Source organism: Lactuca serriola, chromosome 1, assembly GCF_051521515.1.
Source record: "Lactuca serriola cultivar US96UC23 chromosome 1, Lser_US96UC23_V15, whole genome shotgun sequence".
Classification (NCBI taxonomy): Eukaryota; Viridiplantae; Streptophyta; class Magnoliopsida; order Asterales; family Asteraceae; genus Lactuca; species Lactuca serriola.
Window position 1 is genome coordinate 174,625,092 of NC_136408.1, and position 72,089 is coordinate 174,697,180.

Below are 72,089 nucleotides of genomic sequence, written 5' to 3' on the forward strand. Positions count from 1 at the left end.
AACTAAATCCCCTAAAATTTTGAACACCCGCTTCCTCTTCCTCTCTACTCTCTACACCCGCCAAAATCGACTTCATTCTCTCCCTTCCTTCTCTCTGCAAACCCCTTCCTCTCCGATCGACTTGCACTTCCTTCTATGTGCAAACCCTAATCGAACATAACGCATTTGCAATAGTACTATGTTCATGTCAATAATACCTCCGGTAGTTCCCGTGCTTCTGGCTCCGACGACTTTTATCAGGTTTTTGGTCTAACGTCTTCTAATACTTCATTTGAAATTGAAAATTGACATTCCCCTCTTGTAGTAATCCCTTAATACTTCATGAATAAAATTCATTTGTTGTAGTAATGGCCCATTTGGACTTATTCGTGCATCTATTGCCAGTTCTTCAAAAAGAACAAAGTCCTCGTCCTGTCCGGAAGCAATAAACAAACAATAACCTTTCTTCTTCCTTCTCGTTATGTGTTGTTTCGTCTGGATGTCTAGTTAATTCTGATTATTAAGGTTTCCATTTTTTCTCTCCGGTATCTTTATTTGCTCTTATTTTCAACGCATTGCACAGTATGCTCTTATATGTTGGCCTCGTTCTGTATTGTTGGTTTCCCCTCTACCTTCACTACTCCCTGCCCTGCCATAACTAAGAAGAGGATTATCATTTTTCCATTTTGGCTCATGTTGGATTTGTTGAATGTTGGCTTCGCTAGTTTTAATTTAGACATGTCGTGTTGTTTGGGTTTGAAGGTCTAAAGACTCGTTTTAGTTACCCACAAGGAATCAAGCTTCTCGTTGTCGATTTGCAGTTCATACGATCTCTGTCTCCAACTTCGTATTTAGCCCTCCTTAATTTTGATGGGTTTCTTTCAATTTTATGGATTTAGTACTCGTTATTCATGGCAGCAAGAATAATTCTCTAAGCATTTCATGGTGCACAGTCCACATGTTTGTAAAAATCTCTCTTACATCTTATTGTTACTCGCCCAAAGAATTGAACTTATCTAGCTTAAAGGTTTAATTTCAGATACTTAGATATGAATGCTTGTTATATCAAGGGAATTAGTAATCATCATCCACGTTAGATAGATTAATTCCGCATGTTTTTCATGGTGCACACCACCTGTTTGTAAAAATGCCTCTAACAACTTATTTATATTAAATGATTGATTTCTGATACACATTCTCAATCCTTTCAGCGCCATCTTTATTGGTTTCAGGTTATGTGAATATGTTGAAGCCATAGGTTTGAAGAGCTCGTTCTACACAAAAAATTCTCAATCATGTTCAATTCCTTCAACAGGTGTTAGTGCATACTCTCCATGCCCAAAATGCTCAAAAAATACATACATACATATATCTATATCTATATATATATATATATATATATATATATATATATATATATATATATATATCATTATATATAAAAAGCTTCTATCATAAGATCTCTCCATTTGAAATGAGTGGCTTAATGAGACTGCCATGTCACTATAAGCCACATAAATCAAAATCCAATGACAAGTAATGAAGGAGGTCTACTTGGATCCTACTATATGCCCTAATAGCACACCATATCAGTAGAGGCTGCTCCAAATGATATCCACATAAGCTAAAGACCCGTGCAAAAAGACCCGATCCTACTATCCCAGACAGATGGCATGATATATCAGAAAAAGAGCGAGTCTCGTGTATAAAAGGAGTGGCCAATACTACTCTGATCAGGTAATGTTTTTAACATTCAGTGCAACCCCTTTTGGGTCAAAGAAATTTAGAGAAAGAAGGGCCAATACTACTCTGATCAGGTAATGTTTTTAACAATTTCTTTGTTCTAATTTTTACTAATATTGTCTCTGTTGGTAACACCCTCTCTTTAGTTATTTTCATATTTACTTTTTTGATAAACACTATTTTTTAGCCATACTTAAAATTTTTGAATGAAAGCCCAACACTTAGCAATTACCCTTTTAATCTTTATCTATCACTGTTTTTTTATTTTTATTTATTTTTGTTTTGTTCTTTCATCAGGTACCCTTTTAATATTTATATATCACTGTATGGGTTTTTTTTGTTCTTCAATTGCATACTGGAAAATTTGATTTGATTACTCAATAGTTCCAGTTGAGAATCAGGTTCATATGTAATCCATGTTAAAAATTTGATTTCTTATTATAATTCTTTCTTTTATTTAGTCGTATAATCTTCCCTTAATTTTCCACTTACGAGAAAAAGATGAAGATAAGTTATGCACTCCAACTGCCTGACAATATGTCTGAAAGAAGAGCCAACTCACTGCCATTATTTCTATGTGTCAATATCAGACTACTCAAGCAACTTATGAGTATAGAAAGCATCACAAGAAAATCAGATCAGACTACAACTACACAAACACTTACATAGGATGCCACCTGTGCCTCCTACAAAATTTCACATTCCAACCTGACTTCATTTCGTTATTTTTAAAAGGGGGAAGAGGTCACAGACACATAAAAAGCAAAACACTGAAGCAACTGGATTCACATATTGAGAGCATACACTCGCCTTTAGTTTCTGATTTCTCCTTTTAAGCACCTGACCATATTCAAGACTTCAATCTGTTCACGCCCCTATTTAGTTGTTTCACGGCTTCACCATAGCAGTCATGTCTACAATTTTTCACCTGATCAAAGCCCAAAATAGCACAGCTGACGTTGCACAACATACAAAGGCCATGCCCAATTCATATGGACTTCACTTTTGAAAGGGTGGCTGTCCACACCTGCAACCTGTCTACAAAATCAGATGTTCACATGTTTATTTCACCATATCATCAAGCAAACTACACGTTAACAACTTATCTGCCTCTAATACATGCCATCTCTTCCTGCCCCTATCGTTATACATATATTGAGAGCTACAGAAACTTCTAGTAGAGTACAACGGTTCAAAACATTTTCCTCATTTCTTGATGGTGAAAATGGTCCAGAAGCAGTAAGCACATCCAAATTTGCCAAGTTTAGTGGTCTTTTAACTCTTATGATCTTATGAACATGGACACTTATAAAAACACATTATTTTAGTTGATTAATTATAGCTATTTTCATTTCAGGCTTTTCGCATACCCTTAGGAGCTGTTGGATGTTACAGTTGCCAAATTTACCCCTGTGAATACAGATGGTGAATCTGGTGAACCAACGTACATTATATCAGATCGATCAGTTGAAAGTAAGCGAACTTTATATACTTCTTTGATAGTAACTTTTTGTGTAAAAAGCTTGTCATCAAGAAGTTGCAACTCTGATAATCAAATTCACGACAAAAATGAGAGAAGATAGGAACAACTTTTGATTCTAATTTGTACTACACATTAAGAAAATGCTAATTTCCATGACACACACAAAAACAAAAACAAGTAGTTCCCATCTTCTCTAAGAGGAGTCATCTACTTTTGGAATTTTAGATTAATGAATTTTTATTTTTTGCAAAGTATTAAATTAAGGATAATTTAAATAATTTGATGAGGGATTAATTACACTTACAGGAAGAACTGGAGGGACTTACTTCTAATTACCCTAATCGCTTCAAAGTTTACTATGTATTGAATCCGGTAGGTATTATTCTTAGTAACAAAAAGCCTATGATAAACAAATAAATGATAGTAGGTTGCTGTTTGTTGCATTGAATTAAGCCTAATATTTTTTGGGTCTATTATAAAATATAAATTAAAATAAAGGGCCTGGTTTTGTATTTGTGAAGCCACCGGAAGGATGGACAAGTGGCGTTGGGTTTGTATGAAAAAAAAAATGATCCAAGACCATTTACCTGCACCTTCATTTGATATCAAGGTATCTTATTCTAATTCAACTCCTTTCATTCAAACATGTTTTGAAATATTTATTCAACAGTGGTAAAAAAGGCTAAAATACGTATTATGTGTTTGTTGTGTGAACAGATTTTACGATGTGGGCCACCACCAACGAACAAGGCGATGGCTGCTCATCTTGAAGCTTTGGGACATGAATCAGATATGCTATTCCAATTTTAAATTCAAAACCTCCTATTCAGAATTTGAGATTTGAGATTCTGTTTGTTGTATTTGGGATTTTGTTAGCCAGAAGCGTGATGTTAGTTATGTGATGAATTCAAAGTAATCTTATTTGTATGTAAGTTTATTTATTTGTTTTGGACTTGAGCTTAAAATATTCTAAATTACATTTTACAGGAGTACGCATGTTGCCAGCTGGAAGCGGTATGGGTGTTATGTGTGGGATGACTAAAGGCATCAAGATGGCAAGACCCCCCTCTTCCTCCATCATGAATTCCACCACTGGTTTGTTGACTTCCAGTACACCAACACCAACACCTGCTCAAGGAAACTCCATGTTGAGATCACGTAAGGCTATGCATATGATTCGGGTGAGTTTCAGTTTATGTTATCTTTCACTTTACGTTTTATTATTTTTCACTTTTGAATTTGCATTTGAGTTTCAGTTTGCATTCGTGTTTCAGTTTCCTTCTTTCAGCAACCTTCCAAAATCCCTTCAGCCAAATAAAGAACAACAAGAAGCTTTACGCCCTTGGTTTATGAAGTGTTTTGGTAGGATGGGATTGTGTAAGGAATTGAATCGTTCATTCCCCACAAACAAGTTCTGCAAGGTAAACTACCAAGTTTAAATGAGTCATTTTCTGTTGTCTATTTGTGGTTTTAAACTTAAACTGTTGAGCATTCTTGTTTTTATGAGTAGTTTCATATTATGTTATGTACTTGTTAATCTTGAATCCTATTCTGCAATTATTATATGTGTTAATTAAATGCTTTTGTACATTTGTAGATACCTCCCTGGACCAGATTACATGTCAGTTTTGGACATTGCATACACAATCTACACAACGTTTGAAGAATGTCGAAGTGTAATGTCCTCAATATATAAGGTATTTACTTCTCATTTGGATCGAAGTTACATTGGAAATCGTATTCAATCATGGATCTTCCAAGTCTAGTTGTAGGTATATGTTTTTCTTAATGAATAATGTAATCATATGTATGAATATGAAATAAAGTTTGTTATTTAGTATGTAATAATCATGTATAGGGAGAAAACAACATCTATTGATTTGTTTTATCTTTTCATGGATCGATTATTTGGATGATATTAAATTTTATGCAATGGATTGTATTTTTTGTATATAGTATTTTATTTTTTGTTATGAGACATTAAATGCAAATTTAATTTGAAAATTAGTAAATCTATAAATAATATTTTTTTTAAACATTTAAAATTATGATACGCAAAAATGTGTGTCATCTTTATTTATGACATGGCCTTTCTTGACAGGGGCTTCCTTGATACGCATTGCGTGTCATAAACACGCGCGTCGTAAGGTTACGACGCGTGAATGCGTGTCGTCTTCTTTTATGACAGGGCCTTCCTTGATACGCATTGCGTGTCATAACCGCGCGTCGTAAATGCACGTCATAAATGCGCGTCGTAAATGCGCGTCGTCTCTCTTTATGACAGGGCCTTCCTTGACACGCATTTGCGCGTCGTCTGAGCGTTTTACGACGCGCAATGAGCGTCGTAAAAGGCCTTTTTTCTAGTAGTGAGATCAACACATTTTCTTGTATTCTCCCCCATAAAACTCATAAAAACCAAAAAGAAGGGGGTATGAAACTTACCTTGAGTTGTGGATCGGTTTTGAAGAAGATTTGGAGAAGTTTGGTGCTATTTTCGACCCTATCAAGTTCCTTGGATGGATATCGAACTTAGATTCTTCTAAGGTGCAAGATCATGAGTTTGAATGAATTAAGAGATGATTCTTGAATGAAAGGAAATAGCTAGATTATGGATCTAACATCAACTTACCTTAGATGATGTGTTTGTGGGTTAAATCTCCTTGAAAACTTCCTTAATCTCGAAAATATGGAGAGGAGTGGAGAGAGTTTTCTTGAGAAAATTGTGAGTGACATGTGTGTGTGTGTGCTTGGATTTGGCCGAGAGCAAGAGAGAGGAGAGGAGAGAGTGAGATTGCATGGAAAGATGAGAAGTGCATGGATATTTGAAGTATAACGCTTAGTTGTCCCCCATACAAAAATGATGTGGCATGCAAGAAGTCAACTCTTCCCTTTCTTTTGCGCTTGGACCGAGATTTGGAGAGAAAAAGGAAGGAATTGGGCCCTTAAATGCCTAAGTCCAAATCATAGATAATTTAGATAACTATTGGCCCAAAATAAATCAAGAAATGATTTTTATGGCCCATTAGGGCTAATTAGGTTAGTTATGGTCCAATGAGGTCCATTAAGGTGTTTTATTTCATTCTAAGCCCAAGATAGTCCAATTGGAAGCTTATTGGTCCATTGGGCCCAATAAGGAAATCCTAGTCCAAAATGGACTTAAACAAGGATTTCTTGGTTCCCAATAGTTTGTTGGCTATTTGTAGTGCATATATGATGTGTTTGATTGAGATTTTATTCTTAATGAATAAGCATCTTTCATGCTTTCCCATTGTTGGTTTACATTTGTTATCTTTGTTCAATGTTTACAAGGCTACAAATTCCTAGTTGTGACATCATCCCCCCGTTAGAGGGACTTTCGTCCCGAAATTCTTTTGAAAGCCCGATTTGAGAATGTTAGAATAGATGAGGGTACTTTTGCTTCATTTGATCTTCGCGTTCCCACGTGAATTCTGGCCCATGCTTCGCGTTCCACCATACTTTCATGATCGGGATGCGACTTTGCTTAATACGCTTCACCTCCCTGTCCATGATTTCGACTGGTTCTTCAACGAACAGGAGATTCTCGTTGATTGCAATTTTGTCAAGGGAAATGACGAGAGTTTAGTCGGATAGGCACTTCTTTAGATTGGAAACATGGAACATAGGGTGAACACTGCTGAGCTCAACGGGTAGCTGCAGTCTGTACGCCACTGGACCAATTCGGGCAAGAATCTCGAAAGGTCCAATGTATCGTGGGTTCAGTTTTGCCCGTTTTCCAAAACGAATGACCCCTTTCCAGGGAGAAACTTTTAACAACACTCAATCCCCGACCTGAAACTCTAAGGGCTTTCGCCGTCTATCAACGTAGTTCTTTTTTCGGTCACGCGATGCTTGTAGTCCTGCTCTGATTTGAACTATCTTTTCTGTGGTTTCACGTATGATCTCCGGTCCCGTTAACGTCTTGTCTGATGCTAGTTCCCTCGCTAGCTGGGTGTCGCCCACCTCAGCCCAACACAACGGTGATCTACACTTACGTCCATATAGAGCTTTGAAAGGAGCGACTTTCATGCTTAAATGGTAACTGTTGTTATACGAGAATTCAACTAAGGGTAAGTGGGTATCCCAGGACTTCCCAAAGTCTATCACGCATGCGTGAAGCATGTCTTCGTGTGTCTGAATGGTTTGTTTGCTTTGACCATCCGTTTGTGGGTGATAAGCAGTGCTCATGTCGAGATGGGTTCCCAGTGCTTGATGAAGTGATTGCAAAAAACGTGAAGTGAACCTACTATCTCTATCCGAGATGATAGACACAGGTACTCCGTGAAGCCTCACGATTTCTCGAATGTATATTCTTGTCAGTCTCTCCATCTTGTAGGATTCTTTTATTGGTAGGAAATGAGCGGATTTCATCAGTCGGTCAACTATTACCCATATAGTGTCCAATCCATCTGACGTCTTGGGTAGCTTGGTCACAAAGTCCATAGAAACCCCTTCCCATTTCCACTCGGGAATTACTGGTTGCTGTAATAACCCTGAGGGCTTCTGGTATTCCACCTTTACCTTGGCGCAAGTAAGGCATTTGCTGACATAGGTGGCAATTTCGGCCTTCATGTTAGGACACCAATAATGTTGCTTAATATCCAAGTACATTTTGTCCGAACCCGGATGGATGGAGTATCGTGTCTTGTTAGCTTCACTCATAACTACCTCCCTAAATCCTCCAAATTTAGGGACCCGAATACAGTTCATGAAATAATATACTCCACCTTCTTTCACCTCCAGAATCTTCTCCATTCCGCGTAACGCTTCGCTTGTTTTGTTTTCCACCTTCATGGCGTCTGACTGGGCTGCCCTGATCTGAGTGGTTAGGTGAGATTGGATGGTTATTGAGAGAGTTTTCATGCGACGATTTGAGTACTCTTTCCGGATCAAGGCATCAGCTACCACATTAGCCTTGCCTGGGTGGTACTTGATTTCACACTCATAATCGTTTAATAGTTCAACCCATCTTCGTTGCCTCATATTCATCTCTTTTTGATTCAAGATATGTTGTAGACTCTTGTGGTCCGTGAAGATGGTGCACTTCATACCATAAAGGTAATGCCTCCAAATCTTCAGGGCGAAGACCACTGCTCCCAACTCTAGATCGTGGGCTGTGTAATTCACTTCGTGTGTCTTGAGTTTCCGGGACGCGTAAGCTATCACCTTTCCACGCTGCATGAGAACGCAACCTAAACCCTGATTTGAAGCGTCACAGTAGACTATGAAATCTTCCGTTCCCTCAGGTCAAAGAACTCGTGTGACGTGCCGAATGGGGGTCGCTGTCCCTGCTGCTTGCTCCATCTCCAAAGATCAATACCCCAGGGTTGTAGGACCAGTGGGGCCCACCCGGTAAGCGGGTACCCTAATCGGATAAGGGGGGTTGATGACTTCGGACTCTACGTCCGAATCACCCCCTTCGTTGTCGCTGGGTTCCTCCTCGAGGCTTCCTTTATCTTCTTCCTCCTCCTATTCTTCTACTGGTTCGGCAGGTTCTCCCTTGACTTCTGCCTTCGGTTCCCCGTCAGATTCTTCCTTGAGGTCTTCCTGAGGCTCTTCTTCAGGCTCTCCGTTCAAACATCTGTTATTCCCATGGTCTAGTAAATAAGGATCCCCGGGGTGGTGAAAACCAGCAATGTTGTCTGCGAGAGTGTATAATTATGCTAATATCATACCTATGCCGATTTAGTTGTTAAATATACTGAATTGATTTTCTCTTCTTGGGGGATAAAGGGGTATGTTTTTAGGTTCCCTAGCTATCATGTTTTTCTCAGGACATGTGATAGTTGTACCTTGGAGGGAATGTAGTTGATCATGCTACATCCACTCCTTGATACGACTAACAACAGTCCTGGCTTAACCGAGATACTAGCATTATCTTGTTTGGTTCGGTATTATGTTCTTTTCCGAATACAAGCAAGGGTGTTTTTATTGTTATGTTTTACTTGTTTTGTTCAGATTTATGTTAGTCCCTCTTTTTGGTTTATAGTTGCATATCAATGTGTTGTTAGATATGCTAGTTCACTATCAACACAGCTCTGATACCAACCTGTCACACCCCCGAACCAGACAACGGAAACGTCTGAGGGCTCTTGTGACTTAAATTGAATACCATCACAATGATTATACATGAATCATAACATCATTCATCACCATGCATTGAAATAATACAACTGATATTGTTTACATCCATTACATTGTTTTAGTCATTACAATTTCATAACATAAACTGTTCGATAGATAATCTAAGCAAAACACCATGACATAACTTGGTCCTTATTCTTCGGCTTACCTGTTACCTGAGAATACAAGTTATTTTAAAAAATGTCAACATATGAAATGTTGGTGAGTTCATAAGTAATGTTGTAGTAAAATGATTTGGTGTAGTTTGTAAACCCAGAAAATACGATATTTTCTGAAAAGAGTATTTGTTTAAAAAAAGTGTGAAGATCCGTAAATATGCTTGTTGATTTTTAAAACATGTATAGCTGTTGAACTTTGTATAAGTCACACAAGTGAAAATGTTGAACTTCCCAGGAAAACCCGATGTTTTCCCAATACGTAAAATACATGACTTGTTTATTGTTATACCGATATGTCAATTATTTTTTAGTACCCGGGTGGCGTTGGATTGATTAGGGTTTGTGAGTTGTTATAATCATGCATTAGGAAAATGACTAGTTTATAACTACAAATTACGAACGATCCTTAAAGGCGTCGGCCGTTACTACTCACTTAATCCACCCACCCTGATTACTATTGATTATCATCCTAAATTTGTTTACTTTGTTTTCTCATAGCCCAACAATCGAGGAGAACAGAGGGTACGAAGCCCCCTTATTACCAGGAGTTATTCAATGCTATCGGGAATGAGAAAGACACTTGGACCAACTCGCATTTGACTTCTCGACCTCACTAGCAGTACTAATTGGCCATTAGGGCCAAATAACAGATTATAGCTATTGAAAGTCCTTTTACGTGGAATTCGGTCAAAGAAGGCCCAAAGATCATGTTGATGGGCTAGCAAGGCCCAACAAGCAAGATTTGAAACTTTCAAGCCCAAAGTTTGTATGTTGACTCATTATAGTTATCGCGGGATTAACGAATTACTTTGGTTTAACGATTTTGTTTTGTTATTTATTCGAGACCGAATCAATTCGTTTGGTAACGATATGTATTATTGAGAGTGTATTTGTTTTCAATTTTCGTCGGTAATTTGCGGATCTTGTATCTTAATTTGATTGTTTGTCAGTAGAGTTTGACCCTTTTCACTACTCTTCCTTTTATCAAAATAACACTTTTGGTCCTTTTATAAAAAAGAATTTCATTTTTAGTCCTTAAACACTTTTCGTGACACTTTTGTATGATTTGTTTGATGAAAACACGATTTTACCCCAAAGTTTATTTAGCCGACAGCTTCAGCCCCTCCAGAATAGTGGTTCTCAGTTAAGGACCCATTTTTCACAACTTTTACAATTTTGGCACAATATCTAAAAAGTTTGCATTTTTAGTCCTTTTTGATAATGAAAAGCACTTTTGAACCTTATCAACATTTTATTGTGCTAATTACTCCCTGTTTTACAGAAAATTTCATTTCCAGCCCCTTAACTTGTAAAATTTCGCATTTTGGGGCTTGTTGGGCCGAAAAGCCCAAAATTAGCCCATTAGGTTAAAAATTTACATTTTAAGTCCTTAAAAATTTCTAAAAATCAGGAAAATATTTATGGAAACTGTTTTGGACCCTCTTACCCTTCAAGAACCGTGACTTGTTGATTTTTACCCCAAGTTTGTATTTTTGACAATTTAAGCCCAAAAATGGGTTTTATGTTCAAGTATGTTTATCCTAACCTTATAAACTATTTTTCTTGACTTGATTAGTGGAAAATAGCTTAAGTTATATTTATTTCCTTTCTCTTGTCTTATATCTCGGTTATTACACACTTTTTGATAACATATTCATCACAAAACATATGATATCACACACATACATGCATCAAATCACACATAGCATACATTTACACATAGATCAACATATTTTCTTGTATTCTCCCCCATAAAACTCATAAAAACCGAAAAGAAGGGGGTATGAAACTCACGTTGAGTTGTGGATCAGTTTTGAAGAAGATTTGGAGAAGTTTGGTGCTATTTTCGGCCCTATCAAGTTCCTTGGATGGATCTCAAACTTAGATGCTTCTAAGGTGCAAGATCATGAGTTTGAATGAATTAAGAGATGATTCTTGAATGAAAGGAAATAGCTAGATTATGGATCTAACATCAACTTACCTTAGATGATGTGTTTGTGGGTTAAATCTCCTTGAAAGCTTCCTTAATCTCAAAAATACGGAGAGGAATGGAGAGAGTTTTATTGAGAGAATTATGAGTGAAATGTGTGTGTGTGTGTGCTTTGATTCGGCCGAGAGCAAGAGAGAGGAGAGGAGAGAGTGAGATTGCATGGAAAGATGAGAAGTGTATGCATATTTGAAGTGTAATGCTTAGTTATCCCCCATACGAAAATGATGTGGCATGCAAGAAGTCAACTCTTCCCTTTCTTTTGGGCTTGGGCCGAGATTTGGAGAGAAAAAGGAAGGAGTTGGGTCCTTAAATGCCTAAGTCCAAATCATAGATAACTTAGATAACTATTGGCCCAAAATCAATAAAGAAATGATTTTTATGGCCCTAATAATTAGGCTAGTTATGGTCCAATGAGGTCCATTAAGGTGTTTTATTTCATTCTAGGCCCAATATGGCCTAAAATGTTAAAATAAATGGAAGTGGGTCTAATTAGAGCTCATTCAATATTTCTGTGCCCAAGATAATCCAACTGGAAGCTTATTGGTCCATTGGGCCCAATAAGGACATCCTAGTCGAAAATGGACTTAAACAAGGATTTCGTGGTTCCCAATAGTTTGTTGGCTATTTGTAGTGCATATATGATGTGTTTGATTGAGATTTTATTGTTAATGAATAAGCATCTTTCATGCTTTCCCATTGTTGGTTTACATTTGTTATCTTTGTTCAACGTTTACAAGGCTTCAAATTCCTAGTTGTGACATGCTCCGTCTTCTTAAAACCTGATCGACTGTACCTGTCTACTGATGACCTGAGAATACAAGTTATTTTGAAAGAGTAGATCAGCATTAAAGCTGGTGAGTTCATAAGTATTTAGTGTCAATGTTTGTGTAAGTTTACTGAAAATGTTTGTAAATGATCCTAGTAAATGCGGTAAATGTTTCTAGTAAATGTTTGTATATGTTTGAAAACTCCTAGAAAATCCTATATTTCCTACTAGTATAAAAAATAGTCTTCTACCAAGACCCGACCGTTTTGTATGTTTGTTTCTCTGTAAAAGTGAATGTTTTTCCCAAGTATGACTATCATTACCAAAATATAGTTTTGTATTACCCTTTATGTGGGAAGATCACAATTTAACTGTAATGGGAAAATATATATATATGTGTACTACAGTATTATTTGTATTAATCACTGAAGTAATAACTACCTTAAAACCAATGGTTTAATTAAGGAAAAATGCGAAATGATTGTTACCATACTAATCAGACTATAACACGATGAGGAAAGACGTCGAAAGAAATGACATTTGGCACCCGTACACTTGCAAATCCCACTGTAGCGAACAACATAGGTGTAGGATAGTCAATCCAGTACAGATCTATACCCAAACTCACGCTCTCCCTCCAGGAGATTCTGGTTACAGAACGTGACATAACGAAATGTTCGTTGTGTCATGAAGTAGTATCTCACATTATGTTATCTCTAAATCTTGTTATAATATACTTGTCATAGTAATTGTATTCTATGTATAGTATTCTCTGTATAGTATCCTTTGTATAGAATTCTCTGTTATAGTATTCTTTGTCTAGTATTCTTTGTTTTAGTACTTGTATATGATAGTATTCTCCTAATGTACTTGTATATGATAGTATTCTCTTTCTAGTATTCTCCTAAACTATACCTATAGTAGCTTACTAGTAAATTTTAGTAGTTGAATGAATGAAGGTATACCTTTTCTACCCAAAGGTATTTAACTAAATGATAGAACTTTTATACCTACATATGTATACATAGTATATAACTTATACTTAAACGACATTCAGACAAATAACTGATACTCTCAGGCCACATCCAAACAAGGAAAGGGAAATAAAACGAGTTATCAGTCCTAAGTCCTTTAAACATTACTTACATAAGTATACATATATAAACATGCAGTTGACATTATCTATAAGATTAAAAGAAGTTTTGTAAAACAGTTGAAGAGTATAATAATAAATATTGATGACTTGATGTCAAGTTATAAAATGATTTAAAATCAGTTTGTTGATAAGACAGTCTAAAGTATAAGAAATCCTTTGTTTGAAACACAATTTGAAGTATAGGAAAGAGTATGATAAAGATTTAACACAAAAGAGTTTGATAAAGATGTTTTGAAAAGGATGGTTGATAACACAGTTTTACAGTATAAGAACCCATCTGTTTGATCTAGTTATTAATCACATGTGATTGATTAATAACTATATAGTTTAACTTGTATTCCCCCTATAAAAGTCTATAAAATCATTTAAAAGGTAGATTAAGGGGTATGAACTCACCTATAGTGAGTGATACGAATGAAAGATGGGCAAAGGATGTTAAGTGTCAAGTGAAGACTTGAGCACACACGGATCCTATTTATCATATAATAACACATATATGTATCTAATTAGTGTTTATAACATCTAATTATGAAGTGAAACAACCTTAGGGACTAGTAAACACTTTTCATTAAGTGTTAAACCGCATAGGGTTGCATATAAAGGAGGTATGGCCACACTAGGGTGTTTACGGCCAAAATGGTATGAACCATTGGAGTTTACGGCCCAAAGGCATTACCAACATGAGTTTACGGCCGTAAACTCATGTTGGTAATGCCTTTGGGCCGTAAATCCAATGGTTCATACCATTTTGGCCGTAAACACCCTAGTGTGGCCATACCTCCTTTATATGCAACCCTATGCGGTTTAACACTTAATGACAAGTGTTTACTAGTCCCTAAGGTTGTCTCATTTCATAATTATGTGTTAAACCGCATAGGGTTGCATACAAAGGAGGTATGGCCACACTAGGGTGTTTACGGCCAAAATGGTATGAACCATTGGAGTTTACGGCCCAAAGGCATTACCAACATGAGTTTACGGTCGTAAACTCATGGTTATTTGTACCATTTGTGAGTTAAGGACATATTCGTCATTAGGGGGTTGTTCTAGACTTGGTTCCAAGACTTACGAAGGAGTTTTGGCAACATTGCACCACAAGTTAGGGTTTACGGCCAAAGGATATTGCCTTGGCCGTAAACACCTAATGTTCTTGATTTTCATGATGATTTGAAGGTGTTTACTAAGTGATTCAAGTATGAAACAAGCTAAGGTACGAGTACTTACAATATACAAGCTTGTAAGGGAGTTTAAGGTCCAAAAACACTTGTGTGTGTTCCTGGTGTTCTTGGTGAAATGAAGAACACATGAAGATCTATTAAAATGGAATGATTTAATGGATGAAATCAATGATCCTTACTAGATAAGGTGACATAACAACAAATCAAAGGATGAAATACTTACACTTTCGGAAGATTGAAATGAAGATCCTTATGATACTTGAGAGAGAATGGAAGTTCTTTGGTTTGAAAATGGAAATAATGAGGAAAAGGGTGCAAACTCATGTATAAGGCATGAGTTTACGGCCAAGAAGGGACTTTACGGCCCAAACTCATAAAGTTTAGCCGTAAACACCTCGTATAGGGTTTAAGGTTTGTTTGTTGCACAATGAAACCTAGAAGATACTTCCTGACACTTGATTCTTGATTGTACTAGGCTTAGAACACTCAAACAGACTCTAAATAGTGTTAAAACATGGCAAAAACGAGTCTGGATTTGATTGAATTGATTGACTGTACAAGATGGAAATTCGGGTTCTCACATTTTAGTCTTATATTCTAATGATATACTAGATTCCTCAAGAATCCAAATGTCTACGGATCTATATCTAATAAGAAGCAACCATGTAATATCATATTTGAGGTAGGTTCTATGTGGTATACAAAGTATACTGTTTCTAAATCCCACTTTAAACACCTCACTAAATCTAGCCTATATATCATCCGTGTAAGTAGATCAATCGGTATAATAGCTTGGAATCATTGATAAATCTTATTTATTCATTCATAATAATGACTAAGAATATAAATATAAGTTACACTGAAAGCAATATAAGTGTAGCTTAAGTTACCAAAATTTCCTGTTAAAAGTCTGGAAATTGTACTGGAAGAACTCTGAATCGAGAGCTTCTACTTGTCGGGCTCTCAGAGACCTCAGAGCTTCGCAAAAATACCCTAAATACAAGATAATTTTGGAATTTTCAGAGAGAAATAATAATAGAGAAGTTTTGGTGCAGTCAGGAATAAATAAGGGTTGAAGGCTGTTATTTATAGCAATTTTTGCAAGGTGTAAAAATCATAGTTGTTCCATACAACATCCGTTCTCGTCTGGCTTTATATCAATGGACTCCTAATCATGATATCTTTGACTCTTTTTTAGATTGTTTTTCCTAACAATTGACCGATTTGAATTTCGATTTTTGTGTTAACACAAATGCGCTGAAACTTTAAAAAATCATAAATTCCTCATATGAACTCAAATTTGGACGTTCTATATATACATGTTTTCAGTTTTACAATTACTACAACTTTTGTTTAGATTGTTTAGTCTAATACGCAACCAATTTGAAATTCACTTTTTACAAGGTGCACAGCCGTGTCGATTTAATCGTGAAAATTCGAAGAAGTATAACTTCTTCATACAAAGTCAGATTTCAGAGTTCTTTATATGTACAAAAATCTTGTTACACCTGCTACCACATTTGTTAAGTTTTTTTATCCGACTTAACCTTCTATCAAAATGTCCTTTTATCTCTTATCGATTAACAGTTATAACACTTATAATATATAGTCTACAACATGCAAGACTACCGATCTCCCTATTCGAGGGTTCAAATTATAATAAGTATCACTTATTATATCATAATTGTCTAGCCCAATGTTGTGAACATTATATAATATATGATTTATATTTGATTGAAACCTTTTGGAAAAAGATGTGGTTTATATCTATTAATAGTATCGTTAGATCTAGTCTTTAATTAACATGCCCAAATGATAAGGAATTTTTCGTTGGGCATTCAACAAAACAAGTTAAGAAACTTTAGACAAAGAACAAACGATTTCAATAAAACATGAAGAAATAAAACTGAGAATTATGGAAATGAAAAACTGAACATGATATTGAACGTCGTTTGGTCAAAGTATACACAACCACAAGAAAGAGAGAGAGAGAGAGAGAGAGAGAGCGAGAGAGAGTGTGTGTGTGTGAGAGAGAGAGAGAGAGAAATAGAGGGAGATAGATAGAGAGAGAGAGAGAGGATTTTATTAACTTTAACCAAAAAATAAAATCATTCCTAAAAGGTAGCATGTCACTTATTCTTAAAAAAAAGTAATATATCTTCTTAACAAACTGCTCCAAAGGATACACTCTCCACCTTACAATGATTCTTCTCTTGAAATTTGTTCACTTACACACACTAATCATACAAATGTTGAAGGTCATAGGAGTGCGTATTTAAAGGCGAACATAGGATTTCCTAAATTATGATGTGATAGGCACATCTATAATTAATTTAATAATGGAATCAGCCAAACAAATTATGCCATGTAGCCATTTCTAGAATATTCAGCCTTTAGATTTGTGCATGGCCACCTGCTATTCACCTTAGATAAAATTCTCATGTCCCAACAAAACCTTCTCAACTCCAGCCATGGATTATCTAGCTTTTAGAGCATAATCAGCAGCTAGGCAACACTTTTATAAAGTTGGAGCACATTTTGGTAAGCCTAGAGTGTATTCAAGCATAACTTGAATGCATCCTATACTTGGAGCCCTTATTCGCATAGCTAGAGTGCCATTGGCATGGTTACATTACCATATGCAGTTTGAGCACATTTCAACACTGCTACAGTGCATTTTGATGCCTCCAGTTAATTCTCCAAATGCTCCAACATATTCAAAACAAAACATCTTTTCATCATGATGCACCCTCTCTAACCAATAGCACGTTTAATATCTTTTCTCACTAAAAGCACCTATTCTCACCAAGAGCACATTTACTTTACAAGAGCAACTTTTCTCAACAAGAGTATCTTCACTCTCCAAGAGCACCTTTGTGCACCAAGAGAATCTTAACTCTCCATGAGCACATTTTCTTACCAAGAGCACTTTTCTCTCTGAGAGCAGCTTTTCTTACTAAAATCACCTTTACTCTCCAAGAGCACTTTTCCTCACCAAGAAGTACTTTGATCAAGTCTTTATACACTAACAATCTCATACTTGAAAGCCTTAACAAATTTTTTTTCCATTTACTTCTTTAACATTCCTCTCTCTCTCTCTCTCTAACCCCTTCACTTAAACTCTTGGAAGGGCAGTTGAAGACATGCGCAATTTCAACATCTATGTGGTAACAAACTCAGTATATTTTGTTGGTTCTAAATTATCAATAATGATAATAAAACTATAACTCCACTAATATATGATCCTATAGGCTCACAAAAATAACAAGTGGTCACCAATCAAATATTCATAAGAATTTGATTCTTGATGAATGTTATTGTTTCTTGTAAATATTATTAGAAATGTTTCAAATAAAAGATGAAAAAAATAAAAGAATCTAGCTTTGTTAAACATAGGATGATCTAACTTAAAACTATAAATGAAAAGAGGGAACAAAGTCGTCGGGTTTAACAAGTTAAATCAGTGACTGGTAACTAGTCAAATTAGTTGGGGTTAAAAAGAGAAATTTGCAGGGCTAGCTCTCTTTTGGTTGCTTGCTTTTGTAATCAGTTAGATATGCTCATATAAACAATTTATGTTGGAAGATTACATACACAAGAGAACGTAATAAGCAAACTTACCCTTAAAAAATTTTGATTAGTTCCTTCCAAGTTCTTGATGGAGAGAGGATGTAAATGGCCCAAACCAAAGCTCCTCTTCTACAGTCATACCCAAGAAGCAGATTAGCAACCTTGACAGGCCCCGAAAATTGTAGAGCACCAATCCATAAATGTTCTAGGGTTCTATTAGAAATTAGCATCCAAAAACTCCACTTCTATAGTCTATCTGTGACAATTGGGAAATTCATGTCGTAGACCTTTATTAGAAACTAGCATCGACAAATGGTGATAATATATTTTTTCATATTTCCTGAAATGTATGATCAGTTATATGATAGGATCAAAAATGAGTGACCAAAAAGTTACACCACTTTTAATAATGGTCAGTGTATTTGGAAAACACACAACAAAATGGTCCCGAGGACATAAATTTTGTAAAAATCTAACTCCGGTTGGAGGAGTTATGATTTTACAAAAAGTAAAAATCAACCATGTTAATAACGCTATTAACGTAAAGAAACCGGTTGAGTTTCGACTAACGTCACTAAAAGGAATATCGTAGTACTTCGAGAGATAAGAACTTTAAAAGAAAAAAAGGTTAAAATGGAGTTCGTATGAAGAAAATATGAGCTTTAGAAAAATATAAAATGCGGGTTAAAAATAAAAGTTTAAATTTGGTAACGCAACCATAAGGAATGTTGTAGTACTAACAGGGAGCTACACAAATATATAAAGAGTTTAAGAAAATAGATTCATATAAGGAAGATATGAATTTTTTAAAATGATTTACAGTTGCACGCCAAGTGTGCACCGTGCTCGATGCACACGTCTAACACACAGATTCGTCGAGATTAGAGAGACGTGGACCATCAGAAGTGTAATAGGTGGCAAACTCTGGATGGAGCCACAAGTCGAGTGCACATCGCGCGTGAAGAGCGCCGCACACACAAAAACTATAAATAGAGGTGCTCACTTTCTGATTTTCTAACACCCATAACTCTCTCTCTCTCTCTCTCTCTTTCTCTCTCTCTCTCTCTCTCTCTCTCTCTCTGTATTTCAAAAGTCCTCCGAATGGCGCGAAGCTTCAGGTATTATGGCATGGATGCTTCAGATTACGCTACTAGAGTGAGTTCACAACCCCATTTTACTATTTTAAAAATTTTACGCGGCGGGGGGGGGGGGGGGGTAGGTGTGGATACATGCTTATTAAACTACATTATCAAAAATATATTTATATACATAAATATCAATTGTCTTATAAAGTATGAAACTTTAGGATAATTAAGTTATAGATACTATATCTAGTTGTAAACTATGATATTATTTCTCAGAATTATGATGCTTGATAGTCTAAGAAGAGATATTATCTAATTGTTATAATGGACAATTTCCCAAGGATAACGTAGTACCTAGAAGTAATGTTGGTGAAATATAGCGATATGCATTGTACCTAATCGTTACAACGGCCAAATATCCAATTTTCAGAGTAACCATAACTAAGGTATATATGTACGGAAATATATATATATATATATATATATATATATATATATATATATATATATATATATATTAAATAATTATGATATTTTTCGGATTCCTTCGCGGTGCTTCCTTCGCGGAATTTTCCGGCTTCAATGCCTCCCGTTAAGCTTTTTTGATTTGTGAGTTTAGGTGGGACTGGATGGTTATTGTTAGTGTTTTTACTCGGTAACCCGAGTATTCTTTTCTGCTTAAAGCACCAGCCACCACGTTGACCTTGCCTGGGTGGTACTTGATCTCGCATTCATAGTCATTTAGCAGCTCAACCCACCTTCGCTGCCTCATGTTTAGCTCCTTTTGATTTAGAATGTGCTGGAGGCTTTTGTGGTCCATGAAGATGGTGCACGTTGTACCATAAAGTTAGTGCCTCCAAATTTTTATTGTGAAGACCACAGCTCCCAGCTCGAGATCATGGGTGGTGTAATTTACCTCGTGTGTCTTCAATTGGTTGGACGCATAAGCTATCACTTTTCCACGCTGCATAAGAACACAACCTAACCCTTGATTCGAAGCGTCGCAATATACTACGAAGTCTTTAGTTCCCTCTGGTAAAGATAGCACTCGAGCACTATGAAGGGGTTTGGCAATCTTGGAGAACTTCTAAATAAACCTTCGGTAGTATCCTGCAAGGCCCAAGAATTTTCGGATTTCTGTTGGCGTTTTTGGAATCGTCCAGCCTTCAATAGCTTTAATCTTGGAAGGATCCATATGAATTCCTTCCTCACTGAATACATGACCAAAGAAGTTCACACTGCGAATCCAGAACTCACATTTGCAGAGTTTTGCATATAGCTTTTCAGCTCTAAGAGTTTCCAAGATCTGACGTAGGTGCTGACCGTGCTCCTCTTTACTTCGAGAGGATATGAGTATGTCATCAACAAAAACGATTACAAAATTATTGAGGAATGGGCAGCAGACTCGATTCATGAGGTCCATAAATGCTACAGGAGCATTTGTCAGACCAAAGGGATAACAACGAATCCATAATGACCATATCATATTCGAAAAGCATTTGTGGGAATATCTTCTTCCCGGACTCGTAGCTAATGATAACCGAACCCTAGATCGATTTTATAAAAATAACTGGCTCTTTGAAGCTGGTCGAATAGATCATCAATCTAAGGGATTGGATATAAGTTCTTGATGGTGAGTTTGTTCAACTCCTGATAGTCGATGCACATTCTGAAGGATCCGTCCTTCTCTTGACAAACAATACCGGAGCTCCCCAGGGTGAGAAGCTCGAGTTGATGAATCCTTTGTCTAGAAGTTTGCTAAATTGACTGGATAACTCCTGCATTTCAGTGGGAGCTAACCTGTAGGGTGATTTGGCAATTGATGTGGCTCCCGGTATTAGGTCAATTCGAAATTCGACCTGTCTTTCTGGGGTATTCCCGGAAGGTCTTCGGGGAACACGTCCGGAAAGTCGCATGCCACTAGGATATCTTTAATTTTTATCTCCTTTTTCGTTTTATCCATAACATGAGCGTGGAAGGCATAATTTTTCTTGTGCGGGATTTTTTTTCCTTGATGCACGAGATAAGACGGAGATTGGTTCTAGGTTTATCACCGTAGATTATTAGAGTTTCGTGGTTGGGGAGGTGAAGGCGAACGACCTTCTCGTGGCACATAATATCAACGTGGTGGGGGCTTAACCAATGAGTGGTTGTTTAATGTTAATGTGCATCCTACGTAAACGTCTTTAGTTGTTTCGGTTTTCTCATTATCCATCTCCATTGTGAAGGCTTCGCTTAGCTTTTGGGGTTGTTGGTTTAGTAAGTGTTTAAATTTGTGGCTCACGAAACTCCGCTCAACCTTACTATCAAATAAAATGCATGTGTAAGTGTTGTTGAGGGGAAACGTACCAGTAACTACCGTCAGGTCTTGAACTACCTCTCCTTTACGCAATGTCAGGACCCTGCGTGATCCTCCTGCTCCTTGCTTTTTGGCTTTGGGGCAATTTTCGCCTAAAATAGCCAGTTCCTCCATATCCATAACAAGTATGACTGGCCCTGACATTATTTTTGTTGTTGTTTTTTGGCTGTTGGTTCTGTTGGGGTTGCGATCTGCAGTAGCGGGCGGTGTACCCATTGCGGTTGCAGTTGGAGCAGCTGCTGCTGGCGCAACTTGAGCGGTAGCAGCGTGGACTGCTACAGTTTGCTGCTTTTTGGAGGATCCCTGGTTCTATCGCCCCTTTCGTTTGTTCTCCACATTCTTCTTGTTATTCCCTTCCTTCTTCGTCTCATTCTCAACAGTTTTGGTACTCTTCTTGTTGCCATGATCGTAAAGCTTCTTAGCTAGCCTTTTCGCACTGTTAAAAGTCTCATGGTTTACTGCAAATCAAGTTTCCTTGGATTGGAAAAGTTAATCCCCAAATGAAGCGCTCAATCTTCTTTCCCTCCGAAGTGATCATACCCGGGCACAGAAGGGCTAATTCACTTAATCTTGTGATGTATGCCTCGATGTCTAAGTTTTGCACTGTGAGGTTCCATAACTCTTGCTCTAGTTTCTGCACTTCCCCAAGGGGATAGTATCCTGCCATCATCATCTCTTTAAGTTCTACCCAAGGCATAGAGTTTGCGACTGGAAAAGTCATGGACATCACATGACCATTCCACCAGGATAGGGCTTGGTCAGCAAATGTGCAGGATGTGAACTTCACCTTGCTTTCCTCCGAACATGCACAGATTTCAAAGACAGACTCGGTCTTTTCAATCCAGCACTTCAAAGTAATCACGCCGCCAATTCCATTGAATTTTTGAGATTTGGCATTTGAGAAATCTTTGTAGGTGCAGACTTTTACATGCCCTTGGTTCATTCCTTGGTTTGAGCTTCCAGTTCCATGACCATTACCACCACCATTTTTCCATTATGAATATGAGCCAATGTTGTGGTGACTGCAACCGATACTGTTGCCTAGAATGCAACAGAGTTTACCTCCGACGGAGGCGGTGGTGGTGGAAGTGCCGTGTTGTTTCTGTGTACCGGTCATTAAGGCATCTTCTGTCATGGAACAGGAAAATGGTGAGTACATAATGGTTCGTGGTTTCGAGTTTCCTTTGGCATATAGCAGTTTCGGTGGTTCGGTTATGCATATTAGTGAATCCATACAATATCGTGAAACAAGGAAAATAGAATACATAGTGTCACACCCTCGAACCAGACGGCGGAAACGTCCAGGGGCTTGTGTGTGACTTCATCTTGAAATATCATTAAAGTGAATATAATTGAATCATAACATCATCATCATCACACATGTAATATAACAACATTCATTGTTTACATCGAGTATTGTATTTGAATATTACATGCCAAAATGGTAAGAGTACGATGAAACAAAATATAACACAATATCCATTAGATTGTTTCGATCATCCCGCTTCAACGGTTTCCTGAGAATACAAGTTATTTTGAAAACGGTCAACATAAAAATGTTCGTGAGTTCATAAGCATGTTTGTGAAAATGATTTGTATAACTTTGAAAACCACCAGAAAATCCGATATTTTATGAAAATTGTTTAGTGTGTTTGCGTTAGATCTTGTATTAAAGCATGTATGTTATTGTTTATTTGACTAAAACGGTAAACAAAATGTAGAGAGAATGTAAGAGCATGTAATGAGAATGTTCCCAGACAACCCGATGTTGCCTGTAAAAAAAAAGGTCTTCCGTAAACTTCATAACGTTAATTCCTCTAAGCGAGCCGTCATAACCATACTAAATAATGACAATTTCACCTGTTTTGGCGTCGTTGGACGCTTGTTTTGACTTTGATTATAAGGTTTTCGTCACCCTAGACTAAGTTAGTCTAATTGTAGCGAACAGCTGAGGTGTGGGGTGTCATCCCCGTATAGATCTATACACAAATCCCCATTCTCCCACCAAGAGACTCTGGTTATAACTACAAGCTACGATCGTACACTTAATAGGTGCCAACCGACAAAAACTCGCTAGATCCTTAATCGAATTTACGCGAAGAGAAAAGGTATAAACTCATTCCAGGACCAATGATCCATGTAAGTGAACCACTAAGGCATCGCTACACATGTAAATCATTTCAAGACCTAAAGGGAATGAGATTATATAACATGGGCCCAAAATATATATGAAAGGACAACTAAGGCCCATTTCACATGTAAAGTATTTATAGGCCCAAATGGCACACAAATAGTATCCAAGGCCCGTCACACATGTTAATGGGTCAATGAGGCCCAATAAACATATACAGGACCTCTCACACTTAAAAATGGGCCACTAAGGCCCAATAACCTAGAAAATGATCAAATTAAATCCATTTGTTGGTTTATCATTGGTTTTGGCTCAAATATTTTTTAAAATATCATAAAAAGAAGAATGCATATAAAACCCATTCCCAAGCCCAATAAACATGTAAGTGGATGACTAAGGCCTACTATACGTGTCTATTATTTCCGGGCTCAAAAGGAATGTGAATGTCTATCGTAAGTCCAATATACATGTAAAAGGACACTAAGGCCCACTAAACATGTATATTATTTCCAGGACCAATAAGGATATGAATATCGTTTTTAACCCGTTTGTTATTGTTTTGTCTATTTTAGCTTGATTATTTACATAATTGATATCTAAAGCCCACTTTTTGTAAAAATGACGTTCTTGGCCCAATAAGCCAAAAATTTACAATTAAGGCCCAATTTTTGTAAGAATAACACTTTAATCTCCAATTTTGTTAAAAACTTGTCTGATGATTACTTTGTGGTAAAAATAACATTTTAAACCCATTTTTGTTAAAAATATCACTTTTGGCTTGGTTTTTGTGAAAATACACATTTTTCTGGTTTTTGGCTTTCCCGACATAGTTTTTAGAAAATTTGTAGAAGATTAATCGTAACTCGAAATTTGGATCTATAAACTCTGGAAGTTTGGAAATTTTGTCTACTTTGTTCACAATTTTTCTCATAATTTTTGATGGCCTCAAACTAGTGTGAAATTACTCATCTTCACAGGTTGGTCCGAAATTATTTCAAATATAATAGGTAGTTTTGTAAAATTTGCCAAAAATTATAGAAAAATTGTATGAAAACGTGAGAGTATTCATTTTAAAGGTATAAATCTGAACTTTATCCATGTAAAACAGTTTTGAAAAATCCTTCCATTTGGAGGGTCAAAACTAGGGGTGTTAGTGAGCCGAGCTACTCGGGATCGACTCGTTAAAAGCTCGACTCGAGATCGAATTAAACGAGCCCGATCCGAGCTCGAGCCCAAATATGAGGCTCGTTTATTAAACGAGCCGAGCTTCAGCTAGTGGGCTCGCGAGCCTAAATGAGCCTATATATATGTGTGTGTGTGTGTGTGAGAGAGTGTATATATATATATATATATATATATATATATATATATATATATATATATATATATATATATATATATATAGGCTCGTTTAAGCTCGTTTAGGCTCGCGAGCTCACTAAATTGTTCACGAGCCGAGCTCGAGCTTCATTTTAGGCTCGAATCGAGCTCGAGCTCGAGCTCGAGCTTCTTCCAAATTAAACAAGCCGAGCTCGAGCTTGTTTAGGCTAGGGCTCGGCTCGGCTCGTTTACACCCCTAGTCAAAACAGTCCGAGAATAGACCAAAACTTTTCTGTCAAGGGCTTTTTTGTGAGTTTAGTTTATAGATCTTTGAACCCAACACTCTTTTTCGCTATATCAAGTATACAAATCCCTGATCTACAAGTTTACATGTATTATATGAGATAAAACATACTTTTCTCATGTTTCATATGAAGATCCTAGTGATACACTTCAAGTTTCTTAACATATTTGTAGATTAGTGAAGAAATCACACATACTCACCAAATGTTTCAAGGAAATCACACATAATCATGCATATACACATAGATCTACACAAATCAACTTGTATTCTCCCCTAAAAACAAGTAAAAACCAAAAACAAGGGGGGTATGAACTCACCTTAGGGCTTTGATTTCGGTTTTGATGAAGATAAGAAGAAGATGGTGTGGTTTTCGGCCCTAGTAAGCTTCTTGAATGATTTTGGACTCTATGAAACATAGATCACGAAATGAGGATTTATAAGGGAGTGTTCTTAGGTTAAGGATGAAAATCAAAGACTTAAGTATGGCAACAACTTACCAAATATGATGATCTAGATGAAAACCTCTTTGAAGATACACATAAGATCTCGAAATTTGAAGGAGGATGTAGGGGTTTGTTGAGAGCTTTCCTTAACAGATTTTGTAAGTGAAAATGAGTGTGTGGTGGTGATTTTTAGCTCTATGGCCGAGATTATGAAGGAGAGGGGAGATAAGTGTGGTGCATGGAAACATGGGATGAATTGCATGGATATCCCATGTATAATGGTGAGGTGGCAAGTAAAAAGTCAACCCTTCCTCCAATTATGTAGTTTGGGCCGAGAAGAGGAAAAGAAAGAAGAGAGACTGGGCCTATTTATGCTTAAGCCCTTGTGATGATCCAATTAGATGATTTTTGGCCCCAAAATAAATTAAGGAATGATTTTTATGACCCACTAGAGCTTGTTAGATTTGTTATGGCCCAATAAGGCGCTTTAAAGTTAACCTAGTTCATTTTAGGCTTATAAAGCCCAAAATATTATGTTTCATGTATATGGGTCCAATTAGGGCCCATTTGAGAGTTCTAAGTTCAAGATAGTTAAATTGGAAGCTTATTGGTCCATTAGGCCCAATAAGGAAATTCTAGTCCATAATGGGCTTAAACCGGAATTTCAAGGTTTACAATCCATACGAGATGTATTGTATTAGCTTTTGACTTTAAATCAAGAGTTTTGGAAATTCAAACGAATGGTTTTGATTTAAGAATAGAGTATGATATTCACTTAGAATACAAGCCTTACAATAGATGATGTTTTCATGAGAATAGAATTTCCTAGAAAAAATGTCAGTTGTGACATCATCCCCCCGTTAGAGGGAATTTCGTCCCGAAATTCTTTCGAAAAGTAGAATCATGAATGAGAGAATAGGTGAGGGTACTTCTACTTCATCTGATATTCACGTTCCCATGTGAATGCCGATCTACGCTTGGCGTTCAATCAAACCTTCACAATCAGAATGCGGCTTTGTTTTGTACGCTTTACCTCCTTATCTAATAACTCGACTGGTTCTTCGACGAACAAGACATTCTTGTTTATTTCGACCTCTTTCTAAAGGAATGATAAGAGTTTTGCCTGATAGGCACTTTTTTAGATTTGATACGCTGAACATAGGGTGCACGTTGCTGAGCTCTACAGGCAGCTACAGCCTATAAGTCTTTGGACCAATTCGGGAAAGAATCTCGAACGGTCAAATGTATTGCGGGTTTAGTTTTCCCGTTTCCTAAAGCGAATCATTCCTTTCTAGGAAAGACTTTTGATAGTACCCGGCCTCCGACTTGGAATTCCATAGGTTTTTGTCATTTGTCAGCATAACTCTTCTGTCTGTCTCGTGATGTTTGAAGTCGAGTTCCGATTTAGATTATCTTCTCTGTCGTTTCGCAAATGGTTTTTGGTCTTGTGAGAGTGCTAGTGAGTGATCTGTATTTTCGACCATAAGATGTCTCGGAATGAGCAACCTTGATGCTCGCGCGATAGCTGTTATTGGGTGAGAATTTAATGAAGGGCAACCGGGTATCCCCTGACTTGTTGAATTCAAACACCCAGACTTGTAGCATGTCTTCGAGTGGTTGAATGGTTCGTTTGCTTTGGCTATTGGTTTGAGGGTGGTAAGCAACACTTATACTTAGCTATGTTCTTATAGCCTTCTGAAATGGCTGTCAAAGTCTTGAAGAAATTCCGTTATCTCGATCCGAGATAGTAGATACCGATATTTCATGGAGTCTCATGATCTCCTCGATATAGATCCAAGCTAACCTTTTTGTCTTGTTTGATTTTTTTACTAGCAGAAAATAGGCAGATTGGGTTAACCTCTCGACGATCACCCAGATATCGCCCAATTCAACTCGCATACCTATAAGCTTCGTCTTTCAACTCCGAGAGTTTTATCCATCCACATAGTGTTTTCTTCGCGATGTTCTCCGACTTTGATGCTTTCAAGGCTGGTTGTAGATGTTCACAGTGTTTTGTTCTTGCTTCGCGAGTAGATGAGTATGCTATTGATGAAAATAATAAAAAGGCTGACTAGGAGTGGTTGAGAAAACTTGGTTTGTAGGGTCCATGAATAGCGTGGGAGCATTCGTTAGACCGAAGGGTATCACAATGAATTTGAAATGGTCGTGACGAGTTCGGAAGGCGGTTTTTGGAATGTCGTCTTCTCAGACTCGAAGTTGATGATAACCGGTTCTTGGGTCTATTTTAGAGAAGTAACTAGCTCCTTGGAGCTGGCCAAATAGATCGTCAGTCCGAGGAAGTGGGTATCGATTTTTGATAGGGAGCTTATTCAGTTTCCTAAAATCGATATACCTTCAGAAGGATCCGTCTTCTTGAAGAGCAAGACCAGAGCTCTCCAGGGTGAGAAGCTTGGTCCGATGGATCCTTTGCACAACAATTCTTCTCAATTGACTGGATAACTTGTGAATTTTCGACAGGAGTCAACCTATAGGGTGAATTGGCAATTGATGTGGTTCCCGATATTAGGTCAATTTGAAATTCTACCTGTCTTTCTGGAGGTATTCCCGGAAGTTCTTCGGGAAATACATTCAGAAAATCGCATGCTACCTGAAAACCTTGTATGCTTACTTCTTCCTTGCTCTTGTCCACAACATGAGCAAGGAAAACGCAGTTCTTTTGGTGCAGGCACTTCTGTGCCTTGATGCACGAGATAGGACGAGGATTGACGTTAGGTTTATCACCATGGGTTATTAGAGTTTCATGATTGGGAAGGTGAAGGCAAACGGCCTTCTCGCGACACATAGTATCAGCACGGTGGGGGCTTAACCCAACCATGCCAATTATCACATCAAAACTCCTAATATTTAATGGCATTAAATTTTATTTGAAATGAATGGTTTTTTAGTGTTAAGGTGTACTCCACAAAAATATCCTAGGTTAATTTGGTTTTTCCCCATTAGCCATGTCCACCGCAAAGGCTTAGCTTAGCTTTGGGGTTGTTGTTTTAGTAAGTGCTCGAATTTGTTACTAACGAAGCTTCACTCAGCTTCACTATTGAATAAGGGGTAAGCGAAAGAGTTGTTAAGTGGGAATGTACCAATAACAACCGTTGGGTCTTGGACTGCTTCGCCTTGATCCAAGGTCAGGACCATTTCCGATCCTTCTGCTCCTTGATTGTTATCCTTGGGGAAATTGCGCCTGAAGTGACCGGTTCCTCCATACCCATAGCAGGTGTGACTGGTCTCATCATTGGTGTTGTTGTTAGGGCTGTTGCGATTGTTGTCGTTTTCATTTGGATGACGATTCTGGCATGGATAAGTTCTACAAAATTTGGCGGTGTGATTCTTTCGGTTGCATTTCGTACAATACATCTTCTGGCAGGCTCCGTTATGATGGAATTTGCACTGGTTGCATTTTGGAAGGCTTCCAGCATATGGTCTCCTGGTTGTTAGTGTAATAGGGGTCATGGTCGCATGAACAGCAACAACATGTTGCTTCCTTGAGAACCTTTGAGTGGGTTGTCCCTTTCTCTTACTTCCAGACCTCAGTTTCCTACTCTTAAGCTTGGGTTTTGGAGTTCCTTGATAGGTTGTCACTTGTTGGTTTCCATGTTTGTTCCTTTGGCTGGAGTTGTCAATGCTATTCCTGCCTCCATTGGGGTTGTTTGCATATATTTGCACCATCGCAGCGGTTACTGTCGCCGTTACAGCAACTTGGAATGTAGCAGAGTCCATCTGCAGGGGCGGTGTCTCGCGGGTGCGCTTGTTATTCTTGCAGGATGACATTTTCCTGCTACATGTTGATAATCCAGATCGTAAGTAATGATCGTCATTCCTGGTTGTACTCTATAAATTTTGCATCTTGTCGTATAATTCTCACTGCTTCCATCTATATCCCTATGATGTATTTGCGGTAGTAGGTAATCACAGATTTGGCACGATCGTCACGTCTATCCTTAGAGTATATAGGGTGTTTTGGTTTCGAGACCCTTAAGTATCTAGCGGTTTTGAGGGTTCGGTTGTGCACATAATTGAATTTATGTAGTAATATGAAATAAAGATAGCACATAATTGTTCCATTGGTAAGTACCGTCTTAGTACACGAAAGAGAGTCATATCGGATAGTGAGGGGGAAAAAGAAAAGGGCTGATTCTAATCGTGGCGGAAAATGTCTAGTGGTGGTGCTGATGAAGTGGATGCACCTCGGAGACGAGCTACTTGTTGCTCGGTATCTCGTAGTCGTACCTCTCAAACTGACTGTCTCGCTCGGGAGTCTCCGTTCACTTCCTGTGTTTGTCTCTTGTCTCTCTCAATAGCAAACCACATTTGTTCCGTTCGATTTGCGGTGTCCTGTGCTCGGTTCTTAATACCTCAGGTGCGCCGAACCATGACTGGGAGGGCCCGGTCACCTGGTCCTCTATGACTAAGATCGAAGAGACCTCGGTTCCTACTGTAGGGTGGTCGTATCCCATGCTAGTGACTTTATCTCAAATATCGTGTGCCTATGGGGGCATGGGGCCACCTGGGCCCACACGATAAGTCGGTACTCTGGCCCTACATGGATAATTGATGACATCGGATTCTGCATCCGAGTCATCATCATCATTTCCCTCAGGCTCTTCCTCTTCGAGGTCCACTTATTGACTCGACGGATCCATCTACAAGTTTTACTTCGTGTTCCTCCTCTGAGTCGAGCCACCCTGCTATTCCCTGACTAGGGATATAGGGGTTTCTTGGCTAATGATAGTTGTCTATAGTGTATTGCGTGAGGGGGTATAAATACTAGAAACAAATAGCATACCAATTACTCCTATAGTAATTTAATTGCGGTGTCCTGTGCTCGGTTCTTAATACCTCAGGTGCGCCGGACCATGACTGGGAGGGCCCGGTCACCTGGTCCTCTATGACTAAGATCGAAGAGACCTCGGTTCCTACTGTAGGGTGGTCGTATCCCCTACTAGTGACTCTATCTCAAATATCGTGTGCCTATGGGGGCATGGGGCCACCTGGGCCCACACGATAAGTCAGTACTCTGGCCTTACATGGATAATAGATGACATCGGATTCTGCATCCGAGTCATCATCATCATTTCCCTCAGGCTCTTCCTCTTCGAGGTCCACTTATTGACTCGACGGATCCATCTACAAGTTTTACTTCGTGTTCCTCCTCTGAGTCGAGCCACCCTGCTATTCCCTGACTAGGGATATAGGGGTTTCTTGGCTAATGATAGTTGTCTATAGTGTATTGCGTGAGGGGGTATAAATACTAGAAACAAATAGCATACCAATTACTCCCATAGCAATTTAATTTTGTTTAGGTTTGGTTCTATAAGCTCTTTGGATAATTAAATGGTAAGTTTTTGATTCATTGCCCATCATAATTACTCCTGAACATATGTTGGTCGTATTTTGAATGAATTTAGTTGATCAGGCTACATTCACCGCCAATACGATCACATAACTGCCCGAGTTTAATAGCGATGTTCAAATCCTCCAAAGACTTTTACTGTTCTTGTTGTATTATGATTCTAAAATGCGCACAAAGGTATGTATTTTAATTATTATGTTCAGAGTTGTTTAGTCCCATTGTATTTATAGTTGCATATCATGTATGATTAGATATGCTAGTTCACTATAAACAATGCTCTGATACCAATCTGTCACACCCTCGAACCAGACGGCGGAAATGTCCGGGGTCTTGTGCGTGACTTCATCTTGAAATATCATTACAGTGAATATAATTGAATCATAACATCATCATCATCACACATGTAATATAACAACATTCATTGTTGACATCGAGTATTCTATTTGAATATTACACACCAAAATGGTAAGAGTATGATGAAACAAAATACAACACAATATCCATTAGTTGTTTCGTTCATCCCGCTTCAACGGTTTCCTGAGAATACAAGTTGTTTTGAAAACGGTCAACATAAAAATGTTCGTGAGTTCATAAGCATGTTTGTGAAAATGATTTGTATAACTTTGAAAACCACCAGAAAATCCGATATTTTATGAAAATTGTTTAGTGTGTTTGCGTTAGATCTTGTATTAAAGCATGTATGTTAGTGTTTATTTGAATAAAACGGTAAAGAAAATGTAGAGAGAATGTAAGAGCATGTAAATAGAATGTTCCCACACAACCCGATGTTGCCTGTAAAAAAAAAGGTCTTCCGTAAACTTCATAACGTTAATTCCTCTAAGCGAGCCGTCATAACCATACTAAATAATAACCATTTCACCTGTCTTGGCGTCGTTGGACGCCGGTTTTGACTTTGATTATAAGGTTTTCGTCACCCTAGACTGAGTTAGTCTAACTGTAGGGAACAGCTGAGGTGTGGGGTGTCATCCCCGTATAGATCTCTACACAAATCCCCGTTCTCCCTCCAAGAGACTCTGGTTATAACTACAGGCTACGATCATACACTTAATAGGTGCCAACCGACAAAAACTCGCTAGATCCTTAATCGAATTTACGTGAAGAGAAAAGGTATAAACTCACTCCAGGACCAATGATCCATGTAAGTGAACCGCTAAGGCATCGCTAAACATGTAAATCATTTCAAGACCTAAAGGGAATGAGATTATATAACATGGGCCCAAAATATATATGAAAGGACAACTAAGGCCTATTTCACATGTAAAGTATTTACAGGCCCAAATAGCACACAAATAGTATCCAAGGTCCGTCACACATGGTAATGGGTCAATGAGGCCCAATAAACATATACATGACCTCTCACACATAAAATTGGGCCACTAAGGCCCAATAACCTAGAAAATGATCAAATTAAATCCATTTGTTGGTTTATCATTGGTTTTGCCTCAAGTATTTATTAAAATATCATAAAAAGAAGAATGCATATAAAACCCATTCCCATGCCCAATAAACATGTAAGTGGACGACTAAGGCCTACTATACGTGTCTATTATTTCCGGGCTCAAAAGGAATGTGAATGTCTATCCTAAGCCCAATATACATGTAAAAGGACACTAAGGCCCACTAAACATGTATATTATTTCCAGGCCCAAGAAGGATATAAATATCGTTTTTAACTCGTTTGTTACTGTTTTGTCTATTTTAGCTTGATTATTTACATAATTGATATCTAAAGCCCACTTTTTGTAAAAATGACGTTCTTGGCCCAATAAGCCAAAAATTTACAATTAAGGCCCAATTTTTGTAAGAATAACACTTTAATCTCCAATTTTGTTAAAAACTTGTCTGATGATTACTTTGTGGTAAAAATAACATTTTAAACCCATTTTTGTTAAAAATATCATTTTTGGCTTCGTTTTTGTGAAAATACACATTTTTCTGGTTTTTGGCTTTCCCGACATAGTTTTTAGAAAATTTGTAGAAGATTAATCGTAAGTCGAAATTTGGATCCGTAAACTCAGGAAGTTTGGAAATTTTGTCTACTTTGTTCACAATTTTTCTCATAATTTTTTATGGCCTAAAACTAGTGTGAAATTAATCATCTTCACAGGTTGGTCCGAAATTATTTCAAATATAATAGGCAGTTTTGTAAAATTCGCCAAAAATTGTAGAAAAATCGTATGAAAACGTGAGAGTATTCATTTTAAAGGTATAAATCTGAACTTTATCCATGTAAAACAGTTTTGAAAAATCCTTCCATTTTGAGGGTCAAAATAGTCCGAGAATGGACCAAAACTTTTCTGTCAAGGGCTGTTTTGTAAGTTTAGTTTATAGATCTTTGAACCCAACACTCATTTTTGCTATATCAAGTATACAAATCCCAGATATACAAGTTTACATGTATTATATGAGATAAAACATACTTTTCTCATGTTTCATATGAAGATCCTAGTGATACACTTCAAGTTTCTTAACATATTTGTAGATTAGTGAAGAAATCACACATAATCACCAAATGTTTCAAGGATATCACACATAATCATGCATATACACATAGATCTACACAAATCAACTTGTATTCTCCCCCAAAAACAAGTAAAAACCAAAAAAAAAGGGGGTATGAACTCACCTTAGGGTTTTGATTTCGGTTTTGATGAAGATAAGAAGAAGATGGTGTGGTTTTCGGCCCTAGTAAGCTTCTTGAATGATTTTGGACTCTATGAAACATAGATCACGAAATGAGGCTTTATAAGGGAGTGTTCTTAGCTTAAGGATGAAAATCAAAGACTTAAGTATGACAACAACTTACCAAATATGATGATCTAGATGAAAACCTCTTTGAAGATACACATAAGATCTCGAAATTTGAAGGAGGATGTAGGGGTTTGTTGAGAGCTTTCCTTAAGAGATCTTGTAAGTGAAAATGAATGTGTGGTGGTGATTTTTAGCTCTATGACCGAGATTATGAAGGAGAGGGGAGATAAGGGTGGTGCATGGAAACATGGGATGAATTGCATGGATATCCCATGTATAATGGTGAGGTGGCAAGTACAAAGTCAACCCTTCCTCCAATTATGTAGTTTGGGCCGAGAAGTGGAAAAAAAAGAAGAGAGATTGGGCCTTTTTATGCTTAAGCCCTTGTTATGATCCAATTAGATGATTTTTGGCCCCAAAATAAATCAAGGAATGATTTTTATGACCCACTAGAGCTAGTTAGATTTGTTTTGGCCCAATAAGGCCCTTTAAAGTTAACCTAGGTCATTTTAGGCTTATAAGGCCCAAAATATTATGTTTCATATATATGGGTCCAATTAGGGCCCATTTGAGAGTTCTAAGTTCAAGATAGTTAAATTGGAAGCTTATTGGTCCATTAGGCCCAATAAGGAAATTGTAGTCCATAATGGACTTAAACCGGAATTTCAAGGTTTACAATCCATACGAGATGTATTGTATTAGCTTTTGACTTTAAATCAAGAGTTTCGAATTCAAACGAATGGTTTTGATTTAAGCATAGAGTATGATATTCACTTAGAATACAAGCCTTACAATAGATGATGTTTTCATGAGAATAAAATTTCCTAGCAGAAATGCCAGCTGTGACACATAGCATATAAAAACATCTCAAATAAAACATATAACCATTTCATTAATGATAAACTTTGTAGTACAATGCGTGAAAATTGATCTTGGAAGGCGTACAGTACATAAGGAAAATAAAATCCGTCAGTATAACAACTCTATGAGTAGTGTAGTCACTTAATGATAGAGTCGGTCCTACATGCAATAATACATGAAAGGAGAGAGAAAATCCTAGTCGTGGTGAACGAAATCTGGTGGAGCTGATGATAACGTTAATGTGCCCTGAAGTCTGGCCAAATGACGCTCGTTGGCACGTAGCCGGGCCTCCAACGATGTCTGTCTCTCCTAGTAGTCCCTAACCACCTCATGTGTCAGTCTCTATGTGCGCTCAACCGCAGCTCTCATCGCAACCATCTGACCGGTGGTCGCCTATGCATACTCGCCTATATCACGCGTCCTCCTAAGCATCACTGGGAGGGCTTCGTCTGCAGGTCCGCCATGACTAAGATCGTAATAGTCCCGGTTCATGTCGAATGGGGGACGCACCCCATGCTGTCGACTCCATCTCCAGATCTCATGTGCCCATGGGGGCGTAGGGCCGTTGGGACCCATCCTATACTGGGGCACCCTAGCTATGTATGGTAGATTGATGACTTCGGACTCTGCGTCCGAGTCATCTGCATTAGCCCCGTCAATCTCCTCCTCCTCGAAGTTCACCACTAGTTCTGTTGGTCCCTCCTCGGGTTCCTCATCTGGTTCCTCTTTTGGTTCCTCTTCTGGTTTCGGCTCTAGCCATCCTCCGTTCCAATGGTTGGGGAAGTAAGGATCTTCGGGGTGATGAAATCCAACCATAGAGTATCAACAGAACTATATGAATGCAGGAAAATGGATAACATGCAAGAATACTCCTATAGTATTTTAATTGTTTATGTTTGAGTTTCTTAAAAACTTTCTGGATACAAGGTTGGTACGTTTCTAGATTCATTTCCCACCATGATCACTCCCAAACACATGTTGGTCGTATTTTGAATAAGTATAGTTGATGAAGCTATATTTATCCCCAAGACGACTACATAACTGTCCGGGTTTAACCACGATGTTCAATTCCTCCAAAAACATTTATTGTTATTGTAATAATGCACACATAGGTATTTATTTTATTTTTGTTCAAAGTACTTTAGTCCCAATGCATTTATAGTTGCATATTTTGTATGATTTGATATGCCAGTTCACGATAAACATTGCTCTGATACCAATTTGTCACACCCCCGAACCAGAATGGCGGAAACGTCCGGGGGTTGGGTGACTTCATCTCGTAATATCATCACAGTGTATATAATTAAATCAAAGACAACATCATCATCACACATGAAATATAACAACCATCATAGTTTACATCAGTGTATTGGTTTAAAATTACATTCCAAATGTCAAATCTATGATGATAACAAAAATACACAAAATCCACGTGTTCTTGATGACCAACCTACTTAACGATTCCCTAAGAATACATTTATTTTGAAAATGGTCAACATATATAATCTTGGTGAGTTGATAAGCACGTTTATAAGAAATTTTTTTATCATTTCTAAACTTCGGAAAAATCCGATATTTTCCACAAAAAATCGTTTGAGAGTTTTGTTTCAAATCTTGTATAATAACATGTGTGTTCATATTTTGAAAATGTATAAAGAGAGAGTTCCAAAATTTTCTACATTTTCTGTTGTAAGTAAAATGTAAGGTATCGTGTTTGTTTCCAAGAAAATTCGATATTTTATGTCCGTAAAAGAGTTGTAGTCTTTAAACCATAAGACCCAAGTGTTATAGAAATGAATATTTCATACATGTATCAAAAGTATAGTATAGGTATTCCATAAATTTATCGTGTTGTTAAACACTATGTGAGTCGTTATAACCATGCTTGATATGACTGATCTGCCTGTCATGACATTTTTTAGGCGTCGACTTGTTTAAGGTAAAACATTTGTCACCCTAGACTGGCCTAGTCTAGCTATAGCGAACAACTCAGGTGTGGGGCTATCAGACCCGTATAGATCTATACATAAACTCTCGCTCTCCCTCCAAGAGACTCTGGTTATAACTACAAGACTTAAGGTTGTACACTAGGTAGGTACGAATGAAAGAAGGTCTCACAAGAACCTTAACTAAATTTACGCGAACAGTGTAATACGTTGTTTACCATTTTAGAATAATGTTTTGAGTATGCATTTGATTACAAAACATTGGTGATGGAAATACCATTTGTTTTTATCAAAGTGTTGAGTATTGTTTATTATTGGCCCAAATTAACATAAAATGTGTTGTGAAGTCCAATAATAAAATCAGTGGGCCTATAAGGTCCAAATGACATGTAATGAGAACACAAGGCCTAATAAGCATGTAAATAGGTATTTAAGGCCCAATAAACATGTAATTATGTATTTAAGGCCCAATAAACATGAAATGTGTATACAAGGCCCAATTAAAGTGGAAATGTCGTAATTAATCCGATTGTTATTATAATACCTGCTTTAGTTCCATTATTTACCAAAATGACATAAAAGACCCACTTTTAGTAAAAATGACATTCTTGGCCCATTAAGCCGAGAATTTACATCAGCGGTCCATTTTTTTAAAAAAAATGACACTTTAGGCCCCCTTACGACCGAAAGTTTTCAATTAAGGTCCATGTTTGGTAGAAATAACATTTTCAGCCAACTTTTGATAGAAATAACATTTTTGGCCTAATTTTAATGGAAATGATATTTTCGGCCCAATTCTATTGGAAATAACAATTTCGGCCCAATTTAATAGAAATGATATTTTAAGTCCATAATGACCCAAATTTACATTTTAGGCCCATGAAAACTCTGATTTTCTAATTAAGGCCCATTTTTAAGAAAATTGACCATTTTAGCCCATTAAAACCGTAAAGGCCCAAATAGAAGCCCATTTTGTGAAAATTAACACTTTAGGCCCCTTTAAAACTGTGAATATCATAAAGATTGATTTTTATCTAAAAATGACTCCTTTGGTTCTCTCAAAACGTGAATTAACATAAAGGCTTCACTTTTTGTTTATTTGTCAAATATGGCTCCTCATACGTTTTTTATTTAGTATTCAAGTATTTCTTAACATGTTTAATCTTTTCAACTTCATAGTAAGTTACATAATGTGTTTTAGTTTACAAACATCACCAAGCTTTGGTAGATCTTTCGAGATTTATGAAGCTTTAACATATCTTTATAGCATAATCCCAACATATAACATGAGAACACACACATACATGCATAAATACTTAGATCTAATACAAAAGCAACTTGTATTCTCCCCCAAAAACATATTAAAACCGAAAACAAGGGGGTATGAACTCACCTTGAGTGATAGATTTGGTTTTGATGAAGAAAGGAGAGGTGTTTTCGGTCTAGCAAGCTTCTTTGGGAAGGGCTTCGAACTTAGGTGTTCTAGGAAGCAAGAATCATGAAATAGAGTGTTTATGAGTGAGAAGTTTATAAAAAAATGAAGTTCACTTCTTAAATGAAAGAAGCTTACCAAAAATGAATGAGCTTTGATGAATTATCCTTGAAGACACACATAAGCACACATGAATTTTGAAGAGGAAGGATGAGTGAGTTCTTTGTAGCTTTAGAGAGAAATGAGAGTTTGAATTATGTGATGAAATGAAGGTGGTGGTGAGAGCTTCTACGGAAGAGATTTAGAAGAGGAAGAAAGGGAATAAGTAAGTGGTTATTACAAGGAGGATTAGAGTTCGTGGACATAGATATATGTGATACAAATATCTTGGATTACCATGAAGTAAAAGTGAGGTGTCAGTAATTCAAGTTAATTCACTTTCTTTTTTTCTTTTTTTATATATGTGGGCTGAGAATTGGAGAGGGAGAAAAGAAATTTGGTGTTGGGCTTATTTTTTTATTACTAATCGAAATTGTATAGTCCAACATGGAATTTTCGGCCCATTGGGCCCATTTGGGGCTTACGGCCCAAAAGAGGTATGAGAGATGGGTTTTCGGTCCAACGAAAACAAATGGATAGTTTTCGACCCAATAAGGCCCATGATGGGTCGTATGGCCCAAAAATCCATTACTAAATGAATGTAGGTCCAACTAGGGCCCAAATGTGTATTCTTAGCCGAAAAGAATCAAGTTGAGGGTTTATTGTCCCATTTGGCCCAATAAATGCTTCCTGGCCCAATAACAGGTTTGAACCGGGAAGTTAGGGTTACAAACCCAAAGTTGAGCGTATGAAATGTATCAAATTAGGTTTAAAGCTTCACGAGTGAGTATTGATTTGAATTGTCGTTGTTGAACGAATATCCTGCATTATATCAACATTAGGGTTACAATGTATGCTAGAAGTTAAATATACATGGACATAATTTCCTAGCCCTGACATGTTGGTTGTGACATCATCCCCCCATTAGAGGGAATTTTGTCCCGAAATTCTTTTGAAAGCTGATCTTAAGAGCTAGAGAAAAGGTGAGGGTATTTTTGCATCATTTGGTCTTTGCGTTCCCATGTGAATTCCGATATGCTCTTTGTATTCCATCGAACCTTCACAATCGGAATGCGACTTTCTTTCGTTCACTTCACCTCTCTCTCCATTATTTCGATTGGTTCTTCGATGAACAGGAGATTCTCGTTCACCTCGATTTCATCCAAGGGGATAATGAGGGTTTCATCTGATAAGTACTTTTTCAATTTCAACACGTGGAACGCGAGGTGTACGTTGCTGAGCTCCACGGATAGTTGTTGCTTGTAAGCCACCGGACTAATCCGGGAAAGAATCTCAAATGGTCCAATTGTAACAACCAAATATTTCAAACCAATTTAAAGCTTTTCAAAACATTTAAAACCAACAGTTATTACAGAGTTGTTTCAAAATAGTCTATAATAGAGTTTTTCGTAGAACCATAAACAAAACATGAGGAGTTGTACGATCATGCCTTCCCCTTGCCACGAACCCCTGATGTACCTAAAACAACAAACTAAAACTGTAAGCTCGATAGCTTAGTGAATTCCCCCAAACAACCAATGTCATATAACCAATATCATATCGCATCCACAAATACAAATCAACATGCATAATGAGCCTTCAGCCTGACTGGACCGCCTTGTAGGGCCTACAGCCTATCTGGACCGCTCCCGAGCCTTCGGCATGACTGGACCGCCTCGCAAGACCTACAGCCTATCCGGACCGCTCGTCGGGTATGTTGGCCTTCAACACAAAACAGGACCACGTCAACCCAACCCCTAAATAGACAAGCATGTGCACATAGTTATCATACACTAACTAATATCATAACAGTCAAACCGATCTAACAGATCATTAATCATCACAACATCCCAATAATCGAGATACAAACCTAACCGGTCACTAACATAACATCATCCTATAAACAGAACTCTGACCTAACTAGGTCACTAAACATAAGCATATCACCATCCTAACTACCAGGATGTAATCAATAAAAATATCATGTCATAATCCAGATGCAAATATATAAAGGGCCGGCCTTGGTGCCTTACACCCATTGGTATAGCGAGGATAACTCACCTCGCAACTGTCCATTCGAAAGATAAGCTCAACTCTCGGATCGTCGACTCAAACTCCACCACCTATATTCATCACACAACCACGCTTATAAGTTCCCAATGACCAAGAAGTCCAATTATCAACCCTTGGTCAAAGTCAAAGGTCAAGGTCAACAATCCATGTTGACCTCAACTCGTCGAGTACCCTCAGCTACTCGCCGAGTCACAAGAGTGACTCGTTGAGTTCCTACGGTTTGCGGCGATAAACTCCTAGGCCAACTCGTCAAGCTCCTCTTGCAACTCGTCAAGTCCATATGTATCCAAAGGTTGGCAAAAACCCTAGCCGACTCGCCGAGTCACTCATCTGACTTACCGAGCCCACGACAATCTTCATCGGACTCGCCGAGTCGACCATGCGACTCGCCAAGCCCCTTCAGTTCTTCATCCGTACAGAGGCATTCTAATCCATGCTAAGGCTCCAAATTGTTGATCCGGCTTCCCAAGGCACGTTTATCACGTAAAGTTGCAAACTTTACGTGCATGCAAAGCTCTAAAGTCATAAAATGACAAAACCAAGCTTGAAAAGAAGTCTCACACTTGAGGGAAGGCTCATACTTGTCAAATATGATAAATTTATGGACCTAGAGTCTAAAAAGAGCTCTGATATGACGTTGCAACTTTAGATCTTAGCTCAAACACAAGAAAGGTTTCCTAAAAACCCACCCAAAAGAGATCTAGGAAGAAATGAGCCAAGGTAACAGCTTAATACCTTCAAACGGGTGCCAAGTGAAATAAATCTTTGATTCCCACGAGTTCCTTGCTTCAATCTACTTGTTTCCCCAAGTTTTTACTCACCAAGATCCTTCTTCCAAGCTTGAACACACCAATGAAGCACACACACATGAATTAGGGTTTAAGAGTGTCAAGGGGCTGTAAACGGGAGGCTGGGGGAGACCAATGATCCTTTAAATAGAGTGCAAAACCCTAGAATTTAGGATTTCATCTTCCAGCTCCTACTCGTCGAGTCCCTTCCTGGAATCGGCGAGTTCGTCACTAGAACACATAGACCAACCCGCTGTTACTCGACGAGTAGGGCATCCAACTCGTCAAGTAGACCTTTAAATCAAGAAAAGTTTTATATAAAAATCAATATTTGAGAATCAAGGCATTACAATTCTCCCCCACTTGAACTAGACTTCGTCCTCGAAGTCTGTCGCGGTGAACAACCCCGGATAGTGCTCCCGCATCTCTGCCTCCGGCTCCCACGTCTATTTGGACCCCCTCCGATGGTCCCACTGTACCTTCACCAAAGGTATCTCCTTGATCCGCAAACTTTCATCTTCCTCTCCAGTATGGCCACAAGCCTCTCCACGTAATTCACGTGCTCATCGCCCTGAATATCCTCCAATGACACCACTGCTTCCTGATCCATAATGCACTTTCGCAACTGTGAAATGTGGAAGGTGTTGTGGATCCGACTAAGTTCCTCTGGTAGCTCTAGCCTATAAGCCACCTTGCCAACCCTGACAATGATCCTGAATGGTCCAATGAAACGAGGACCCAATTTCCCCCTCTTCTGGAAGCAGATCACACCCTTCCAGTGTGAGACCTTCAGGAGTACCATATAACCCACCTGGAACTCTAACTCCGATCGCCGTCTATCAGCGTAACTCTTCTGCCAACTCTGAGCGGTCTACATTCGCTGCCTAATGTGCTGAATCTTTTCGGTAGTCTTCAAGACTACCTCTGTCCGTCCCATCACCCTGTGTCCGACCTCACCGCAACAAACCGAGGTGCAACATCTCTGCCCATATAATAGCTCGAAAGGCGGGCCGCCAATGCTGGAATGATAGCTTTTGTTGTAGGTGGGAATCCCATCTCCCACCAAAGTCAATGACACATACCCTCAATATATCCTTGAGGTTCTGAATGGTCCGCTCGCTCTTACCATCGGTCTATGGATGCATGTCATCCTAAAGTGCAACCGCATGCCCAGTTCCTCGTGGAACTTCTGCCAGAAATAGGAGGTAAATCTAACATCCCGATCGGAGACAATGGAGACCGAAACCTCATGGTGAGCAACGATCTAGCAGACATAAATGTCGGCCAACTTCTCGGCTGACAAACTCTCTCGTATTGCCAAGAAATGGGCAATCTTGGTCAATCGATCAACGATGAGCGATATAACATTAAATCATGTTACCGTCCTCAGCAACTTGTTAATGAAGTCCATCGTGATTTGTTCCCATTTCCACATGGGAATCTCTGGAGCCTGCAGCATACCATGCGGCCTCTGGTGCTCGGCCTTGAACATCCTACAAGTTAAGCACCTCTCAACATACCAAGCGATTTCTCGCTTCATACATGGCCACCAGTAATTCAAACTTAGGTCTCTGTACATCTTGGTGGCCCCTGGGTGAATAGAGAAGTGAGACTTATGAGCCTCCTCCATGACTGTCTGTCTGACCCCACCAGACATCGGTACCCATACCCAACCACATCTGGTCAATAATCCACAGCTATCCTGCACAAACCGAGTGTTCTCACCCTTGATCCTCTCTAACTTTCAGTTCTCCAGTCACATGCCCTCGACCTGAGCAACCCTGGTCAAGCTCACATGCGGAGAATCCACCGCTATCCTCATACACACCGCCGGGGTGGAAGACCCAGCCGACTTTCAGCTCAAAGCATCCGCCACCACATTCACTTTAGCGGGGTCATAAAGGATCTCGCAATCGTATTCCTTGGCTACATCCAGCCACCTGTGCTGCCTCATGTTCAGGTTCAGCTGATCCATGATGTGTCTCAAGCACTTTTGATCCACGTATATGGTACAACAGACCCCATATAGGTAATGTCTCCATATCTTGAGAGCGAACACCACCGCTCCCAACTCCAAATCATATGTAGGATATCTTGTCTCCTACGGCTTCAGTTTCCGCGACGCATAGGCTATCACCCGTCCTCCCTGTATGAGGACCGCCCCAAACCCATGATGGATGCATCACAAAACACCACAAAATCCTCCACTCCCTCTGGGAGTGTCAAGACTAGAGCCTTACACAAACGCTGATGGAGAGTATGAAACGCCCTCTACTGCTCCGGACCCCACCGGAAATACGCCCCCTTCCTCGTCTGACGAGTGAGGGGTACTGCATTCTTAGAGAAATCCCGAATAAACCTTGGGTAATACCCTGCTAAACCCAGAAAGCTCCTAATGTCCAAAGAAGACCTCGGCACCTCCCACTACATTGCTGCCTCGATTTTGGCCGGGTCGACCAAAATCCTGTCCTAGTTAATGAGATGTCCTAGGAACTGGACCTCTCGCAACCTAAACTTACACTTTGAGAACTTTGCATACAGCCATTCTCGTCTCAGAAATCCCAACAACTCTCTTAGGTGCTCCTCGTGCTGCTCTCGGGGATCTTCGAATACACCAAGATATCATCTATGAACACGATGACTGAACGATCAAGCATCGGTCTGCAGACCCGATTCATCAGGTCCATGAACACCGTGTGAGCATTGGTGAGCCCAAATGGCATCACCACGAACTCGTAATAACCATAACGAGTCCGAAACACGGTCTTCTCCACGTCCTCCTCTCTGACTTTGACCTGTTGCTAGCCTGACCTCAAATCAATCTTGGAGAACCAAGATGCACCCTGCAACTGATCGAAGAAATCATCTTTTCTCAGGAGTGGATAACGGTTCTTCATCGTCAACTTGTTGAACTCCCTATAATCAATGCACATCCGGTGCGAACCGTCCTTCTTCCTGACGAAAAAGATCGGTGCTCCCTGTGGAGAACTGCTAGGTTGAATGAACTGCTTGCCCAACGGTTCCTACAGCTGTGAAGACAACTCCTGCATCTTGGGTGGCGCCAACTGGTATGGCTCCTTGGTGATAGAAGCCGCACCCGGCACCAGGACGATCCAGAACTCGACCTATCTCTCCGGAGGTATCCCTAGCAACTCCTCCGAGAACACGTCAGCAAACTCCCTAACCACTCGAACCTCTGAAACTGATGGCTGATCCTTGACCCGCGTATCCACCACATACTCTAGATAACCCGCACACCCGTGCTGAATATACTATCAAGCCTTGGCAGCTAGACAAATCCCTAATCCCACTATGGTGCCCTCACCATATACGATCAGTTCTCCCCCACTTGGGGTTCGAACTCCTATTTGCTGGCCCTCACAATCAATCATAGCACTGAACCGACTAAGCTAATCCATCCCTACATTCACACACACCTCCCCCATGGAGATCGCAACCAAATCAATCGGAAAGGACACGCCGAAAATCTCCAACTCACACCCTCAGTAGACCGAAGAAGCAGAAATCCCATGTTCGTTGGCGATAGAGACTCGCAACGGACACTCTAACTTGCCCACTGGTACATTGACATCCCTACTAAACGACTGAGATACGAAGGACCGACTCGCCCCCGAGTCAAATAAAACCAAAGCAGGCAAGGATTTCATTAAAAACATACCTAAACATAGGTACAACAGATAAGCATAAAACAAATATAATAAATGAGACAAAGGATAGAAACATACCAACAACCACACCCGGTGCTGCCCTCGCTTCCTCTGCTGTAAGCTGGAAGGCACGCCCCTGAGCCTTCGGAGGCTCTGCGTTGACTGGCCTCCCATCTAGTACCCTCAACATAGTTGGTGCTGGATGTCACACCCCTAAAGCGGATCGACGGAAACGTTCGGGGGCAGAGGACGTCATGTACAATATCATATCAATGCATAATACTAAACATGCAACAACATCATCCATTGCATTAATAGTATAATTTAATACAAGTGTGTTCTATATATACTTTGAATGACACCAAAATATGAATCATTGGTACATGTCGACCGGTGACCTGAGAATACAAGTTATTTTGAAAGAGTAGATCAAAATATAAGTTGGTGAGTTCATAAGTTTTATAGTGTCATTGTTTTGTATAAGTTTGAATGAAAGTGTTTGTAAATGTTTGTTAGTGTTTGATGTAAATGTTGTATCTCTTTGAAAATCCTGTATTTTCTACTTTATTATGAAATGCAATCTTCTACCAAGACCCGACTATTCTGTATGTTTGTTCTTTTGTAAAATTGAGTGCTTTTCCCAATTATGACTATCATTACCAAAATATAGTTTACATTACCGTTTATGTGAGAAGATCTCAATGTGGATGCAATGGGAAAATAAAGATGTACTGTAGTATTGTATATAAGAAAATACCGATTTACTAACTACCTTAAACCAATTTGTTTAATTAAGGTAAAATGTGATGAGATTATAAACATACTTGATTGACTAGTAAAACACGACGACCAAAGATGTCGAAATGTTATGACATTCGTGACCTGTAGACCTACAGGTCTCACTGTAGCTAGCAACAAGGTGTAGGATGGTCAATCCCGTATAGATCTATACACAAACTCACACTCTCCCTCCAGGAAACTCTTGTTACAAAACGTGACACATTAGTATATTTCCATGCCATGAAGTAGTGGCTCATATTAATGTTATAAGATTCTTGTTTTTGTATAGTATGTTCTCTCTGTTCAAGTATATAGTATGTTCTCTCTGTTCTAGTGTGTAGTATCTTCCTCCGTCTTTCTCATTATAGTATGTTCTTTCTGTTTCTCGTTATAGTATGTTCGAACTAACTCATGTATAAACTGACTCTTTTATGTTTCATTGTTCTAGAAATAGTGAGTAGTAATTCTCTAAACTATACCTCTTATAGTGTACTAGTAATCTTGTTTGAATGACTGAGTATGTTTGTCTACCTTTGCTACCCATAGGTGTTGAACTGAGGTAAGAACTTTTATATCTATAGACATATACATAATATATAACTAAGATTCATACGAAACTCAGACAAACAACCGAATACCCTAATTCCACAACCAAACATGGAACATGAAATAAAGTGAGTTATCATTCCTAAGCCATTTCAACCTTATTTATATAACTATATCTATATAGACATGATTTTGACAATCTATAAGTTTAAAAGAGTTAAATAAATAGTTTAGCATATAAAAGAGTTTTTTACATGAAAATGAATTTTAACCATTTGAATGGTTACAGATGACTTAATGTCAGTTTATAAATTGTTTTGCAATAGTTTGTTTAATAAAACAATTTGAAGTATAAGAAATCCACTTGTTTGATAGTTATTAATCACATGATTGATATAACAACTATAATATTTCAAATTGTATTACACCCCCCCCATAAAAGCATTTAAAATCATTTAAAAGATAAGTTAAGGGGTATGAACTCACCTGTAGTGAGTGATTCGAATGTAAGATCGATACAGGATGCTAAGTGTGCCAAGTGAAGTCTCAAGCACAAACGGATCCTATTAAGCATATAATGACACATATATGTATATAATTATTGTATATAACAAATAATCATGATAGGGAACAACCTTGGGGACTAGGAAACACTTGGATTGAAGTATTGCAATCACATATGACTTTTCTAGAGGGTTCACGGCTAATGAACACATGATGTGTTCACGGCACAACCTTGCATCTAAGAAGTGTTCACGGTCTCATGGGGGTGTTCATGGTCCATATGATTCTATGAAGGGTTTACGACCCTTATGAAGGGTTCACGGCCATGATCCCTTCAAGTTCATGAAGATGATGATGAAACATGACAAATCAAGGCTAGGATCTAGTAGCCTTTCAAGTATGACAAGATTAAGGATGAAACACTTATGTTTTTTAGGCTTTAGAGTGTTCACGGTTGAAGCTAGTTGAGAGAGAATGGATGTTAATGGTTGAGGGGAGGAGAAATGAGAAGAAAATGAGGTCACTCCAATATATATACAGGAGGTGGTTCACGACCGTGAACCTTGTTTGCGGCCGTGAACACCTTGTGAGTGGTTTTCTGTTCGATTTAATCCTCCTGATCACAAGCTAACACATCCTAGCATCCATTCATACGTTACACTAGGCTCAGAAACTCTCAAACGGACCCTTAACAATGATAAAAGATAGCAAAAACTAGTCTGACTTTTGATTTAATTAAATGGCTGTAGAAGATAGAAATTTCGGGTTGTCACATCATCCCCCGTTAGAGAGAATTGTGTTCCGAAATTAGAGTTTAAGCAATTATGCAATTACAAATAACTAAGGAAAAAGAAGAGGATATTTCAGTTTCATTTGATCCTCGTGCTCCCAAGAGAATTCAGGTCCCTGCTTGGCATTCCAGCGAACCTTCACTATCGGGATACGGCTTTGCTTCGTTTGCTTGACCTCTCGGTCCATGATTTCTACTGGTTCTTCCATGAAGTTGAGGCTCTCGTTGATCTCGATCTCGTCGAGTGGGATTACAAGAGTCTCTTCGGACAGACACTTTTTCAAGTTAGACACATTGAAAGTAGGGTGTACGTTACTAAATTCGTGAGGTAGTTTGAGTTTGTAAGATACAGGGCCGATTCTAGCGAGAATCTCGAAAGGCCCTAAGTATCTTGGATTTAGCTTTCCACGCTTTCCGAAGCGTATCAAGCCCATCCAGGGTGAGACCTTCAAAAGAACACGATCACCAACCTGGAATTCCAAAGGTTTCCTTCTCTTGTCAGCATAGCTTTTCTGTTGATCTCTAGAGGTTTTCAATCATTCACGAATCTGAACAATCTTCTCTGTCGTTTCCCGAATGATTTACAAACCTGTGAGAGTACAGTCAGGAACTCATCCTTTAGCTAACTGTGTGTCACCCACCTCATCCCAACATAGAGGGGATCTGCACTTCTGGCCATAGAGGGCTTCAAATGGAGCAGCCTTTATGCTTGTGTGATAACTATTATTGTAGGAGAACTCGACATGGGGCATATGAATATCCCATGCCTTTCCAAAGTCAATCACACAGGCTCGCAACATATCTTCCAAGGTTTGAATAGTCCTCTCACTTTGTCTATCGGTTTGCGGATGGTAGGTTGTACTCATGTCCAGCCTAGTTCCTAGGGAACTTTGTACTGACTGCCAGAACCTTGAAGTGAATCTACTATCTCTATCAGAGACAATGGATATGGGAACACCATGTAGTCATATGATTTCCCTAATGTAAGTTATCATTAGTTTCTCCATCTTGTCAGTTTCATTGATAGGCAGGAAGTGTGCGGATTTTGTTAACCTGTCTACGATCACCCAAATGGTATCGAGACCACCCGGTGTCTTGGGCAACTTGGTTATGAAGTCCATTATGGTCTGCTCCCACTTCCATTCCGGTATCTATGGTTGTTGTAGTAAACATGATGGTTTCTGGTATTCGACCTTAACCTTGGCACAAGTAAGGCACTTTCTTATGAAGGTAGCAATTTCTGCTTTCATGTTAGGCCAGCAATATAAATTTTTGAGGTTCAGATACATCTTATCCGAACCTGGGTGGACGGAATATCGAGTGTTGTGTGCTTCAGTCTTGACCAACTCTGTTAAACCACCGTGCCTCGGTGTCAAGATCCGATCCATGAGATATAAGGCTCCGCCACCCTTGACTTCCAAGCTTTTATCCATCCCTCTAAGGGATTCACCCGCCGCATTTTCAGGTTTCAAGGCTTCAAGTTGAGCCTCCTTAATTTGTGTGGATAAGTGTGAATGGATAGACATAGTCAATGATTTGACTCTACTACCAAAGTATTCCTTCCAACTTAGGGCGTTAGATACTACATTGGCTTTACCGGGATGATAACGAATTTTGCATTCGTAGTCATTGAGTAGCTCAACCCACCATCGTTTTCTCATATTGAGCTCCTTCTGGTCGAATATATGTTGAAGGCTCTTGTGGTCTGTAAAGATAGTGCTCTTTGTACCATACAAGTAGTGTCTCCATATCTTCAGAGCAAATACCACTGCTCCTAACTCAATATCATGTGTGGTGTAGTTGACTTCATGTGTCTGTAGTTGTCTTGAGGCATAAGCGACGACCATACCTCATTGCATAAGAACACAACCGAGCCCTTGGTAGGATGCATCGCAATAAACCACGAAATTTTCTATTCCTTATGGGAGGGATAGTATCGGTGTGTTGCATAAGGCTTCCTTTAGCGTTTGAAATGCTTTCTCTTGTTTCTCTTCCCAGTTAAAGGCCACGCCTTTCTGGGTCAATGTAGTAAGCGGTTTCTCAATCCTAGAGAAATCTGAATGAACCTGCGATAGTAGCCAGCGAGACCTAGAAATTGACGAATTTTTGTAGGCGTCTTCGGTGCTGACCTATTCTCAATGGCCTTTATTTTGGAAGGGTACACGTGAATTCCCTCTTCACTAACAATGTGACCCAAGAATTCGACTCTTCGAATCCAAAATTCGCACTTAGAGAACTTCGCATAGAGCTTCTCCGACCGTAATGTTTCTAAGACTTGAGGTAGATGTTGACTATGATCCTCCTTACTTCGAGAGTAGATAAGTATGTCATCGATGAACACAATGACGAACTGATCCAAGTAAGGACGACACACCCTATTCATTAAGTCCATGAATATTGTGGGCGCATTGGTCAATCTGAATGGCATTACTACAAACTCGTAGTGTCCATAACGAGTTCGGAAGGCTGTCTTCGGAACATCTTCCTCTAACACTCGTAACTGGTGATACCCGGATCACAGATCAATCTTTAAGAAGTAATTTGCCCCTTGCAGTTGGTCGAACAAGTCGTCTATGCGAGGTAGAGGGTAATGATTCTTGATGGTTAGTTTGTTCAGTTCTTTGTAGTCGATGCACATACAGAACGATTCGTCTTTCTTCTTCACAAACAAGACTGATGCTCCCGAGGGTGAGAAGCTTGGTCTAATAAAGCCCTTGCTGAGTAGTTCATTAAATTGACCGGATAGCTCCTACATCTCAGCTGGCGCTAGACGATAGGGGGATTTGGCTACTGGGGTAGCCCCTGGAAGTAAGTCGATTCTAAACTCAACTTGACGATGTGGTGGTAATGTTGGTAGTTCTTAAAGAAAGATGTCGGGAAAGTCGTGTACTTCTGGTATGTTCTTTATGTCTTTCGTATTTTGGCTCATATCAACCATATGAGCAAGGAATTCATGACATTCCTTTAGTAAGTACTTATGGATTTTTATACTCGATATGATACGAAGGTTCGTGTCGGGTTTGTCGCCATAGATAACTAGAGTTCCGTTAGACGGTAGATTAAGGCGACGGCTTTCTCGTAACACATGATGTCAGCACGATGAAGACTCAACCAATCCATGCCGATAATGACGTCAAAACTTTTAATTGAGACTGGCATGAGGTCGATTGGAAATGAATGGCTATCTAGAGTTAGAGTACATCCTGTGTATATACTGCTAGTGATCTCAGTCTTTCCGTTAGCCATTTCAACAGTGAACAGTTCTTTAAGTGCACGTGGATTTTGGTTAAGTAAGTGTGCAAATTTCTGGTTCACGAAACTCTTCTCCGCTCCACTATCAAACAATATGCATGCATAGGAGTTATCGAGGAGAAACGTACCAGTGACCACTGTAGGGTCAGCTACCGCTTCCTCGTGGCCTATAGCCAAAACCCTTCCCACTCTACTAGCGTTTCCTGCCTAAAGGCAGTTCCTCTTGTAGTGACCGATGTCGCCACATCCGTAGCGAGCCTGACCCACACTGTCACACCCCAAAACCACGAACGGCGGAAACGTTCAGGGGTGGAGGACGTCATGTACAGTATCACAACAATGTAATATAATAAACAAGCAACAACATCATCCATTGCATTACAAGTAGAATTTTAATACATGTGTGTTCTTTCATTGTAGTAATACACCAAAAATATACAATCAAAATAAAAGACGAGTCTTGTCTACTCCGTCTCCTCAAAACCTGGCCATCGTACTTGTCTACTGTTGACCTGAGAATACAAGTTATTTTGAAAGAGAGTATCAGCTATAAAGCTGGTGAGTTCATAAGTATTTAAGTGTCATTATCATGCTTATGAAAATCTATCATGAAGGCCATGTAAACCTTTAAGTGAAGATGTTGATGTAAGTATGAAAAACCCTAGAAAATCCCTTATTTTCTATAAGTATGAAGTGTAGTCTTCTAGCAAGACCCGAATGTTTTGTTATGACTATGTAGTCTTCTACCAAGACCCGAATGTTCTATAAGTATGAAGTGTAGTCTTCTACCAACACCCGAATGTTTTGTTATGACTATGTAGTCTTCTACCAAGACCCGAATGTTCTATAAGTATGAAGTGTAGTCTTCTAACAAGACCCGAATGTTTTGTTATGACTAGGTAGTCTTATACCAAGACCCGAATGTTCTATAAGTATGAAGTGTAGTCTTCTACCAAGACCCGAATGTTTTGTAAGTAAAATGATAGCTTTTCCTTTCTATTGACTAGTACTAGAGTACTTAGTCTAACTCATCGTTTATGTGAAAGTATCACAAAATAAAGTAAATAGGAAAATAATCATGTAAGTGTTATTGTCTTGGGTTACCAGGACAAACACGACATCGTCGAAGCGAAAGATAGACCCTATGGACATCTGAAGAGTGTCCCCTCATCCTCTGTAGCGGTAGCAGGGTGGAGGGAGGGTTAGTCCCAACATCGATCTCCTAATATCGATCGTTAACCTAATGATCCTCCGAAGATTCACATCTCATCCACTATTGCAACAGTTGGACAGAGGGATGGTTAGTCTCGTCACTGACTACTAAGTAAGTAACAACCTTAAACATCCGTAAACATTCATCGACCACTGGTGCTAATCAGTGGGGTTTGGAATGGTAAGTCCCGCCGAATCATCCCATTGAACTGGGACAGGAAAGACAATTTAGACAGTAAATACTAATAAATCATCCTCGTAATTCTAAGTACAAGTATCCAGGTAAGTAAATACAGGATAATGCACCTAAGTAACAGTGTTCTTGTATGGTATTCATGTAATGTGTTCATGTAAGCGTAATCATGTATCAAGTAAGTATATGTAAACGTACTCAGGTATCATGTAATCAACTGTAATTGTACTCGTGTATCAAGTAATGTACTGGTATGGACTCATGGATGAACTGACTCTTGTGTGATTCCTTGTAATAGGAATAATGTTTTGTTTCTTCTAACTATCCCTATGATAATTAACTGGAAAGTATGTGGTTGTTCAAGTAGATTTATGCACCCTCGATACACCAGGGTGTGGGAAACAGAACGAAGGATGAAAACTATAATCTCTAACATATAAATGAACATATGCGCATAAGTATAGTTTGATTCAAGAAGGTAAAATAATGGTTTTGCAAGATATCTAGGAGTTTTGAATAATAATTAAGAGTGACTTGATGTCATTAAACGTTTCCAAACAAATACTTTTGTTATCAAAGTATTTTAAGATAGAAAACCATTTCATGTGACACCTTTTGAAATATGTGAAATCTACTGAGTGAAAACACAGTTATAAAATACATAAGATTGATTTAATAACATAATGTTTTCTACTTGTATTCCCCCCCCCCCCCAATTAAAGCATTTAAAATCATTTAAATCATTGATTAAGGGGTATGAACTCACCTGTAGTTGGTGATTGGGATGAACTGAACGGTATAGGATTGCTAGGTGTCAAGCGGGGACTTGTACACACACTACGATCCTAATGAACATATAATCACACATATATGCACTCAATTAGTCTCAAATCACTAATTGATAATGTTACGACATCCTAGACATAATAAACAATTTATATAAGTGTTTTAAGCCCTAAGGATTGCATCTAAGCTATTGTGGGACAAGGTACTTGTGTTTAGGGTTCCAAAGGACCCCATATATGATTTTACTCCTCATATACTAACACACATGGAGTTTACGGTTGTAAACTATTGTGTTTACGGCCGTAAACTCCCAACCGTGGGTGTTTGGTGTGTTTTGAAGTTCCATATGACTCCTAAAATTATTCCAACTTGGTGGTTCAATTCTTGAAGGGTTTTAAGGTCTAGAAACACTCCATTTAGGAGTTTACGGCCCTAAGGCCATTTCCTTTGGAGTTTATGGCCGTAAACTCCCTTGGAATGGTGTTTTTGTTGTTTTCAAGTCTCTTGCATATGAAGGATAGGTTCTAGACTTTTATCTAAAGCATATGAAGGCATTACGCACACTTTGGTGCCCCTTTAAGGAGTTTACGGCCCATGAACCATGTCATGGCCATAAACTCAATTTGAAAGGTGATTCTCATGTGTTTAATGCCCTTGATTTATTGGGAACAAGTCTACGTAATCGTCTAAGGCTTTAGGAGCCTTAAAAGTACCATTTTGTGCTTGAAATTGGAGTTTACGGCCTAAGAAACTCTTGGGCCGTGAACTCCCAAACTTGGGTGGTTTTTGCTTGATTTCATGTCCCTAACACATTTACATATGAGTCTAAGGCAGTTGCATAACACAAGGGTCGGTCTAAGCTTTGTTTCGGGAGTTTACCGCCCAAGAACACCTTGGGGAGTAAACTCCTAGATCTAATGATTTAGCCATCTAAATCATGTTATAAGCACATAATAAGCTCTCTAACACTACTAGCAAGTGGTACTCACAATTTGGGATAAAAACCCGAAGATCCGTCAGAGAGAAAATGGCTTTTCTCTAGTTGGAAATGTGAATAATGAATGAATTTGGTTCAGAATTCTATTTATAGTCCTGAGATATTTTTCGAAGAAAATATTTTTATTACTGTAATGATCTCTAATATAATAGAGTGTTGGAATAACAGTGTTGCACAAAACCCTAGTTGGAATAACAGTGCTACACAAAACCCTAGTGCACCTACTCTCCTGATATTTCTGGAAGTGTAAACCCTGAATTACTCAAACTTACGCGAAAAGTCTGAAAATTAGTTGAGACTGCTATAACTTCTATTGAAGTGATATAGTTTATATAGAATGGAAAATTTGGGTTGTCACATCATCCCCCCGTTAGAAGGAATTTCGTCCTGAAATTAGAATTTAAGCAAATAAGAAATTACAAATAACTAAGCGAAAAGGTGAGGGTATTTCAATTTCATCTGATCCTCATGTTCCCAAGTGAATTCCGGTCCATGCTATGCGTTCCAGCACACCTTCACTATCGGGATAATGTGGGCGCGTTAGTTAATCCGAATGGAATCACTACAAACTCGTAGTGTCCATAACTCGTTTGGAAGGCTGTCTTGGGAACATCCTCCTCTAACACTCATAGTTGGTGATATCCGGATCGTAGATCTATCTTCGAGAAGTAATTGGCTCCTTGAAGTTGATCAAATAAATCGTCAATGCGGGGCAAGGGATAACGATTTTTAATGGTATGTTTGTTGAGTTCTCTATAGTCGATGCACATGCGAAACGATCCATCTTTCTTCTTGACGAACAAGACCGGTGCTCCCCATGGTGAGAAGCTTGGTCGAATGAATACATTCTTGAGAAGTTCGTTAAGTTGACTGGAAAGTTCATGCATTTCAGCCGGTGCCAGACGATAAGGAGATTTGGCTACCGGGGTAGCCCCTGGCACTATGTCGATTCTGAACTTCACTTGGCGTTGCGGTGGTAAACCGGGAAGTTCTTCTGGGAAGTTGTCGGGAAAGTCACGTACTTCTGGGATGTTCTGAATGTCTTTCAGTTCTTGACTGGTATCGACGACGTGTGCGAGAAATTCATGGTACTCCTTCCGCAAGCACTTCTGGGCTTGAATGCACGAAATGATGCGAAGGCTTGTACTAGGTTTGTCGCCGTAGATAACTAAAGTTTCGTTGTTAGGGAGGTTAAGACGGAATGCTTTTTCAAAGCACATGATGTCGGCATGAAGAAGACTCCACCAATCCATACCGATGATAACGTCGAAACATTTAATAGGGACTGGCATGAGATCTATCTTGAAAGTATGGCCATCTAAAGTTAAGGTACAACCTACGTATATGTAGTTTGTACTCTCTGTTTTCCCGTCAGCCATTTCTACCGTGAATGAACTATCTAATGCACATGGTTTTTGTTTAAGAAGGTATGCAAATTTATGACTTACAAAACTTTTCTCGGCTCCACTATCGAAAAGTATGCAAGCATGTGAGTTATCGAGGAGAAACGTACTAGTAACTATCGTAGGATCAGCTACCGCTTCCTCGTGGCCTAGGGCCATAACTCTTCCTACTCCTCCAGCCATTCCTTCTTTAGGGCAGTTCCTCTTGTAGTGGCCCACTTCGCCACAACCGTAGCAAGCTTGGCCCATACCGGCGTTAGGAACCTGGGCGGCCTGAGTTGTTGGAGTCTTGCATAAATGGACTGTGTGTCCCTTCCTGTTGCAGTTAGAGCACTGCATCTCCTTGCAAGGTCCGTGGTGGTGGAAGTTGCACTTGGTGCACTTCGGGAGAGTTCCAGCATATGTTCTTGCTGGTAAGAGGTTCGCAGGGACAATAGGAGTAACTGTGGCAGCATTGATCGCCACAAGTTGTTGTTTCTTGGAGGATCCTTGCGAAGCCCCTTTTTTCCTCTTATTCCACCCCTTCCTATTGTGGTCGAGGTTGGACTTTTGTGGTACAGGTGTAGGGATTGATGTGTTCTGAGGTTTCCGGTGATCGATGAGAGATTGTGCTAGTTCCTTGGCGCTATCGAAGGTAATCGGCCTGGAAGCGATCACACTTGACTGGATCTGGGGCGACAGTCCCCAGATATATCTCTCTATCTTTTTGCTCTGGAGAGCAACCATGTCAGGGCATAAGTTTGCCAGATCACAGAACCTATTTGTGTAGGTCGTGATGTCGGATCCAACCATTTGTAGACCCCAGAATTCCTGCTCGAGTTTTTGTACTTCGCCTCGAGGACAGTACTCTTTCATCAGCATGTCCTTTAACTTGTCCCAGCTGATGGAATACGCCACCACCAAAGTCAGATAGTTAACATGGTTGTTCCACCATGTTAGTGCTCTGTCAGAGAAGGTACAAGCTGCAAACTTGACCTTGTTGCCCTCCTGGCAAGCACAGATTTCAAAGACAGGTTCCATCTTTTCAATCCATTGTCTCAACACCATAACACTCCCAGTTCCATTGAAGCTGCGGGTTTTGGCGTTTGTGAAGTCCTTGTAAGTGCATTCCCGAGGGTGTCCATGGCTTTCGTCGTGGTTCGAGGGTGGTGCACCTGTTCCTGATCCACTAGGGGCAGGAGCGTTGATTGCTGACACAGCAGCTGCAACTGCTACTGTGAAAGCTGCCTGGAACATGTTGGCATCGAAAGGATTAGGTGGTTGAAGAGGTACAGGTGGTGGTGGTGGTGTTGGTATTGGTGCTTCGTTGTTTGGGTTTCGCCTTGTACTTCTGCGTGGCGGCATCTTTAACTGTACGTTTAAAAGATGACGACATGGATAAGAATAAATGATTAATGAATGTGTCTCATGGACTAAATTCCCATAGCCCAACAACAGAAGGAATAGTATGACTAACTGAAGAAGGTAGCATTTGGATAATAATTTCCATAAGATTGGATATCTGTCAATAATACTGGAATTACAGATGTAACAAGTTCGGGAAAAATGGTCTAGAAGTAGGCCTTACATCAACCAAGATGGAAAATTTTGACAGAATTAAGACTAGATCAAGACCTAACAGGTCTAAGATTTATACATATAGGAAATTAGACCAAAGTTTTACATAAACTAGGTTATATCCAAAAGATGAGTTGACAATATTCTATCGGCGACGAGAACTGCTAGCATGAGTTCTCGATCCCGACAGTAGACGTTCAATGTCCCTTATGCGCCTGTCCGACCTTGCTTGCTGAGCTCGGAGTTCTCTAACTTCAGCTCGGGTTTAGCAAGTTCCCTCTGCAGATTTGCATTGCGGACCAGAGTCCTTTCATGAGCAGACTCTAGTTGGCGAATGTGGACAGTGTTAACACTAGAGTTGGCGTCAACTTCCAAAACTTGATTGATAGTCGCCTGAGCCATTATCGTGTTCCGAGAAATCCTACGCACCATGATTGGTAGGACTCTATCAGCAGAACCTCCTTCAGTGAGGTTATAGAAACTTCGGTCTCCATTGTAGGGAATGGGCTGACCCTGTTCATGACTCCATGTAATCAAGTTAGTGGCCCACAGAGGTGTGGGTCCTTGAAACACAGGGCATGGGTTCAGGTTTGGGTTTTGAGCATTTGGGAGTAGGTTGTTTACTTCAGGTTCCGAGTCAGAACTATCGGAAAAACCTTCGGCATGGTGATCATCCAAAGGGATTGGGTGATCATCTTCTGGTTCTGCCTCTAGCCAACCAGCATTGCCTTGGTTTGGGAAGTACGGATCGCCATGGTGAAATCCAGCCATTATAATCTACGCGAGAAAACGGATATAAGAAATAGCTAAAATAGACGAACTAACTAAGATAATTACAATAAGACCAAATACACCTATGGTATTTCTTTACGGTTGTGTTGGTAAGTTTTTAGACTTGTTGCCATATCACAACCATTCTTGGGCATATGCTAATTACTCCTCGGACCAGCATAGTTGATCAGGCTATGCCATTCCCAAGACTGACCATATATCCCCAGGCTTACTTGTGATATTCAACAATCATAATACTTTTGTTCTTGTCATTGTGACACTGATTTTAGTATGAATGCAGGCGCGTATACTTAAATATTTTATTATTTAAAAGTATAACTCTGAGATAGAGTGTTTTAATCCCGATGTATTTATAGTTAGTATATCTTTTATGGGTTGATATACTATATTCACTATAAACAATGCTCTGATACCAATCTGTCACACCCCAAAACCACGAACGGCGGAAACGTTCAGGGGTGGAGGACGTTATGTATAGTATCACAACAGTGTAATATAACAAACAAGCAACAACATCATCCATTGCATTACAAGTAGAATTTTAATACATGTGTGTTCTTTCATTGTAGTAATACACCAAAAATATACAATCAAAATAAAAGACGAGTCTTGTCTGCTCCGTCTCCGCAAAACCTGGCCATCGTACCTATCTACTGTTGAGCTGAGAATACAAGTTATTTTGAAAGAGAGTATCAGCTTTAAAGCTGGTGAATTCATAAGTATTTAAGTGTCATTGTCATGATTATGAAAATCTATCATGAAGGCCATGTAAACCTTTAAGTGAAGATGTTGATGTAAGTATGAAAAACCCTAGAAAATCCCTTATTTTCTATAAGTATGAAGTGTAGTCTTCTAGCAAGACCCGAATGTTTTGTTATGAGTATGTAGTCTTCTACCAAGACCCGAATGTTCTATAAGTATGAAGTGTAGTCTTCTACCAAGACCCGAATGTTTTGTTATGACTATGTAGTCTTCTACCAAGACCCGAATGTTCTATAAGTATGAAGTGTAGTCTTCTACCAAGACCCAAATGTTTTGTTATGACTAGGTAGTCTTATACCAAGACCCGAATGTTCTATAAGTATGAAGTGTAGTCTTCTACCAAGACCCGAATGTTTTGTAAGTAATATGATAGTTTTTCCTTTCTATTGACTAGTACTAGAGTACTTAGTCTAACTCATCGTTTATGTGAAAGTATCACAAAATAAAGTAAACAGGAAAATAATCATGTAAGTGTTATTGTCTTGGGTTACCAGGACAAACATGACATCGCCGAAGCGAAAGATAGACCCTATGGACATCCGAAGAGTGTCCCCTCATCCTCTGTAGCGGTAGCAGGGTGGAGGGAGGGTTAGTCCCAACATCGATCTCCTAATATCGATAGTTAACCTAATGATCCTTCGAAGATTCACATCTCATCCACTGTTGCAACAGTTGGACAGAGGGATGGTTAGTCTCGTCGAATCATCCCATTGAACTGGGACAGGAAAGACAATCAACACAGTAAATACTAATAAATCATCCTCGTAATTCTAAGGACAAGTATCCAGGTAAGTAAATACAGGATAATGCACCTAAGTAACAGTGTTCCTGTATGGTATTCATGTAATGTGTTCATGTAAGCGTAATCATGTATCAAGTAAGTATATGTAAACGTACTCAAGTATCATGTAATCAACTATAATTGTACTCGTGTATCAAGTAATGTACTGGTATGGACTCATGAATGAACTGACTCTTGTGTGATTCCTTGTAATAGGAATAATTTTTTGTTTCTTCTAACTATCCGTATGATAATTAACTGGAAAGTATGTGGTTGTTCAAGTAGATTTATGCACCCTCGATACACCAGGGTGTGGGAAATTGAACGAAGGATGAAAACTATAATCTCTAACATATAAATGAACATATGCGCATAAGTATAGTTTGATTCAAGAAGGTAAAATAATGGTTTTGCAAGATATCTAGGAGTTTTGAACAATAATTAAGAGTGACTTCATGTCATTCAACATTTCAAAACTAATACTTTTGTTATCAAACTATTTTAAGATAGAAAACCATTTCATGTGACACCTTTTGAAATATGTGAAATCTACTGAGTGAAAGCAAAGTTATAAAATACATAAGATTGATTTAATAACATAATGTTTTCTACTTGTATCCCCCCCATTAAAGCATTTAAAATCATTTAAATCATTGATTAAGGGGTATGAACTCACCTGTAGTTGGTGATTGGGATGAACTGAACGGTATAGGATTGCTAGGTGTCAAGCGGGGACTTGTACACACACTACGATCCTAATGAACATATAATCACACATATATGCACTCAATTAGTCTCAAATCACTAATTGATAATGTTACGACATCCTAGACATAATAAAGACTTTATATAAGTGTTTTAAGCCCTAAGGATTGCATCTAAGCTATTGTGGGACAAGGTACTTGTGTTTAGGGTTCCAAAGGACCCCATATATGATTTTACTCCTCATATACTAACACACATGGAGTTTACGGTTGTAAAATCTTGAGTTTACAGCCGTAAACGCCCAACCATGGGTGTTTGCTGTGTTTTGAAGTTCCATATGACTCCTAGAATTATTCCAACTTGGTGGTTCAATTCTTGAAGGGGTTTAAGGTCTAGAAATACTCCATTTAGGAGTTTACGGCCCTAAGGCCATTTCCTTTGGAGTTTACGGCCGTAAACTCCCTTGGAATGGTGTTTTTGTTGTTTTCAAGTCTCTTGCATATGAAGGATAGGTTCTAGACTTTTATCTAAAGCATATGAAGGCATTACGCACACTTTGGTGCCCCTTTAAGGAGTTTACGGCCCATGAACCATGTCATGGCCATAAACTCAATTTGAAAGGTGATTCTCATGTGTTTAATGCCCTTGATTTATTGGGAACAAGTCTACGTAATCGTCTAAGGCTTTAGGAGCCTTAAAAGTACCATTTTGTGCTTGAAATTGGAGTTTACGGCCTAAGAAACTCTTGGGCCGTGAACTCCCAAACTTGGGTGGTTTTTGCTTGATTTCATGTCCCTAACACATTTACGTATGAGTCTAAGGCAGTTGCATAACACAAGGGTCGGTCTAAGCTTTGTTTCGGGAGTTTACCGCCCAAGAACACCTTGGGGAGTAAACTCCTAGATCTAATGATTTAGCCATCTAAATCATGTTATAAGCACATAATAAGCTCTCTAACACTACTAGAAAGAGGTACTCACAATTTGGGATAAAAACCCGAAGATCCTTCAGAGAGAAAATGGCTTTTCTCTAGTTGGAAATGTGAATAATGAATGAATTTGGTTCAGAATTCTATTTATAGTCCTGAGATATTTTTCGAAGAAAATATTTTTATTACTGTAATGATCTCTAATATAATAGAGTGTTGGAATAACAGTGTTGCACAAAACCCTAGTGCACCCACTCTCCTGATATTTCTGGAAGTGTAAACCCTGAATTACTCAAACTTATGTGAAAAGTCTGAAAATTAACTGTGACTGCTATAACTTCTATTGAAGTGATATAGTTTATACATAATGGAAATTTCGGGTTGTCACACACACCAACACCGGGGACTTGGGTCATTGGCCTAGCCGGAGACTTGCAGAAATGAGCAGTGTGCCCCTTCCTGTTGCAGTTAGCGCACTGCATTTACTGGCAGGGTCCGTTGTGGTGGAAGCTGCACTTGTTGCACTTGGGCAAGCTTACAGCATACCACTTCATTGGTGCATGAACGGCCACAACCTGCTGCTTTTTGGAAGATTTCTACACCGCCTTGTTCTTCTTGTTATCCCATAACTTTCGCTTGTTGTTGGCAGCTTTGGATGGTTTTGGGATGGCCAAGGTTGTTGTCATTGTCGGCGTACGGACTCCATGATCGATGAGCCATTGTGCCAGTCGCTTGGAACTATTAAAGGTAGTGGGGTTTGAAGCTAAGACATTCCCCTGAAATGGAGGCACCAGCCCCCAAATATTGCTCTCGACTTTCTTTCCCTTAGTAGGGACCATTCCCGGACATAGAGCCACCAGATCGTTGAACCTGGCAGTGTAGGCAACTATGTCGAAGCCCTTCATAGTTAGGCTCCAGAGTTCCTATTCAAGTTTCTGAACCGTGCCCCTTGGGCAGTTGTACTCAATCATGAGCTCCTTCAGAGCTTCCCAGCCCATAGCGTTAGCCACTATCAGGGTTAGTGACTTGACATGGTTATTCCACCATGTCAGGGCTCGGTCCGCGAAGGTACAAGCAGCAAATTTAACTTTGCTTCCTTCTAGACAGGAGCGGATCTCGAAGATCGATTCCGTTTTCTCGAACCATTGCCAGAGGGCAATGATTCCACCAATCCCGTTAAAGGACTTAGGCTTGCAGTTGGTGAAGTCGTTATACCACCACTCTCTAGAGTACTTTGGAGCATCACCTTTAGTGGAATGCATGGTTGTTCCACTCATGCGAGTACCACTAGCACTAAACTAGGCTAAGGCTACCGAAACAACTGCAGCCACTGCAGCATGGATAGCTGTTGGATTGTATTGTGGATGAGGTGGTGGTGGTTTCGTTGGAGTTATCGGAGGATTACATCTCATTGATCGACGTGGAGGCATCTTTCAAATAAAAGTTTACAAAGATTAAGATGATAGTAAGAATCAATTATGAGTATAATGTGAGTGGTCCATGAACTAACTCGCCATAGCCCAACAAATCAAATGAGGGTTTGATTGAAATAGAGATCTAACAGTAGGAGCATGAAAGTACATAGATAGAGATTTCCCAAAAGATTAGATGTCTGTTAATAATATTAGCATTAATGATGTAATAACTTCGGGAAAATGACCTAGAAGTAGGTCTTACATCAAACCATAAAAAGAAAATTTTGAAAACATAGAGGTCTAGCAACAGTACTTGCAGTACAGGAATATTTACAGGGAAAAGTGCTACATAGAGCATAGATAAGAAGGCTATTCCTTAAACCAAAAAAAGGACGAGTAGATCATCTTCTACCGGCGACGGGTACCCCTTGAGTGAACCCTCAAACCTGCCAACCGATGCTCCACGTCAAGAAGGGGTCTTTCATATACTCTTTGGTGTGCTCGGAGCACTATGACTTCAACTCGAGTTGTAGCTAATTCTTGCTGCAGAGCCTCATTTTCTCTCATATCTCTCTCATGGGCACCTTCAAGATGGCGAATGCAGACTGTACTAACTCCCTCATTGGCATCAACTTCCATCATTCGGTTGATGACTGTCCTACCTTGCTCTTCATTTTGAGCAACCTTGCGGACCAGAATAGGCAGGACTTTCTATGCTGAGCCTCACTCGCTCAGGTTGTAAAAGCTTCTGTCTCCGTTGTATGGTATTGTTCGACCCTTCTCTTGACTCCATCTTCCCAAGTTCTCCGCCCACAGAGGCGTTGTGCCTTGAAAACCCGGACGAGGATTTGAGATTGGAGCTACCAGGGGTAGATCATTGACTTCTGGCTCGGAGTCAGAATCCTCTGGGAAGTTCTCTGCGAAGTCATCATCCATTGGAATTGCATGATTCTCTTATGGCTTTGCATCGATCCATCCACCATTACCTTGGTTGGGAAAGTACGGGTCGTCAGGGAGATTGAATCCAGCCATGTTATCTAAGTGATAAAAGGGATGAAAGAGATAGTTAATGGACGTACTACTTAAGATAATTATAAGATGATCCTTATTTGTTACTTCACTACTTGCGTAGTGCATACCAGTCATATTTAACCAAAACAGGACAGGCCTTCAAATAAGTGATCCTAACTCTAAATCCCCAACCAAACAAGGAACATGAAGTAAAGCAAAGATCACAGATTCTATGTCTATGACACCCTAGTCACATATAACCTTAGCATATCCACTAATCAACTATTTAAGTTTCATTGTAGTAGTGTTGGTAAGTCTTTAGACTTGCTGCAACACCACAACCATTCCTAGGCACATGCTAATCACTTCTCGGAAAGATATAGTTGATCAGGCTATATCACACCCAGATTTGATTATATGTCCCCAAGCCTACTTGTGTCGTCCAACAACCGCAATACTTTTGTTTTGTCCTAGTATGACACTAATTTTAGTATGAATACAAGTATGTATACTTTCGTTAAATATTTTATTATTTAAAAGTATAAATCTTGGTCAGAGTATTTTAATCCCGATGTATTTATAGTTCTATGTCTTTTATGGATTGATATACTTAATTCACTATAAACAAAGCTCTGATACCATTCTGTCACACCCCTAAACTGGAACGGCGGAAACATTTGGGTGCGGAGGACGTCATGTACAGTATCATATCAATGTATAATAGTAAACAAGCAACAACATCATCCATTGCGTTAATAGTATAATTTAATACAAGTGTGTTCTGTGTATAGTTTGAAAGACACGAAAATATGAATCAAAATAAAAGACGAGTCTTGAACGTGCTCCGTCTTCTCAAAACCTGGTCATCGGTACCTGTCTACTGGTGATCTGAGAATACAAGTTATTTTGAAAAAGTATATCAACATTTAAGCTGGTGATGTCATAAGTATTTTAGTGTCATTGTTTTGGATAAGTTTGAATGAAAGTGTTTGTAAATGTTTGTTAGTGTTTGATGTAAATGTTGTATCTCCAAGAAAATCCTATAATTCTACTTTATTATGAAATGCAGTCTTCTACCAAGACCCGACTGCTCTGTATGTTTGTTCTTTTGTAAAAGGGAGTGTTTTTCCCATGTTGGGATTATTATGTTGCGTCATGGGCTCGGTCCTTAGCCCAGTTTTGATTGCCGGTATTAGGCATGTCCAATTGTGCATGTTTTGTTCTAGGGTTTAGTATATAAGCTGCATGCATGCAGTCTTTGTAGTTAACGCTTTAATTATTTTTCTCATTGAATTTTTGTAAATCCTAGCTCGCCTCTACAGTGGAAGTTCTTTATTGAGCTCTTCTGAGGCGTGACTTTATTTGAATCATAAGCACATCTTTGATTCCATTCTATGTTCATATCATTATTGTGTTTGTCTTGTTTGATTTTCATATTCTTACCTCTGAAAGATGTAATTGATCTGAGATTTATTCTCTTCAATTGGTATCAGAGCAAGAGACTGTGTAATTCATACACATCTCTTCTGTCGAAGAAGTTATTAGGGTTTTTAATTCCGTATTGATTGATATTAATTGAGCCGTCATTCCATATTGGCGTATCTCATTAATCGTTGATCTAAACCTAACAATATATTACAAGTCTGATATTAAACAGGTAATCGATCAAAAGTCATTACAATGTCCATGGATGATTCTCAAACCAATCCAATCAACATCTCCAATAGCATTGGTTCTATGACAAGAATTCCAATCTTGTATACTCAACATTATGAAGTTTGGACGCATCACTTGGAAGATTATGTGATTGGATCGGAGGATAATTGGTACTTGATCTGGGAAGCAATCACTGTTGTCCCATTTGCTCACTCAAGCACCTCAAAGATTGTCAAAACTCAGAAGGAGTACAATCAGCTTGTTAACAATGTCATAGATATTCCTCAAGACGTGAAGGGAAAGTTTCAATGCAACATCAAGGCCTTAAGGATGATTAGGTTTGCTTTGCAGTCAGATACATTTCGTTTGGTAAGTTCTTGTGCTACTGGTAAAGAGATTTGGGATAGATTAAAAGAATTGTATTCCACTGATGAAGATCTGGAACATTCAATTCAAACTCTCCTACTTTCTGAATTTGGTGATTTCAAGCAGATGCCCGAAGAGAAACTGGTTCAAGCTTTTGATCGCTTTAATCATCTTTTAAGTAAGATGATAAAGCATGGAATTGAAAGGAAAGTTATTGAACAAAAGTTTACTTTCATGAACGGTCTTAGACCCAAATGGATGGTTGTTGTATCTACTGTTAAAGCACATGAACAGTTCAAGTCGTATTCTCTGGCGAAACTAGTGGGTATTTTGAAATCCCATGAAAGTGCACTGTCTAAGGAAACGAGTGTGGTTTCCAGTTTGGGTTCTTTAGCCCTTGTCTCTAAAGGAAAAAGCTCTGTTCAAGAAGAAGAGGAATTGGATCTTGCCGATTACGATCTAACCGGTGAAGAATATGCCATGATGGTATCTAATCCTAGAAAATTCATTAAAAGGAAATTCCAAGCCAACAAGAACCAAAATTGGCAGAGAAGTTACAGCGCCGAAAAGATCAGGGAGGAACCGAAGATGGGGTCGAAGTCTGAAGAGTCAAAGAAAGAAATGAAAGTTGGTGGAGACTCAGGATTTGATTGCCATTACTGTGGAGGCAAGAACCATTTTGCAAAAGACTATATGATGAAAAAGAAAGCAGAAAAGATAGATGATGACGATGAGAAAGCGAACCTCCTGAGACGATTGGAGGAAGTCAAGAAAAGAAAGTCTACTGCTAACAATGTTACTATGAATGCTTTGATTGTACAAGATACAGACAATCGCGATGAATTTGGTGGTGTGGAGGTATGGTCCACAGATTTAGAGGATGAAGAAGTCAGAAAGCCCACTCATGGGAAGGCGATGCTGGTGAAAGAAGAACCTGTAACAGGAAGGTCTTTTATGGTGACCGAAGGTGTGTCTCAAATGAGAGGATATACAACCGATGGTGGGATAGAAAGCGAGAAGGAGCGAGAGGACAGGTGTTTTGCTGCTAAACCTATCAGTGCACAGATCAACGAATGTGATGAGTTGATCAAGAAGGTACAAAATATTCTTGCTTCTCTAAATATACCTGTTACTAACTATGAAAAGGAATTAAATAACTTAAAATCTATATTTTCAAGCATAAGTAGCAGTCTCACTCAAACCCGTGTCACAAATTCTAACCTAACTGATCAAATTAGCTGGATATCGTCGAAGAGTGAGGAAAGGAGGATGTGGATTGAGCAGAAGGAGAAATAGTTGATTAGGTCTAAGGATGATTCAATTTATTTGCAAAGAGACAATCTTAAACTTTTAAAACAACGAAATGTGTTTTGTGTGATTGCTAAACGACTTTATTTTAATATCACTCAGTTGCATCTTGATTGTGAAATAGGAAAGAAGATACATCACTTGATTTTACCCTTCTTTGAGTTAAAGGAGGATGAAATCGATGTTGAAGCCTACAACTGTGAAAGCGTTGTATCTTCTGATGAGGTCTCTCTTGCATATAAAATTGGTCTTGACAAAATTGAATCCTACATAAAGTCCAAAGACGACAAGGACATGCTTAAAAATCTGCTAGCTGAGAATGATAGATTGAAGTTAAGAACCGAAACTGTACATAAATTTGACTCTTTGAATGCCAAATTAAGTTCAGAAAATAAAATTGATTTTGAAAATGCATCTGAACTTAATGAGGATGATGATCTGAGTGAAATCTCTGTAGAAGATTTGGTGGACTGTTCAGAATTTGTCAGGAGCGAACCTGAAACACGTAAAAATTTGATTTCTGAAAATTCTATTGAGTTCGCTCGCTCGTCAACAGACAAGACCAAAACTCATAAAGAAAAAGTTGTTGTGTATCAAAAGGTACAAACCACACCAAATCAAGTCTACACGGTCCCAGGTGTCACCCCACAACAAACTGCAGAATTAACAACTATGGTGGAAGAAGATAATGCTGCCGGATGTGACGAGTTCTTCTGGTCAGCACCAATAGACAACAGTGATGAGACGAAGGGCCTATCTCAGAAGATCTCATGGAGAGTGAAAGGTAGATATGTACCCGAACCACTAAATGAGCCTGCAAGATATGATGTGGCAAGCACAAGTGGAACCAAAACATCATTGGGCGAACCTGCGCAAACCACTAGTGAAACATCCTCAACAAAGAGTGACTACTATGCTCCTGCTTCAATGAAAAAGGCTAACATCCACAGAAATCCAAAACAGGTGGTTGATCGAAAACACCAACGAAATCTAAGATACAAGAAGAACCTCAGAAAGAAAACAGTTTTGGAGATCATGAAATCCTCACTTTGTAACGATCAAAAGGAAGCACAAATCTCAAGAGGAATCAAGGAACCGAAAGGGTAGTTTCGGTCCCTCGACCGAAAAGTACTGAAAGGAGAGTTTCGGTCCTCAGAACAACATCAACCGAAAGGGTAGTTTCGGTCCCTCAACTGAAAGGAACCAAAAGCGTAGTTTCGGTCCCTCGAACGAAAGGAACCGAAAGGAGAGTTTCGGTCCTAGGAGCAATATCAACCGAAAGAGCGGTTTCGGTTCTCCACCGAATAGCAACCGCAAGAACAGTTTCGGTCCTCATCCCTACAAGTTTAATCAGACACACAGAAGATCCAATGCCACCTCTGAACCTTCACATTCTAATAATTCTTTTTCTTCAAAAGATTTAAAGGGAAAAGGAAAGCTCTTTCTAGAAGATAACAGACGTCCAAAAGAGATCCAAAAGAATGCTGACGTCAACACCACAAATCCCAATCCTACCGAATCTAATCCAACCAAAATTAAAGGTTTCACCATAAAAAGAAAAGATGAAACAACTTTAATTAAACGTACTTACTTGGTTGATATTTCTCTTACTATTCCCTATCCTGTAAAAGGCTCACAAGGACCCAAGAAACTTTGGGTTCCTAAATCTGCTTAATATTTTGCAAGTTATTCGTGACGAGAAGTTTGACGAAGAATGGTATATTGATAATGGCTACTCGCGTCACATGACAGGGACGAAGGACGAACCGAGGGAGTTTCAGTCTCTCAAGGATGGTGGTATTATGAAGTACGACAACAACTCATTTGGCACTATCAAAGGCTATGGAATGATCACTAATGGCGATTTCTCGATAAGAAAAGTGGCTTATGTTGAAGGGCTCCAACACAACATTATCAGTATACCACAGTTGGTAGTTGGCACTGGATTGAAGGTATCATTTGATGATAAAGGCTCAGAGATTGTCGAGAAGAAATCTAATAACGTTCTGCTAAAGTCAAAGCGATAGGGGGAAATGTATTCTTTGAACCTCAGCCCAATTCAAGGTGAACCAGCAGTTTGCTTACTCACGAAGGCTCACTCATATGAAAGCTGGTTATGGCATCAAAGACTCTCTCATCTGAATTTCAAGGATATCAACAAGATGGTTTTAGGTGGTCATGTTCGAGGTCTTCCAGTTCTAAAATTTGACAAAGAACATCTATGTGATGCCTGTGAAATGGGAAAGAAAATAGGCAAAGTCATCCTCCTATTATCAATACAAAGGTGATAGAACCGTTGGAGTTGTTACATATTGACCTGTGTGGTCCCTCGTCCATTTAAAGCATTGGTGGAAACAAGTACATTCTAGTTATAGTGGACGAATTCTCTCAATTTACAAGGGTGTTCTTCTTGAAGCAAAAGTCTGAAGCTACTCCAAAGCTTAAGCTCTTCCTAAAACAGGTAGTGACTCAACTAAGGAAAGTTGTTCGCAACGTGAGAAGCGACAATGGTCTGGAATTCAAGAACAAATATTTTGAAGATTTTCTTGCTGAGAAGGGAACGACTCATAATTTCTCAGCCCCATACACTCCACAGCAGAATGGTATCATTGAAAGACGAAACCAATCACTAGGTGAAGCAGCTCGAACAATGCTATGCTTCGCATCCTTGCCTTTGTATTTCTGGGCTGATGCAATTGTTCCTGCTTGTTATACTCAAAACACGTCATACTTAAACAAGCATCTGGGCTGATGCAATTGTTACTGCTTGTTATACTCAGAACAGGTCATACTTGAACAAGCGATTCTCCATCACTCCTTACGAGATTTTGAACAATCGTAAACCGAATGTGAAATTCTTTCATGTGTTCGGTTCAAGATGCTTCATCTTCAACTCCAGAGAGAATCGAAACAAGTTTGACGCTAAGGCTGATGAAGGAATATTCTTAGGTTACTCCTTGAATTCTAAGGCGTATAGAGTTCTGAATAAGCGCTCTAAGAAGATTGAAGAAACATACTATGTCACTTTTGACGATAGCTATGTTAAGAAGATGAAATCAACAGAAGGTGCAACGCAAGAAATCTTTCCAAAGAATGGTCAAGTTACTACCTCTATTTCAAATCTTTTTGAGCAATATTTGCTTCTTTTTGATGAGCCTCAAAAGGCGATTGATTCTGAATCAACGGCGAAAGACAACAAGGTTGATAATCTAAAACGAATCATCGACGATGCTGCTCAAAAGATGGCTGATGCTCAACCCAAAGAAACCAAGAGTCCAGACGCAAGCGAACCTTCAAATGATCTTCCTAATGTCCAGGGGGAGGGTCCATATCTTCAACACGATCAAGGTTCATCGTTCCAGGGGAGAGTCTATCATCACAATCTTCAAGCTCCTCTGAGAATCCAATCGAAGGAAGTGATACTAATCCAGATACTGAACAGACGTCATCCTTCAAGGGGGAGAACACCAACGTCAATGATGATGAAATTCTGTCAGAATAGGTAGAAGAAATCAATGCAGAATTGGATCCCACTTGTGATCCAAATTACCCACCACTTATCAAATGGACCAAAGATCATCCTTAAAGTCAAAATTTTGGGGAATCTTCAAAAAAGGTGTTAACTCGATCTCAAATCAAAGCGAAACAAGCTGCACTCTTTTCACAAGTAGATTTTCGCATGTTCAACTCCTTTGTTTCCAAAGTTGAACCGTGGACCGTTAATTCTACCCTTGATCATTCAGACTGGGTTCAAGCCATGCAAGATGAGTTAAATGAGTTTGAAAGAAACAAACTATGGCGACTTATTCCAACTCCAAAGGATGCTTCGGTTGTCGGTCTGAAATGGGTATTCAGAAACAAGATGGATAAGTAGGGAAATGTCATTCACAACAAAGCTCGGTTGGTTGTCAAAGGCTACTGTCAGGAAGAAGGCATCGATTATGAAGAGACCTGCGATCCTGTTGCAAGATTAGAGTCTGTTCGTATCTTTCTTGTCTATGCTGCACACAAGAACTTTGAAGTCTATCAGATGGATGTCAAATGTGCCTTTCTCAACGGAGAACTTGAAGAGATTGTGTATGTTGAGCAACCGCCAGGTTTCGTGAACAAGAAGTATCGAGATCATTGTTACATACTTGACAAAGCGGTATATGGCCTAAAACAGGCTCCTAGAGCATGGTATGAAACTCTAACTCGATTCTTAAAAATGTCTAAATTCAAACAAGGTTCGGTTGACCCAACCTTCTTTCACAAGAGAGAAGGTAACCACCTTATGATAGTCCAAATTTATGTTGATGACATCATCTTTGGCTCCACGAATCCCAGCTTAACAGCTGAATTCAGGAAGTTGATGGAACCTAAATTTAAGATGAGCTCAATGGGTCCAATTAACTTTTCCTTGGCTTAAACATTAGACAGGGATCCAAAGGCATTTTTATTAATCAGGAGGCATACACCAAGACACTATTGGCTAAGTTTGGTATGATGGGAGACTCCAAAGTGAAAGTACCAACGGCCTTTGGGACAAAGCTTACACCCTCATTGGAAAATCCAACTACCGATATGATGCTCTATCGTCAAATGATTGGGTCTCTGCTGTATCGCACAGACAGTAGAGCTGACATCATGTTTTCAGTCTGTTACTGTGCCAGATTCCAAGCTAACCCCCGCGAACCTCATCTGCAAGCTGTGAAAAACATATTTCGCTATCTGAAGCGCACCTCTTCTCTCGGTCTGTGGTATCCAACCAACTCAGGATTCTTTGTTCAAGCATTCTCAGACGTTGACTTAGGTGGCTATGGATTAGATCGTAAAAGCACCACTGGAGGATGCCAATTTCTAGATGGTAAATTGGTTAGTTGGCAATCAAAGAAACAAACTTGTGACTCTCTATCCACTGCAAAAGCTGAATACATTGTTGCAGCATCATGCACATCTCAAGTGGTATGGTTACAAAGTCAGCTTAGGGATTATGGGCTAAACATGAAGAAAATCCCACTATATTGCAAATCTGAAAGCGCAATTAGGATTTGTCACAACCCAATGCAACACTCAAAGACTAAGCATATAGTACTGAGATATCACTTTATCAAATATCACATCGAAGATGGCAACGTGGAAATCCATTTTGTCAGGACAACTGATCAACTGGCAGACATATTCACTAATGCTTTACCTGAAGCGAGCTTCAACAAGATTTTACAAGGCCTAGGAATGATGGAAGAAGAATCCGTACCAAAATTGCCTTCGCTTCAATAAAGGCAACAAGCGAAATAGAGCGAACCGAAATGAACCGAACGTTCGGTCTATTTTGGGTTCGGTCTATTTCGAGTGAAGTTTGGCCAAGAACCGAAATGAACCGAACGTTCGGTCTATTTCGGGTTTGGTCCTTCTGAACTCGTTCGCTTCTTTTTCTTCTTAGGGAATTTTGATGATATTACAATGTACATTCTTTTCAATACTTCTTTTTATATTTATAAAACTCAAAAATATTTTCCTTTTTCAATTAAC